At 44.5% G+C, this 71922-nt stretch overlaps 3 protein-coding genes across 3 annotated transcripts in view; all 3 read right to left on the bottom strand.

Annotated features, from left to right (window-relative positions):
* The window catches only part of LOC126525555 (glucose dehydrogenase [FAD, quinone]-like), a 17788-nt gene extending 236 nt beyond the window's left edge, over positions 1-17552 (bottom strand). The window contains exons 1-8 of the mRNA XM_055067946.2: positions 17421-17552; positions 15899-16023; positions 12603-12773; positions 11240-11387; positions 8255-8409; positions 4647-4824; positions 900-1116; positions 1-12 (exon numbers count right to left, since the gene is read on the bottom strand). The exon at positions 1-12 is cut by the window's left edge and continues 236 nt beyond it. Coding sequence (XP_054923921.2) covers positions 1-12; positions 900-1116; positions 4647-4824; positions 8255-8409; positions 11240-11387; positions 12603-12773; positions 15899-16023; positions 17421-17538 — 1124 coding nt within the window. The 5' untranslated portion in view covers positions 17539-17552. The remainder of the gene's footprint in view (positions 13-899; positions 1117-4646; positions 4825-8254; positions 8410-11239; positions 11388-12602; positions 12774-15898; positions 16024-17420) is intronic.
* A 2810-nt stretch (positions 17553-20362) lies between these two features.
* Positions 20363-31348, bottom strand: LOC140212990 (glucose dehydrogenase [FAD, quinone]-like). Its single transcript, XM_072284123.1, has 4 exons — positions 31082-31348; positions 26419-26621; positions 23048-23243; positions 20363-20370 (listed from the first exon to the last, which is right to left on the bottom strand). Exons 1-4 carry the CDS (start codon positions 31233-31235, stop codon positions 20363-20365), a joined length of 561 nt encoding a protein of 186 aa, XP_072140224.1. The 5' UTR covers positions 31236-31348.
* A 6688-nt stretch (positions 31349-38036) lies between these two features.
* On the bottom strand, positions 38037-68927 carry LOC129383395 (glucose dehydrogenase [FAD, quinone]-like). The gene is made up of 9 exons (XM_055067945.2): positions 67834-68927; positions 64709-64846; positions 63864-63988; positions 58914-59084; positions 56940-57087; positions 46651-46805; positions 43594-43771; positions 39166-39382; positions 38037-38285 (listed from the first exon to the last, which is right to left on the bottom strand). Exons 1-9 carry the CDS (start codon positions 68018-68020, stop codon positions 38135-38137), a joined length of 1470 nt encoding a protein of 489 aa, XP_054923920.2. The 5' UTR covers positions 68021-68927; the 3' UTR covers positions 38037-38134.
* Positions 68928-71922: the final 2995 nt, after the last annotated feature.

The raw sequence follows: 71922 nt of genomic DNA, 5'->3' as shown, positions 1-71922 counted from the left end.
ACATTTCTCACCCTGCATGACAATAGAAATAGTCGTCAATACATTCGTTTAATATGAGTTAGGAAGGGGACGCAGATTTTGTATAACGGAAACTCAGCATACAAACCAATATTTAAGTGGGCAAATGTCTATTTTTCTTAGCCTTGTGCTCAACCTGCTGTCAACTGGGGACCACTTCACCGTCCGTAAAAGTACGATTGGGGCCACTTGGTTATACATGTTTGGATGGACGAGCTGTTATGCATTGGAATAAACCGGATAAAGAACACAAAATGTCCTTAAACAATATCCTTACGAGACTGTATTTTTCTGACCTTCAGCGTCTCACGTTTGTGGCAATGGTCTGCGTACTACAGAGCCAGCCAAAATACCGCCAGAGAAAATCAAGAAAAACTAATTTTCCGCCATGGTGAGCCTTGACTGAATTTCTGCTGTCAGAGACCTCTGTGGGGCTTGTTTCTCCCGACATGACAGCTCGGTAAGACATGACATGACAGACGTGGGAAGACGCGGCAAAACGCGTTGAAGTGTTCATGGAACCACGTCTAAAGCCTTGGTGGCTACTGCTCCAGCGTGTCTTCAGTCATCCTCATTCCGCAGTTTTCAAAACACGCGTAAATTCACATGGGCGTGTGCTTCTTCCTTTGTGTTGTATATAAGGGCCATCCTGGATGTTCTTCAGTGAAAGCGCGGAGCCTGAACACATGCAATTGCTTCAACAAGCAAAAAAAAAAATAAAAGCAAGCAAATTTATTTTTATTATAGGCTAAGAGAGCCAGGACACTAACCTGAGCCGAGCCCTAGCTAACGCAGCGTGTAGGCCGTTCTCCTGATTGGATGGCAATTGGTTTCACTTTTAAACATTGTTAACAAAAAACGTAGAAGAACCGCTGACTCACTTTAGCCTCGAGTCGACGACTGAATCCTTGTGCTCACCCATAGAGCATGTGCAACAGACGTGTTGTCCAGGGAAAGCAGCCTGCCGGACGAAGCATTCTATGTACTCCCGTGACCAAATGGTGTGATTCTCGCAGTTTGGGTAAGACCCGTTCCAGATTTCAGCACCAATGTTTTTCATGGCAGTCGTGTTGAAGAGCTGCATCGCTTTAAGGGTACCTGGTGAGGTATTAGCGCGGAAGAATGAAAAAAAAAGCAATCGTTTCATTCAGGTCGGGTCGCTTGCGTTGCCAACGTTGGCTAAACTGTATCTGCGAATAAAAGATACTGAAGAATACTAGGTTTATGAACTACCACTCAACACCGAGTTCATGTTTGTCACCTTGACTGCGCCTAATATATTTTTTTTAACTCTCCAATGCAATCTAGCAACAATACATTCTATTGAAAAATTATATGTTATGTTTGTTTGGTTTTACCTCACCTACATCATTGACTATTAGTTCCTTTAACCACGAGAATTTTAATGCGTTTTAGATTGTTAAAAACATTTCGTCTCACTCCCTCTTTAGTGTAGACCGCTGTTAACAGTGAACACGAATTACGAAAATTTCGAATACAGACGTCAAGGTACACTGGTATCAAACTCCACAAGCAATCAACAAAACGATCTCTTTTCTTTACTCCACCAAGCAGAATTTTAAATTTGTTTTACTACAGGAGTCACCTTCTCTACGTCTTCTTTTTTTTTTTTTTTGGTGCGCGTCTGTGTTGCTTTCCTGGAGTATTCGTAACTGTTATTCTTGTACTTTATAGAATGTTTAAATTACTCCGCCCTCGATTCATTAGGAAAGTTCTATGAAAATACTTTCGTGTTGCAATGTGATGTTGTGGTGCCAATTTCATTCTGTGTCTATTCTGTGTTTATTCTCGCCTCTAAAGTAATGATTGTGAAATATACTTCTAGGAAACAGATGAGAAAATACTGATGTTTTATTGTATCTTATGTTTACTTCCCAAAGCTGTAAAAAGGGGCAACGAGTTCGCTATATTTCCAGTCGCATTGTGTGTCTCATTTTTAACCAATCATTATCATCTAGTGAACAACCTAAGGACTGGAAGATCGCTAAGGTCTTTCCGCTTTTCAAACCTTGTCACAGGCACTCTCCTGGTAAATATCGACCTATTTGAGCAACATGAATATGCCGCAAATTGCTTGAGCATGTTATAGCTTTTCACATATTTTTAAGCGTCAGTTGTTAAACTATATTGGACAAGTTTGAACGTAAGCAGTAAGGCTTTAAATAAGGTCCGTAAAGAGCTTATATGACCGGCTCAATCGACGAATAAAACGCGGGATTCCTCGGTTTGATACAGATCACAGTAAGCTGCTTAACACCCGGCTGGAGTGCAAGTGTTCAATTACTTCCTTGGGCGACGTACGTAAATACGAAATTGCGGCATATCCCTAATCATTGTGGGGGTTAGGTGTGGAAATTAGTTCGTTCTCAAGCTGGTCAGTTGTAAACGATCGCTATGTTGCCAATGTGGGAAAAAATTCCTAATTTTCGTGCACATCAAAGCAAGGTAGAAATACATCACATGAAGATAGATGGAAGCCCAAAGTGACAAACAAATTATTATTAGTGGTCCCTGGAGCCAACCTTTTGATATGCGAACTTTTTTTCATCAGGCAACCAACCGCTTTCCTTAGCAGCATTTTCATGAACACGTATCTCGCTCTCCTCCACACTGATCGGGGGAAAGGGGGCAACAAGCAAGTGCACAGAGCATGACAAGGCAAGTAGAAGTGTACATGGGACTGTTGCATGAACAATCAAAGATGATTCTCAAAATAAACGACAGCTTGTTCGGTCCGCAGAAATAAAATGGGCGCACTACTGACACCAACGAAGTATGCTGCTGACTTTCCTAGCGCTGTTTGAGGATGGCAGCACAAAATATCGTCGACGTGCTTTTAATACAGCCGGCATAACAGCCAGACGATGGTGGCCTGACGACGACAGCGGGTGACAATGGCACGGTGAGGATGGAAATAATGACGCCGCGACGACGACAGCAGCCTTACCAGGATGGTATGACGGCAACGGAATCATACCATTGTGACAACGAGGAAATAATAACGGCTGCGCACCTCTGCTCTCTTTTCCGTCTGTTTAATCCTCGGGGATCCAGCGACCATTCACTTCGAAATCGTGTTGTCCCCATGCACTGTGCTAGAGAAGATGTGGTGAGCCGGCAACATGAAATAGCGTATCTTGACAACAGAAATGCAGCGGGCTTTGACGGGGATCGCGGCATCGATACCCTGAGACACGGTGTCACAGGTGGTGGTGATGATGATGATTTATTGACATCCCCTTTGAAGCGGCGCGATGACAAATAGTCACCTTGCCTGCTTGAGTAACTAAGATATGCTATACATATGCTTCTCATTCTAGCGTTTTTTGTATACATCTCCTTAATATATTTTTCTTCCTCAAAACTTCCATGTCTACCTTGTACCACTACCTATGCCTGTAACACACCAGGTCGTATCAACCTCTTCTGTCTTTTCTTCCCCAACAATATTCTTAATCTCCCTTGATTACCTCGACTGCTGACCGGTTGAAACTTCCGTCTACTTTGAGCCAAACTTTTGTGGAAGGCGTACGTTACCTACGGGTGTCACTGGGTTAATCCCTTCGCATTCCACTAGGATGTGCTAAGTGACCTCCGGATTTTAGCTGCAGCGCGCACATACCTTATTTAGTCGAGAATATTTGCTCCGGTATGTTTTTGTCCTTAGGCACCCAGCTGGAGCCATATTTTTTCTTCTAATTTCGTTCTTCTCTTTCTTGTGGGGAAACGCCACACAGCGCTCATTTGTACTCAAAACTCATTTGTACAAACACATGTAGGGCTAAGAGTAAATTTATATATACAGATGTTGTAGAAGTTAGATAAAACGAGATTGGCAAAAATAAATGAAGCTTACACAATGGAATAAATTGAGTCTGATAATAAATTAGCAAGGTCCTGCTTTGAAATAAAAATATAATATAATCACGTAATAAATTAGGACAGATTATCTGGTACGTCTCTGGTTAACCAGATGTAAGACAGCAAAAAGTTGTGAGCTGATTGTTATATTTGTGCCGTCACTGCAGTGAATTGATTCGAGAGCTCCATGTGAAATATTTATACCTGTTATTTGGAGTGTAATTAATTCTGACTTTCTGCACCTGCTTTACGCGCCAGCTTAGCCTCTTTCTCCTCCCCTCTAGAGGATGTGCCTCAGTGAGCTACGCCTACTTAAACACTGTTAAGAAAGCAACTTGTCAGCACCAGTCAGTTAGACAAGGAATTTTGGCGCGCCGTTGATTCTGTAAACAAAAGCGCCTCTGATATACAAATTCAGCAGTGCATCTATAAAGCGCGCCATTACAAAAGAAAAAATATTTTGTAGTAATTTAATAAACCGTCGCGTAATAACTTAAAGGTAAGCATATATTTTTACTCGAAACCGAGTATGTTGTGTCAAAGGAAAGCGGCACGTTACCGTAATAGGCACTGGTGTAATGAAAATGTACAAAATGCAGTAAAGTAAATAGACAGTATGTTGTGTTTTACCGCTCGGTCTGTTATGTCACAACATTACGTCGTGACAACAATGCCACGTCATCGTATGGCGACATAGCAGTGGCGACGCCGTTATGGCGACGCGTGTATTCACTTGAGGCACCCACCGTTTACAATTCTGTCGACATCCTCTTGCTCAGACAAAAATTTTAGGTCGATGAGTGGCGATGCGTTCGGGTCCGTGTTGTTGAGCTTGACGCTGCCACGAGACTTTGGTCGCACCATGCCTACGGCGTTCATGAAGCCAGTTTTGTTGAACATCGGCATGTAGTATTTTTCGTACGTCTGGCAAAAGAACACGAATAGGTTATTGATAAACGGTATGCTTCTCTCCACTGAAACTATCATATTCCTAAAGTTTAGCAAGCATAGGTTATGGAGACATGAAACCGATAATCATACCCGTCGCTGCCCTGGAAAGAAAACGTTTGAAGCTTACCAGTTAGTGAGTTTTTTCACGGCGGAACTACTATATTGTTACACTAACAGCACTCCAACGATAGACCCTTGGGGCACACCACATTCTACGTTATTGATCTGAGACTTCGCAACATCTATAACTGCATAATGCGTTTTGATAAAATACGAAGTTAGCTTATGCTGGCGGTGGTGTCGGGCATGCCTGGTTAAAAGGTGCCTCACCTATGGTGAAGGGTTGAAGGCTAGCCTTTTGTTAATTAGTCGGTTAAGAAGTTTATGTCGCAAGTTCTTCCTCCTTGCTTCAAGTGGAAGAATTTAGTGAAGTTCATTAGTTCTGATGGTGAGTCAAATTAGAGAACTAGTTATACGCAAACCGAACAGCTTGTCTTTGAATTCTTTCGAGACTATAAATATTAGGATGAGTGTGCGGGACAACTGAATGAGGAATCTCAACATAAAGTACCAACGTATGCTGGTTTATTCGTTCAACAAATTACGACCGTAAAACGCATTACAGCAGAGTCTTGAAGCAGCAGAAGTAGCTACGGTGCGGCGATCCGTGAACCACTCAGCATGTATGTTCGATGGGTCCCTATGACGAGCGGTGGCTTTTCCGGGGCACGCTGGCTAGTTATACCGTTTGATGTTATTGAAATTGTTGGTAATGTGTAGACGTGTAAGGAGTGCCTCGCCAGACGAAGCGTTGATGCGACGAAGGCTACGGAAGAACTGTGCGTGCAGTTATGGACATAGTGTATCGCCATAAGTGCAAAGGTGCTAGTCCACGCAGGCATACTCTAATTTTGGCTGAACTATTGTGGAATAGTCGATTAGTCTGACATTAGAAAGCGCTTTGAGAGCGTAGCTCTTATGCACCCGTTCCTGCGGCGAGCGTCGGCGTCATTTGTAACCGAGTGAACGAGTACAGCGAAAGATGAGAGCGAACGCAGAGCGCAGGGGGGGGGGGGGGGGGATGAAAGACGCAAGGAGTAAAGTAGAGGGGAAGGGTGCAGTGGAACCATGAGACGGAGAGCGGAGGAGGAGGCTATGGCGAAAGGGTGACAAGAAAATCATTGGGCGGCGGCAATGGCTACGAGATAGCGCCATAGTAGCACGCATCGTCTGGGAGGTCTGTCTGCCGCGGTTGCTGCGAATCGTACCCACGCGTCACCCACGCGCTGGCTCTCGCGATTTCTCGATTAGCGAGGCAGTCGCGCCACACTTCGCTCCGTTGACAACGTGCCGCACGAGACGGATTGTCCGCGCCAGCGAATATATCGCGAAATGGAAGCACGTATAAAGCCATGCTCAATTTTCTCATTAAGGAGTATCTCAATCGTCGGTGAATTTTTAAGTTGTACTTAATGAAGACACACAGCTTTCGGACGGTGAAACTGCATATGTTGCTGATATGAACATTCCAGGATGGATTTCTAGTAGGGTAACGCCTAAGTACTTGTCATTAGTCAGCGAGCGGGGAACAGGCTACATTATACGTATGTGAAAGTGGTGCCCTTTTTTTCTTTTCTTTCGATAACGGGGAGGAATACACTTTCTTTTATTATCGATCATTCGTGATTGTTTGCGCTAGTGAAAATGTTAGTTACACCTGTGTTAAAGTCATCCTGATCGCCAGGACAAGTTACCTGATGGGACAAAACACAACCTTCTGCAAACAGCCTTATTTGAACAGTGAGTTAACTACACTCACAATATCGTTTTCATATAATAAAAACAAAACAAAGGGCCTGAAATGCTGCCCTGTGGCACTCCAGATGTGACCAAAAGACAGTCCGAGTGCGGTCCTCTCACATCTACAAATTGTTGGGGATTTACAGATACACTGCAATCCAAGGTATAAACATGTAAGGAATGCCAATTTTTCTAAGCTTTAATATTAATGTATCGTAATCAACTTCATCAAACGCATTGCTAAAGTATAAAAAAATAAATCGATCCAACCATTACTATCGGTAACCCAAGCAACTGAATTTATAACTAAAACAAGCTAAGTAACTGTAGAATATCTCTTTCTGCAAACATGCTGCCAGTTTGTTAAAATCGAGTTCTGTTAAAGGAATTTATTAGTGCATTTTGAAATAATGTAGCAGTTAGTTCACAACACGTAGATACTATTGGCCTGCAGTTTTCTAATAAGATTCTATTGCTTGGATACACTCCGCATTGTAGTCGTTCCCAGCCGAAACCTGGTATATTAAAATCGCCAACTAGAAGTATTTTGCTGTTTGCTGACTGATGCATGTGTGCTTCCAATTTACCTAAATAACTGGGTGGTGCATCTAGTAGTCTGTGTATCGCATACCGAATAAAAGTGTGGCTCTTACAAGACAGTTTTGTGCATAGGCTCTCCAATTCAGGTAAATTGTGGATAAAGCAGCACCAAACTGCATTTTTAATAGCAGTTGATCTATATTTGCGGGAAGAAAAAGTACATTATGGTGGGAAAATATGAAAGTACCCACGAAGTGGCCTGTATATAACGCAGGTATGCTGACCATGTATGTTCAGCTCTGTTGTGCGTAACAAGAGATGTCTTCCTCCGTAAAACCTGCGCATATAATGTCGGCTCACAGGAATCTTTTAAGCACACCCACCTGTTAATAGAATGGCGAATTACATTTGTCAAATTCTTTGATTTACAATATTTACTTTGATTTAGCCACTCAGTACGTACCACTGGGTTGCTTGGCCACTCCTCCAGAATGGGCATGTCCCACCACGTACGATTCTTACCTAAAACTCACTTATATCTTTAAATCACACACACCGGTCGGCTAATAGGATGGTTAATTATATTTCACGAGCCCTTTTTATTGACTCTGCTTTCCTTGATATAGCTTTTCGCTGTGTTCCACTAAGGGTATGTTTGTTCTTGACCAGTCCCTCAGAATGGTTACGTCCCACTCTGGCACAAAAGGTACAGAATCCTTAAATGTTGCTTGATACCGGTGTCGTACCTTTGTGTGCATGCACCTGTCATCACCAAATTGCATGCATCATCATTAGCTGTAAAGCATTTCATTGACCACTGTACTTAAGCTTCACTACGCATAGATTCGATCATGTGCGTTGGAGCTGCATATTTTCTGACGCCGCAGCTGTGCCTCTCACTGCGGCGTCTCTCATAGCCTCTTACTGCTTTCGGGCACCGAACCTCAATATTCTATCAAATAATCAACAGTTTGCATTCTCTATTATTAAGTGTAAAAGTTTTACATTTTTTGGACTCGAACGCGCTTGCGCGTAAGAGCTGCTGCATTCTAGCGCGGCTTACCTCATTCGAAACGTACGGCGACTTTGCGATTCGTGGGTCTGGAAAAATGTCCGCAAGTTCCAGCTCTATGTCGGGGTAGTCCTCAAGTCCACTCGAATCCTCGCCGCTATTGGTGAAGAGCAGTGCTTCAAAGGCACCCGGTATGGTGAGAAGTCCTGCGTTGGCAACGGAAAATTCTTCTAAGGTTCTGAACAGAAATAGTTCGCAGCAATGTTCTGATAAACGTACAGTGAAAAGCACTGCAGGTTTTTTTTTTTTATTTGAGAGAAAGAAGTTTCGACAAAATGGTTCACATAGAGTGCACGTGTGGTTCAAATGTTTTTCGATGGAAAGGGGCCTAACTGATAAAGACCGTCATTTAAAAAAGAGGTGCACGGTACCAAATGTCAGGCAGAGCTGTGAGAAAGGCGTATATTTTTTCCTTCTTTTTCTTTTCTTTAGGCATGGGCTCCCATGCGGCCTATTATTGTCTTCAAAGACATGTATGTAGGCCTGCTTCCTATATAAACTGCAGAAATGCCGTGTGGAACTTGTTATTAATAACTGTGTACAGTCTTCAGGCGGGTCTTTGCGTTGAGATGTTGTTCTACGCACTGTCTCTCACGTAGTTGTTGTCGCTGGACAGAATCACTGTCTTGCAGCAGATGGTGGCATAGACTGCAGATGCGCGATGGTGATTGCGTAGTCAGCGGGTACTTGCCTGATGTCAAAGAATCATTTGTGGCCAGCACTTGAAGCGGCAAGCGTATGTGCAAGTGCGGCAGTGTACTCGTACATGGACGGAAATATCAGTTTGAAAATTTAATGAAATGATATAATACTAAAAATAAGGGCGCCCCTTTTAGGTAGCACCTGCTTCTCCGCCGTTGCATGGCAAACAAACAAAATTACATCACAAAAAGCTAAGGGGCCAGTAGCGCACTTCAAAATATGTATATGCCCGTCTCTTCGCAGCTGTTAGCATGCACACTCTTCGAATATAAAGCCTAAGCACTTCATATAACCTACTGTATGAGGCACCAAAGTGTCCAAGCTGTAAAACTGTCATGGCGTACGTTACACCACCCACCGCTGTTGGCCTCGTGCGCAAATGATGGCGACAGTGTGACCGATGCTCTATATATTATACTGACTTCAGCTGAGTGCTCTCCTTTGTCGTCTGCTACGTTCCAGCAGAAATATCTGCACTTTCATTCGTTTGCTCCAGCCCAAGCTGTGTGTCTGGGCAGCATGAAGCTCTCCACTCACTGTCTGTACTTTTTTTAAAACAAGTACATTTCTTTAGTTCTTCCGGCCGTTTTTCGGACTTTCACCGCCTACACAGAGGCGCCAATGCGAAGGGCACGTACCGTTGCGCAAGACCATTGAGGCGTCTGTAAGTTTACATGTTTCCGCATGTTTTTCAGATAGCCCTTTAACTCCCTCGAATAAATTCGGCGCATTGATAATAAATATTCAGTTGGTAGCCAGCGCTTGTGCTTGTCAATTGTATCGTCCACGTTTAACCTTCGCACTGTACACGGACGATAATTTAGAGCCTGTGCTTCCCGAGCACGTCATTGCGGTAAATGCCGTGAAGATCTTGATGGGGCAGCGCAAACAACGGAGACACAAGGAAAGAAAAATACAGGACAGCGCTGTGTATTTATACAGCGCCGTCCTGCATTGGTATAATTATATGTGTGATTGTATGAGTCTGTATGTGTACGAGTAATCAAACAGCGCTACCTTGTATTTTTCCTTCCTTCTGTCAGTCGTTTGCGCTGTCCAATCAAGATGTTCAACATTACCAACCAACTTGCCCAAATTTCGATTCGTCTACTTAAGTGGCGTTGCGCACCGCGCCGAGTTGCACGTACTCGCCAACCGGCGAATGCATCTTCCGTAAGGGCTGCTCCAGCTATCGCTATGAACGAGAAATTAAGGAGTCTGACCCAACCTTCGGAGCGCTTCAAGTGAGTCTATGTGTATCATGACTCGCGTGTTAGGCGTCAATGAGTCTTGCATAGCTTGCTGTATGATATATTCCACAGTCCCGTCGATCGCGCGTATGTCAAGCCCACATGTCGTAAGGTGTTCCTGGTCCTCGCACTGCAATAGACGGCCATGGGCCCCACTCTGGTCTAGAATGCGCATGTCAGTGGCCCTGCGTTGGGTGGAAGAAACCTAGGCAGCGTCGGTAAAGACAGCGCCGAGAGTACTGTCACACCAATTGGCTAAAGCTGCCCGTTGAGGTACGTGGGCCTCTCTACTTGCTTTTGACGTCATAGGCTTATTTACCAGGATCCTTTCATCTTCCCAGGGTGCAATTTTCTGAGGTATACTCGGGAATTTATGAAACATGGGTGTGTATAACTGGAGCAGCTGCCGTCCGGATCCTGTCCATATATGTATATATATATATATATATATATATACATATATATATATATATATATATATATACGAGTTCTATCGCGATTATGGTTTGTTTCTTCAATGACGGCTTCGATTGAAGGAAGATCTCAGAACCGGTGGAGTTCTGTTCTCGTGTATCTATGCAGGTCTTTTAGGACGTGAACTTATTCGTCTTATAATGCGAAATTTATAATTGAAGAAAGTAACCTGATGCGAATACGAGACCCATAGGTACTACAGCGGTATGAAAACTGAAACCAGCGTCTATAAGTAGTAGTACTTGCGTGTGGCGGTCACTGCTTTTTTCCGTCTTCGCGCTTCATACAATTAGCCGAGAGCGATACGCGCCTGACCCTAGATTGGACCCCAGCGCTTGAAGACAGGCCCCATCAAAAACAATAAGTGGGCACGCTACTCGCCTTTGTTATCAAATGTGGCTTTCCTTCCGTCATTGAGCATCGCTAAAGAGGTATTTATAAATGTAAAGCGTCCAAAGTTTCTGCGATCTCATGAATAAGTTTTTTTTTTCTTCTTCTAAACGTTGGCGTCATGCAAGAACAGTCTGAGTATGATATGAATTGTCCTTACCTGTCTGAGTTTTATTGTACTCCTCGATGCTCTGATTTATGTTGAGTAGTCCTATTTCATCCTTTGTCGTAGTTACAACAAGGCCAAGGAAAATTATGTGATCCATCAGTCCCACACCCACTGGAAGGTCTGCCACCACAGGATTGATCTGGAAAAAGACCTCACTTATTTACACTGTTCTCATCCCAATGTAGTCGCGAACTATTTCAGAAACAATTTCAGGCTGTTTTGGCTAAGCAGATTGACAAACCTCTCCACTCAATTGCCGAGAGAAAATACTGACGGCAATGTGGAGAATGAGAGCCACTGTCCATTCAGTTAGATCAGGGAATAGCGCGGCACCTTGCTTTGTCACATATTTCTTATTACTATTTGCTTAAACTGATCATATTTTGTGATATTAATATACGTCATAAGTAGTTCAGAAAAGTTGTTGCAAAGTTAGAGAACCATCAGGTAAAACAATAAAATTTTTGCTAATAGAGTTCGTCGAAGACTAAGCCATGCTTACTAGCGCGAGGAGGAAACAAAGACTTGAGAAGAAGGGAGCAGGAAGAAACATCGCATAGCCCTTGCGCTGTTACTTCCTACTCCTTTCTTCGTAGGTATTTGTTTCCTCGTCGCGCTAGTATGCATCCCTTCTCAGGGAAGAGTCCGGTTCAATTTAACCAATAAAGCTTGTTGCGTATGGCGAGACAGGGGAAATAAAAATGTGTATTTCTTGAATAGATCATTGTCGTTTTATTAAGTGCTTTAGCATCAACATCGTACAACTATCAACTACGTGTTCAGCTCAGCTACTAGTCATCGTGTGTTACACTTAGCATTTAAATAGTATGCTACAACCTTTCTCTGTGATTTCTCGACTACGAAGCTCGTCATTCTCATGTTTTATTCTCATTCTCACGTCATTCAAATGTTCTCGCGATAAAAGGAACATCTTTTGAATTAGTCAGACATCATTTTTCTCCCGAAATAACTTTTTTATTACACTACCTGAGAGCAAGCTGGATTAGTGTTGTCATTTGCCTACGGCGGTCATTGTGGCAGCATCGTAATTTCGATGTTCAACCGAGTCATTCATTGTATCATCTCAACCACGAATCACATTATCGTTCCCAGTAATGAAAATGTTATCTAACATATAGTGGTTCTATAAAAATAAGAGTTCAGACCATAGAATTAACTTTTTTTCCTGCATTCTTCATAATTGTCATGTGGCCGTTCATGTTTTTATACTCTTCAGGTGGATTTCACGAGTTATATATCTTTTCTGCAAAAAGCACTTTTTGTTTCATTTTATGCGCTGAAACTTTGCAAAAGTCGGACAACATAGATTTGGGTCGTAAGGGCATACACTCACGCTGCTATTCTTCAGATCCTCTTCGGGCCCGATTCCCGACAGCATGAGCAGCTTTGGAGAGTTGATGGCTCCCGCAGAGAGGATCACCTCGACGCCGACACTTACATTCATTTCGACTCCGTCTTTGGTGAAGACAACGTGAGTGGCCCGTTTGTTCTCGTCAAAAATTAGCTGCACGCACCAAGACAAAAGGACAAGAAAAGACAGTTAAAATAACTTGTCCCACGCATGTGATTGTGACTTACTGAAGGTGTACGCGTTCCTTATTCTCTACTCTGACATGCCGGCATTCTCTGTATTCTGGTTCCTTACCTAACTGGCATTTAATATTCACATCATCACGAATCTGCTTATCTTGTTGTATCCATGAGTGTGTGTAAAGCTCGTAACAGCCCTTTGGTTTGCCCCTTACGCTGGCAGTTGCCAGTCTGCTCCTCGCTTTCCCTTTCCTCTCAAATGTATATATGTTTTTAAAACAAACAATAATAATAATAATCTGGCTTGTTTCTTTAGGTTGTTTTTTTCCAGCGCTGCCTCACGCGTATAAAGCATTAGTTTATGGAATCCATGATCAGGAAAATTGGGAGTAATTGGCCAGACAAAACGCAGGCGCGTCAGCCAGACTAAAACATATGATTTACCATCGAAAATTTTGCGGCTACTACCTCCTTGTCCTTGTCCTAAGTACTTGACGTCTATAGCACACGCAAGTGCATATCGTCGCACTGTTGAAGTACCGCATTTGCATCACGTAGATGTTTACACGCCACATCTTCCTTCATGCATACGAGCAAGACCTGACGGTTCTCAAACCACAGTAACTTCAGTTCCTGTTTCATCTTGCTCAACAAACGTACGAATTTTTCGACATTGACCTACACGTGCATCAAACGTATTTCCGATAACACTGGCATGTACCATACAAATAATTTGCCGGCAATAAAATCAAAGACGGAGGCAGTATCCTAACAACATTTAAGCTACACTGAAAATTCACCACAGCTGTGCCAGTCTTTTTCACAGGTTTTAGCTAAGGGCGGTATTTACGCGTCGTTACGGCCACCTAATGCAAGGCAGCGAGTTTCCAGACTGTGACCAGTGCCATGTGAATGAACCTATGAAAAATGTGCTATGTGATTGCCCTCAGTGCATGGAAGAGTCACCGGGTTTGTGTAATGATGGTCAGGCACATACCCAGGATTTTCTTTAGGGGGGGGGGGGGGGGGGGGACACCCACATAAGCACATCAGAGAAGTGGCTACGTCAGGTGACTCGACTGATAACTGTAGAAGTGTCATTCAAAGCACGCGGAATTATTCTCCACTTCCGGCGGCGTTTTTTCTCTACTTCTTTTTTAAATGAAATGAAGTTGATCCATAAATATTTTCGCAAACAACGGTTAAATTTGCTAATTTTCGCTTTTCATTCCTGTTTGGCTGCTGCCTCTGCTCTCTCCCTTAAATCGCTTAGTTTCTCAACTTCTTGCGACTCTTGCTTCCAGTTGCCAGTTTTGCAAGAAAGGTGCTGCATAATTAGGGAAAACCCAGACGAGGTGACAGGTGACATTCATATTCCTTATGGGCTTAACGGTTATTGCAGGTTTTGTTCATGGACGCTGTTTCGCATGATCTTATCTTCCACCTTATCTGAACCATATCACGAGTGTATGGTTCCGAGGATCTGCCAGCGTCGCTGTGAGTCGTCACTCGAGGAAATAATGAAGCAGAAGGAAAAGTTTAACGCAACTAGCGTTTTCTCCGGCCGCAGCTCGTTCCACAAGCATACAGACCAGCTGAGTATAGACCGAATCCCTTTTCTGGTCCCTGGATCAGTCTAAACAAAGAAGGTTGAACTAACGAATCAACAGCGATGCGCGTGACCGTTAAACAGATGATGACAACTGAGCGCATCTCGAGTTAATTGCGTGGGCACCGAATCGATCAGAAAACTGGTCTTCACACCCCAAGTGAGGACGATAACTACTGGCATCCAAAATGAGGGAAAAAAGCAACAAAATGTTGACCGCCGAGTAGCTGTCAAGTCTGAAGATTGATTTGGCGGCGCTTTAGGAATGTGTGAGATGTGTGGTGGCGTGGGGCGGATAGGTGGGAGGGGGGAGGTATGCCGATTAATTCCGCCTCCCCCCATTGGGTACGTGTCTGGTGACCGTATTGGCCGTCTCGGCAGTCAACCGCTGTCAGAGGCCTTTATGGGCCCTTGGAGTGACTGCGAAGGTTAGTTTTCAGGGCATCCAGGCCTTGACATTTATTTATATTACTAATCTCAACTCTAGGCGATGAGTTTACTTCCCCGTGAAGTATTTTGCACGTTTCTTTTGTCGTCATCTTTACCCATCTTGGACCTATTTCTCTCCCTTTTAACATTTGCCTGCTCAGAGTAGCTGGCTACACGATTGTACCGCAGGCCCTCCTTTCTGCATTTGATATTAATCTTTTCTCTCTCTAAAAGCAGAAGAATAAGGTAATGACAATGTATTCGAGTATTCGTTTTTGTTTATTAATATTTTTTGCGACAGCAATTATACAGACCCTCGAGCCACATTCGCGCCGTCAGCACCATCGATGCCGTGCGTTCCTGCTCAACTGCGCATGCGCGGCACGCGTGCGTAGGGTCTGAGCGAAACTCTCCAGAGCATAGAGTTGCATACAATTTTTGCGGGAAACTCCGTGCTCCAGACTGGCGTAATGCGTTTGGCTGCAAGAACGACGAATTTAAGTGGACGCACCGCCAACGCTGCGTTCAACCTCCTCGGGCGCCGAGCCAGGACCTTCCGCTTCTGGCACGAGGGTTGTGCGTACGCGCACAATAAACACGCCAGCGTTTCTGCTGAGTACGCGCAGTAAAACGTCCAGCTAACGTTATCTACTGTTTCAGATGGCGCAGTCTGTAACGCCAACAGTTTCCCGGCCATCTAGTCTCGTGCACCATCGAGGTGCGATGCCCGCAACGCCACTGACGGTGCTCGTCGCGCCCAGAGCAAGGTGCCTCGATATAGTGTACCGCTTGCGGGCGTGGCGGTCGAGGCATCCTACGCCAGCGTTAGTGCATACTCTGCCAGAGACGTGACACACTGTGTAGCAGGAGTTGTCTCCCCGCATGAGTTGACTTGCGTGCTTCGCCGCGCCAACATGTCACACCCGCGTATATTGAGAACCTCGTACAAGAAGTTCAAGCGCACCGCTAAGCCTTGCTATCTCAGTCAATGCTTCGCTCTTCACGCAAAACTGCCAACATTGTGTACTGTAATTATATTCTATAGGGAAGGCAGTGCTCACCTTAGTGACGGTGCTGTTCAGAGAAATGTGAAGGTTCGTTCGGTTTCGTTGTACTTTCCGTATGAAGCACGTGCTTGCACTCATTCTCACCCCGAAGGCAGTGTTGGATTGCACCCTCGAGTAACCTGCGTGAATACCGAGGTCCCTCATTTCACGCGAATACAGCAGGCAGTGTGCCACGGTAATGCTGCCGTATTATTGATCCTAGGTGAGCGTACATGGCGCAAAAAGAAATAAAAAAAAACCTTGCTTAGCTGCTGGGGCTGCGCAAACGCAGCTGTCTCCATTTCCTATGTTCGCAAATAAAAGGAAAGTAATTGGATGTAACTTTTGCGAAAAAAGTAGCGCTACGGAAAGAAACTCGGACTGCTACAATTACAATCCGCGTACTCCAGGCCTATTATGTACTGCAAAGTGAGACCGTAAGCCTTACTTTCCTCTTGGTATCAAATATAGAAAGAAACTGCCATTTTTTTCGAATAACAATGCACTATTTTGCATTCCTAAAAGATAATTTTGTACAATCCCGAATTATATTGCCAGAATGATATCGCCAAAATTTTTTCGCTGGGACTTTAAACAGATCTATTTCTCAGTGAAGCTGACCCGCCGTATATTTCACGTTCACAGATACGACGCCTGTGGATATTGCGTCATACGTCCTGATTTCGCTTGCAAGCCATGTACATGCCTGGAAGGTACGCATTGGAGGTATGTACATGCTCGTGCGCATATGTTGGTAAAGTTCTATCACCTGTCTCCCCACGCGTTTCCCGACACGATACATACGGTTATTTGAGTACTGAACTCTTCATATATGTCGAAATTTCGTAACATTGCGCGCTTGTCTATTGCAAAAGTATAGTATCGAATTTTCTTTTTCGTTTGTTTAATCCAACATTTATACAATACTGATGGAAGCAACAGGTCTGGCATCGGCGCCTTTGCAAGAGTTTAGAAACATATAAAAGAGAAAACGGGAGTTCGGAATTGAGGTTTTCTATTGAAAAACATAGGAACGACAGGTCACATACATCCCATTCGTCCCACCTAACGTTAGCCAAGCTGTTAAAATAAAAAAAATGAAGATAAACACACGGTGCAAGATACGATCATAAACCGTGCGGTTTTCTTTCATTACAGGTCTGACGACCGAACGCTGTGTATCGCACTGTGCCTTTTTCTTCCTTTTTCCTTTCTTTTAACAGCTTGACTAACGTTGGCTGGGACACCGCACGTGTAATGCACTGGTAAGCTAGAGCGAGGTAAAACAGATAACGTTTGGGTAATCAATAATATTAGATAATGGGATCATTAGGTAACCGCCTGAAGGTGGTGATGAAGAAGGCGTCTGAAAGGGTTAAAGTTTATACATTGTACTGTTCTCTTTCGTTCGGTTAATTTGGGTGATAAATCATACCAAAAGTATAAAAGAGTTTAGAGCTGAAATCGCCATCTTTATTTGTTTGGTTCTTTATTAGCAAATGCGGTCAAGCATACAGAGAAGAGCCATTATTCTTACCGGTATGTTTCGCGCCGTTGTAGTCGACGTATTCGTAGTGAGACTCGCTGCACGCATTGAGAAAAGCGTAGCTCAGTGACGTGTTGTAGCGGGGATAGTTGATCGGCGTCTCTCCCATCGTTCCGTGGTACTTGGCTTCTGCACTCAACGAAAAGCGTGTCGATGTCACATAAACGTGTTCTACGGCTGTTTGTCGGTATTTTTTACGTGCTGGTGTATATAGCGTAAAGTAATTTATTGCTCTGTACAGCTTTCTGTGTAGAATGGTACCTTGTTTTAATGGTACCGAACGCTCGTTTGGTTGACCTCCTGCATTCCCCTTCCTTACTCTCTCTCTCTCTCTCTCTCTCTGGTCCTTAGGTTGTTTTCTGAATTCAGGCATAACGTAGCCTGGTCTTCTTTTGGGGTATATCCAAAACGCGCCACAATATTTTTTTTATCTCAGTCGGCTGAGTTATATCAGTGGTTCTGGACGTAGCCGAATAAAAATTACAAGTACTGTGTCGTAGGTATTCAAATATAAGTCAACCTTCCTTTTTTTAATGTGACCCAAAATGAGCCATCGACCTATATTCGTGAACAAAAGTAGCAAAAGACCAGAGCTAATGGAGTTTCTCCGTCGCACTCGCTGAAACGTCCGTGCGTAGATTATCCTGACTGCGTTTAAGATATGCTTACACTACAGCGCTTTTTTGTGGTATTTCTTTCCTTGTGTCCTTGTTTTATTCGCCCTGTTTAACCTGAGTTCTAAATATGAACCAACTAGCCCTCATCAAAATCTTACTAATGCTATACTTTCTTTCGATGCGATTGACACTCTTAGGATACTTCGCCAACTTTCCGGTCGGCGGGTCGTTGTGTGTCTATCCGTATTCCCGGACCTCTCGAGGCCCGTGGAACGGGCCTCGAGTGCTCGGCAACCAAGTCCGAACTCTTACTCTACAAACCCACAAGGAGAGGTCGTAAAACCCTGCGCGAAGAGGAACGGGAATATTCCAAAATACGCATTACATTGGCAGATGGTACTCCCGTACCGCACGTAGAGAAAATTAGAATCCTAGGGTTACACCTGCAGGCAAACGGCCATAACGGAGAGATGGTGCGAATACTTCGTCGTTCGGTAGATGACACGATCCGACTCTTGCGTCGCATCACGAATAGACGCAATGGTATGCGTGAAGAGTGCGCGATCCGTCTCGTGCAGGCGTACGCGATAAGCCGCATAACGTATGTTGCCCCCTACCTGAGGTGGATCGGGTCCGAAAAAAACAAAGTCGAATGCATGATCCGAAAGGCTTTCAAGAGGGCGGTCGGCGTTCCACTCAACGCGAGCACCGACAAGTTTCTAGAGCTCGGAGTTCACAACACCCTCAACGAGTTAATCGAGGCGCACGACATTGCGCAATACGAACGATTATCAAGGTCCAAGGCAGGTCGATGCATCCTCGAGTCGCTCAGCATCGCGTACCACACTCAGCATGGAGAAAAGACGGCGGTTCCCGCCTCTGTTCGCGACCGCCTGATCATCCCGCCGCTTCCCAAAAACATGCACCCGACGCACCACGCCGGGAGGCGCAACAAACGAGCAAGAGACCTTCAGAAGAAGTTTGGTAACAGGAACGAGGCGGTGTACGTAGACGCGGCGCGATATGGAGGAGGGAGAAGCGCGCACGCGATAGCGGTTGTAGACCGCTCGGGTAGGTGCCTCGCGAGCGCCACGGTGACCACGGGACACACGGAGGCGGCCGAGGAAGCCGCGATAGCCCTAGCACTCGTTGCGGTGCCGAACGCTGCAATCGTGATCAGCGACTCGCAGGCGGCAATCCGCGGCTTCGCGCGTGGTCGTGTCTCGCGGGAAGCGGCCCGCATACTCCAAATTTCTGACGACGGCGACTCGCCCTCGCAACCCCAAAATTCTACGGTCTTCCTCCTCTGGACCCCGGCACACACCGATGTTCCGCTCGCGGGAAACGAGGCGGCCCACGCCACGGCTCGAGGTCTCACACGCCGAGCCGCCGCTGATTATGTGGCCGCCTCCGCCCCCGAGAGCGGGGCATCGGATCTGCCGGATCGGGACACTACAATAGAAACACAGCAACAAGAAACACACTGGGCGTGGGGCGATCGCCTAACCACGTTCAGAGACCTCACCCAACACTACAGACTTGAAAGACGCACATTCCCGCCACCGCACGATAAATTGAACAGGAACGAGGCCGTAACATTACGCTTGCTCCAGACACACACCTACCCTAGCCCCGCTATCTTACACCACTGCTATCCGAGTTTGTACCCAACAGACGCGTGTAAAACATGCGGACACAGAGCAACGCTGCGACACATGCTCTGGGAGTGTGCCGGCAATAACGGCAATCAAAGCAGCTCCGTTGGCGACGCGTCCAGAATCGCGGCTGTTGCCAGAGTAGGAGAAGGCTCGAGCTCCATTCTTCCCGACGCCGCCCCGGATGCGGGGGCCGCGGGGGACCTTCTCCGTAGGCGTCGCCGCCGCTGGGAGGCGGCTATCAGAAGTTCAGAGCTGGCAGACCAGCTCTGGGCCGTCCGGCAAGCCAAAGATGCCGCTCGAGTCCAAGAACTTCGAGCCGTCACCTGAGGCCACCACATCAAGAACTGCCGGACTATTTTTTACTAAAGTTTCTTCTTCTTCTTCTGTTTAAAATTTATCCGGCACCGGGCGAAATCTAACCCGCGTCACACAGTTGCTTGACGACTCTTTAGCGCCCTACGCCACAAATGCCTGATTCTTTCTTTATTGGCTGCGCCACGAATGAACGCGGTGAAGGAGGGATGAATGGTGCCTTTCACCTTAACCTCAATACACTTGCTGCGAGCCCACAACACAGGCGTGTGCCCGACTGATAAAAGTGAGAACTCCCGCTTTTCTAACTGAGAGTGAATAAAAGAGTAACGACTGAAGGGGACGCCTATGCAACTGCACCGGAGTTCATGCTGAAGTCTTATGAACTGAACTGAACCAGGCATGCTGAACCCTAATTCTACCGAATTCTACCGCACCAGTTGGACAAAAGTGGTTGCCGTTGGGAGGCCGCGTCTGGCGAAGATTTTTTCGACATATTTATTTATTTATTTATTTATTTACATATTTATTTATTTATTTATTTATTTATTTATTTATTTATTTTGAAGCATGCGAAGTTGCACACGCTGTGGTGTGTTGTAGTGATGTAGTGCATGTGTCTATTGATGCAATTAACACTCCCGTACTACTTTTTTCATTACACGATCTTAAATAAAGGTGCCTCTAGCGATACGTTTAGTCAATATATTGCTTGAACGCTTATCTCATTAACTTCGACAGTCATCTTGAGATGGGTTCTGCCGCAATTTTTCAGTCAGCGTTAAAACACCGCCATGATTCGAAGCACCAGTTATAGCACAGTTTGTTCACGAAGTCGCGCTGTTATCATAGCTTTATCGCGCTGTTATCATCATTTTAGTGTGTTTTCGAGGTGACGCTTGCTGCACCCGGGTTACCAATAACTTTCTGTTTCTTGTATAAATATTGGCTGGCCGAGAGCTACGCTTGCCGCTATCGCTGCAACTTCAGTGTTGCTTGCCTTCTGGCCACAAGCTCGCCTAAAAAAAGTTGAATTCTTTATGTGTTCGTCCAATTTTTCCAACCTCACCACTCCATGCTGATGCAGTCTCACTATTCTTGGAAGAGGGCACTACGAATGAATATGTTACATGCTGCACGTATCACGTATAATCTCACCTTTAGCAAACTAGCAGTTGGGTCGACTAAGGCACAATTTAAAGGGACTGACAAATGGCCGGAATGTGTTGCGAGACGTTGATGGAAATAATATGACCGTTATTAATAGTGATAGTATTCAGTACGCTGTTCGCGATTGAAGCAGAAATTCTACTTCTAAATCGACGAAGAGTCTCAAAACTTAGTAAGTGGCAAGGCCTGTCGGTGAAATCTTGGTACTTCGGATGTCATCTATGAGATTACTGTAAGTAAGTCGGCTGTTATTAAGTACAACATAATTATTGCTTAAAATTGCAGTTCCTGTATTATTAGATACTTGCGCTTTATTATACGCTACGGAAATGAAAAACGCACGCGTGGCTAACGGCAACACGCTGAACTGCATATTACGTGTAAAAGCGTCGTTTCGTTTTCCATTCGATTGGTTTCGTTGTGACTGGTTAAATACGAAAGCAGTTGGACAGGAAACTACGAAAACACGCAGCTATATCGCAGAAATACTTTTACACTTAGGAAAGGATGAATCGCAGGAACGTTGGTTTGATAAACAAAATAGTACTTTCTGACAGTTACATGCGCACTAGTCGTCTGCCTCTCACTAATTCCGGCATACAATCGCCATCGCCCTTATCACATTCACCCTTATCCCGTTTTCAGCATCCTTCCAGTGAACGACTACGTCCTCACTTCAGATAGGTAAAGTTCTCGTAAAAAAAAAACAGTGCCCTTCCACTCTGTGAAGACGGATGACCAGCGAAGCTGTGTATGTTGGCCCCTTAATGGCGAACTGCACCTGCGCCGCGCGTCGGCCCGGCATTGCACCATATTCGGTATTTTGTGTCTGTACACACGGGCACGATCCTGGAGGAACTAGCCCTTAACAGCTTCGCTATAAAATGTTCCATGGCGTTTTTCCGCGTTACGACTTCAAGATTACACACTCTGATCTGTAATCTTTCCATTGCATTAAAAAGAAATAGGCCCCATGAAAATTGGTCGTCAGTCGCTTTAAGGTGGGCAGTATGGTATACCGACCTCATGTACGTTAGCCGTCTAGGCTTTCTTTTTTGGTAAGGTCTATCATGACAAGACTAAACCAATTACTTCTCACAGCTGAAGAATGGCCCCTTCAATGCCCGCTTCATACGCTTTTTGAATATTTTCCTTCCCAACTAACAAGACTAACCATGTGTTCTGATTGATTCACTCAGAAGACTACCCAAGACCCAAACCGCCTTGCGACCACCACTGCTTCCGCTACGGATCGAGAAGCATTCGAGCATCCTGTCAGCAGTCGTAAAGTCATAGCTCTTGCGTATATATTGCCTGTAAACTTTTCTATATTCTTCTTACCCATACTCCTCTAAATGAGGCAGGACGTTCCTGAGCGGCCGTTTGAAGTCCTGCTGTGCGTCCTCCTGTGTGTGTAACGCGCTCCCTCCCTCCTTTCCTCTTTCCACCTGCTGTTGTCTCTCATGTAGGGTAGAAAACCAGACACTCGTCTGGTTGTTTTTATCGTCTCCTTGTCTTCGTGGCTATCATATCTCTCCAAAACTGCCATGAGAGAAACTATAAATTGTTATTGAAAGCTGACACCATTCGGAAATGTGTACACTGAAATAGAGAAAACTTTAAAGGTATTGCCTGGAAAGTGTCATCGTAGCTTGATTCAGCATTCGCAGCAACAACACTAAAAGGCAGATGGTTTTCTTTTTTTATCTGTTTCAGTCATACGCTTATAAAGGCAAGTCGCGACTTCAAGAAACCAAAAGGTCACGCATATTACCAAAGTCAAAAACACTAATTAGGGACAGAGGGCGATGTTTCCTAGTTTGGAATCGTCCAAGCCGCCTTAACAGACGGATCGACTTACTCTCTTCTTCGGACACGCTGCTCACATTGAAGTTCTCGATGGCCTTGAAGTTGGGCAACACACTGGTGTAATTCCAGCCGGTGGCATTGAACTCTTTTTCCCACGAGTCAAAGTCGTGCCTGCTGCCGCGCACGAAGTTCATCGAGTTGATCGAACTGGTGCCGCCCATAACTTTGCCTAGGGTCATCACAGCCACCTGTTCCAGTGGTCAAGAAGCAAATAAATAAATGAAATTCGGCACGTGGAACTTGACGACTTCATGTCCAGCCTGACAAACCTGGTTACGCCCACCTCAAGAAGGAAGTTTAAAATATACTGAATTCTATACTTCAGCAAGGCCGAAAGCACAGCCAAGGTAATGGACACTGTTCGCGCTAGTTGTAAACAGCACTAACATACGGATCAATGCAAGAAAAAAAGGAAGACACGATAGTTTTTAGACGCATTCACCTGAATATGTGCGTATGTTCTGCGACTAACGGCACTGAGTTTCGAGGCGCCGCGAATCTTTGCCTCAGGTGCTCCTGTTTAAGTGCATGCAGTCTTTCATAGCATTTACTGCACCAAATGTTATTAGGTTGGTCCCATTCTAAAATAATGTTCAACACTGGTGACTGTGGGGAATAGATTTTTAGTTGGCCTTGAAGTGTATTGCAAGAAAAAGAAAGCTTAGTGTTTCAAAATTTAAACAAACTGAAGCGTCAAGCATACAACTCCCGCTCAGAAATAAGAACGATATCGCAATTCTGTAAGCTGTCTCTGTTGAGACAAGTAAAAGAAAAACACTTAGGAATATAAAAAAGCGCCGAGAAATGCGCTGGAAAATCATGAGGAAGATTTTCGCAAATCCTTCGCAAGCATTTATTTATTTTATTTTTTCATAGGACTTACAGCAAACACTACAGAGGAGAGGATCTAACATAGTACAAGAAATAACATGCGTAGTAAGGAGATATGATAAAATAAAGTGATGGTAACAATATAAAGAATGGCGCTTCAGTACAGTATAGCGCAGCAGGAAACACAGTAATAAGTAACAAAGAAGCATTAACCACTTTTACACCTGTTTGCGTCACCCCCCCTCCCCCCCCCCTTGTGTAATGCCTTCGGGCCTTCAAGGTGATAATAAATTAAACGAAATAACACACGGAAAAGACTACAAAAGTAAACGGTTGTAAGGATTTGGTGTGAGATATGTGTTAAACTGCATTATTAAGCGCAGTGAGAAAACGATGAGGATTAGTAATCTTGGCCAAAGAAGCAGGCAGATAATTCCAATCTCGGCATCTTTTTGGAAGGAACGAGTTAAGGTACATCGGCATTCTATGTTGAAGAGCGCCTATTTTATGCTGATGATCAATCCGAGAAGAAACATTATACCAATTTCACGTAGGCTATAAGCTCAGATATCATTCTTGTCCCCTTTAGAGGCTCTAAATAGTGCAGTTCACAGAACTGGGACATATGTAAATTTTTATGGGATTTCTCAACTCAGTGCTTCATTGGTTAAACTTGATTTTCGACAAGTTTGGTCAGGAAGATCACGGGTCCTAAGTGAATATTCTGCCTGCTCTAGTGCGCATAATGCATGATTTTTTTTCTTGGCTACAGCAAATTTCAATCGAATTGTTTCAGCAGTTGTCTGATCACAGTACTTCTCTTTCACACTTAATTCAAAGGGAAATTGGAGCTGGTCCGAGGTAAAGCTTCCGAGAAGTTTGGTCAGCAAGATTAAGCCGAAGTTCCGTTTAATCTTCCTGACCAAACTTGTCGAAAATCAAGCTTTCGTGAGCAGGTTAACGTTATGGCGCTAGTTCATTTTATTATTTATGCTTTTCTGAAACAGTTCGTCACTGCTTCTGTGCTTCACCCTGCAAGCCAGTCTGATTTTTTTTCTTTTTTATCATGCCCGTCTAATGGTATGCTGGGGTCCGATCGAACCACAATTTAATTTTCGTTACTTTTTAGCATAACATGGTACTTTTATCTCTTTAGAGGTAAATTAATTACATGTCAAAGAGCAGACACAGGGCAGAAAGATGCGCATTCGAACTTGTAACGTGCACTTTGTGCCCTTTGGTCAAAGGAAAGCTGTACGCGAGCTTGTACAGACATGATTATTTCACTTAGGTACAAACGAAGTCAATCTAGGGACGATGCATACATTGAACAAGAAAATTGCATGTGTTACAATGCCATCTTTTTTGATAGAACCACAAACGGGAACACACATATTTTACGTATATGTTCTCGTCGAAGGAAACTGAAGAAAAGAGACTGCATATTAATTCTTACGTCGCGGCCGACTTCTTGCAACAGCAGCAAAGTAAAATTCGGTCGGTCGCTGCAATACTAGGTATGTGTCATATATGGTTAGACACTGTGCCACAAGATGACGCAGCCAACGCGGCCGCTCAGGCAAACGGTTTTTCTCACCCAGTATTACGTAAACTCCCGTGCGTTTGCGCACAAGCTAAAGCTCTGTACTATGAGCACTGTGTCACAAGACCGACACAGTCCTCTTGCATTCTACATTTCGCGCTCCGGTTACTTCTTTGCTCGTTCCAACTATTCACCGAATTCCGCCACGCTCGCCACACCCTCTTCCCTTGCATCAAAACTACGGGAGAAAAAAGAGCACACGTATGTTCGTGCTTGAAAATATTCGTAGTTTTATTGAAAACTCGATCACAGAAGATCGATTACAAGTTCCAGTGAAAGATCAATTACACAAGTTGCGTTCACACACGGCACCTAGCATCCACCAACAAATCCCCATTACAATGGAAAGTATCATGCTTTACAGAGAAGAGCGGTGACAAGTGGCACTGCTTGCTCTCTACGCCGCTGCGCAATGCATTGACGTTGATCTCGCCGGCGAGACCAGTGGGTCTTCTTTAGACGTGCAGTCAATGCGATTACGTGTTTCCTTCAACGGTGAATCCTTTCGTACGCAAGCACATACTTTAAACACGGTAACTTTTATAAAGGCGAATGCTGGCAGCGCGATGCTACGAAAGCTTCGCTTTAAGTGAATAAGAGGAAGAAACAACTGCGTGGCGACTGTGGAAGCCAAACCCCGAACCCCCGCATGACGCTAGAGACTCTCCACCAATTGAGCCTCAGCGATGGTTGTTGCACGGGTTGCTCAAATGGTGGTGTATCACAGGCGTCGTGCGGGGGTTCTCACTTCGACTCCTGCGGACGCCAAGTTGTCGTTTCTTTTACGTTTAATTCAATTTTCATTATTCACTATGCATGTCAATAGAGAACACAGGTTATTAGCTCCGTGCTTCTCTTTGCTTGATTTTAGCAGGTAAGCTGGCATTAATGCTGGCATAATGCACCGCGGTGAAAATTCTCGAACTTACTTTTCCTGGGAAAGAGAGGCACGAATTGTTTTGCGGTATCGTGGTGTACATCCAGGTGTTGCTAGGCTTCGCTGCAAAGGGAGCGAAGAAAGGAACAAGCAGATCAGGCGTCTCGTTGTCGCCGGCCTCGAGGAGAAGAACCTTGATTGAGCTGTTGGCACTCAGTCGGTTGGCCACAACGCTGCCCGCGGAACCAGCGCCCACTGTAATGTGCATGGAGGAGGAACACTATTTGGCATCGAAATATCTGCATGCATGTACAAGTGCCATATGTTTGCGTAAAGGAAGTTTGTGCTCTTTAGCATTTTATTGCGATAGAAAATATACGATCCGCCAAGGGTACGTGCCAATCGCTGATTGGATGCTTTGCTGCGGAAGTGTGAAGCGATGCGTACGCGTGGCTTAGAGTTGATGTTCTTTATGTGATTGATGTAAAAACACTTCTCGGGGCTGCTTATGATTAACAAAACCATCCAAAAGGGGTGATTACAAATTCATTACTCGTTCGTCTCCCAGTTTCCGTATAAAGCGAGGTCGACAGTCAAATATATCATCTAGTTCTATTTGCTCACTCTTTCGGTAAAAAGTGCACAAACATGCTCAACTTTGCGTTTTCGTTAACACAGATGGCTTGAAGGTCAGAAAGCTCGAATGTTGTGTTCGTTACTAAAGCTTTGGAAAATGGCTACCCTATTCCCGATGTTATGAATGGGGGGCCATTTATTGTATGGTAATGTGTAACGAAAAATTTTCACCGTTAATAGCGAGTCTGTGTTCGATGAATAAAAATATTTAATTATTTGTTTCATACAATAAGCGCGGTAAATCTTGAATTTCTTTAGAGGCGTAGAAACAGAGTTAACCAGTTATTTCACTCCTCCCGAAATAAACGAAGCAAGGTTTTCATGCAGCACTGCTAAGCATTGCTGCATTCAGTGCCGGAAACTGCAGCAAATGCTAAATTCAGCAGCAATGTGACAAAGAGAGCAGCGAATTGAATTGTTTGCAGTGCATAGAAGATAAAAATAAGTGTCGAATTTCAAGCAAAAATAGGAGCGTTGCCTTCTTAAATTATTTCACACTGACTGTACACGTTGTACGTTAACAAATAGGAGGGAGTGGCCAGACAAAAAGAAGAGGGGAGAGGGCGGGGGGTGACACGCCGAGCAGCCACTCCGGGTGCCGGGAAACCGAGTGACGCCAATGAGTGAACGTCAAGCTCAATATATCTATAATTCCTTCTTCTGGCACTGCCGCCGCCGATGCTTTCCCTTCGGTCTCGCCTCACGCACCATCGCAGTACGACGCCTGCAATTTCGCTAGCGGCGCTAGCCACGCCAGCGCTCTGAGACGTCTCCAGCCTAATGCTGACTATTTATATCTGCTTCAATGCTCCGCCCTCTTGTGAAAGTGCCGATTTTGTTGTGAAGATTAAATCAGCAGTGTCAAGCTCTAAGGGCTTCTGTAGAGCAACCGAATGAATGAGATGTTCAAACTGGTCGTTCTTATTTAACATGAGAAATACACATTGATGTTATGTGAAAGGTCCAAAAACGATATGAGAAATCAGTAACGTTTAAATTTTACTAAATCTGATTATTATCCACTTGAGCTTCGTTAAACGTTTTGTGCTTGTATTTCTGGAGCTCAATAACGCAAAATAATTCCGATATGTTTTCAATCCAAGGGCGCTATAACGTAAAACCATTCCAAACTTTTCTATTCCTATTCTGTAATCATCCCTCCGCGATTGGCCAAAAACTTTTTGGACTACCCCCACTTCACCTGCCTGTCACGCGACGTCACGAAAACCGCGATACCTCCACATCTGATATGACGTATACACACTGATTTGCATTAGTTGAATGAAAAAAGAAAGGTAGTTGTTTCGGATTCGACGCCTTTTCGCCATTCGCCCCCAGCTATTGGTCAAAAGTTTTCGGGCTGCACCCACTTCACCTGCCTGTCACTCGACGTCACAACATCGCAAAAGCTCACCGCGTCAAAGTGACGTGTACGCATTAAAGATGCATTAATATGCCGAACAAAACTGAATTTTCTTCTGAATAGCCGAAGGCTGCTCCGTTCCGAAAGGTCTAAAAGATGGCTGCCGCCGATCGCTCAGGCGCTGGCTACTCGCACCTGCCGGAGAGCATGGGTTGATTTGCGTATAATAAAGCTTCTTGCGTGGCCGTGTAACGTTTTCGAGCACTTTCGGCACATTTGCTACTTCATTCTGCCAACTCTTCTTTGCTGAGGATCCGTTTTAGCGGCATTCCTAAGCTTCCGGTGCATTGCATGCCGCCGTGATTTTCGTCCAGCCACCGCAAGCTAAGTAAGGGAAAGCTGACCAATCGCAGACGCTGGCACCACCTTTTTCATCCGGTTATCGACTTTAGGGCAGCGGCTCGGCCCCATTGAATCCCTCTTCACCACAGCGTGCTCCTCGCCTCTAGTCAGCCAATTAGATAAGACAAGCCGCTCATTATTGGCAATGTTATTCGTTTTTCAAGCAAACAAAGGCGACCTCCTATGAACGAGGAGAGCGTTTGATTGGCCTCTTCAGACAAACCTGCGGGTGACCTCCCGGTGCTTGCGTCGGCAGTTACGCAAGCTTGACGTCTGGAGATTGGAATAAAAACATATTGGAATAGTTTTACGTTATAGGGCCCCAACCTCCTGTCGTCAAGTTTACATAACCGCCGACGCAAGCATCGGGCGGTGACCCGCAGCCTTGCCTGAACAGCCAAATCAAACGCTCTCCTCGTTTATAGGATATCACTTTTGTTTGCGTTCAAAACGAATAAAATCGCCTACGTTGAGCGGTTTTTCTTATCTAATTAGCGTCAGAGTTGGGCCCGAGCTAAAGCTTCCTCAAGAGGATGCTTTAGCTCGGGCTCAACTCCGACGGGGCCTATTCAAATACATGTAAAACGCAAAAACGTTTTCCTGAGATAACCCCTGGACCAATTTTAATGAAATTTACTGCATTTGAGAGGGAAATTTAAATTCTAGTGACTCTTGAAAGCAGAATTTCAATTTAGCAGCTTCATGTTATCGAAAGAATTTTCAAAAATTTGAAAGTTCGAAAAAAATAGAGGGACGAAGTTTACAAATTAATAGCCCGCAGTCAAGAATAGATATAGTGGTTCTGTAAGCGGCATCCATTCGATAATTTAAAGAGAACAAATTCTCTATGTCAGTTTATATATTACATGAATTTGTTACGTTGTGCAAAATGGTTTCACAAAAGCTGTATTTACACATTACTAAATTTTTTGAGATTCATGTGTAAGTAATCAATTTTGTCCGCTTTAGATGCACTATTAGATACAATTCACAGAATTGATATAATTTTTCATTGCTGAGTTACGGAGTTGTAAACTTGACAGTTTCGTTTCCTGAAAATTCGCGATTTTTGCCAAATTTTAATGAATTGACAACCTAAAATAGAAAATTCGAAAGCAACAGTCATTAGATTTTAGGTTTTTCTTGTAAATGCAAGAAATATCGCCATGTTTTGTACAGTGATTGCACAGAAAAACTAATTCTCCTTTTACGGGCATTTAGATAGGAGCACCTGAGCTAAAGCTTCCTCTTAAGAGCTGCGCTCTAAACGCACCGGCTGCCATGCGCTCCGAGTATCGCGTTTCAATCGCTCAGCGCACTATATCTGGCGAGAGGTGGCGAAAAAAAGTAACGGTGGTATATTCTACTCTCTTCGACTGAGGTATTTGCATCCCCCTACAACATAACAATCAAGATCATATTGCGCTATGTCAACGATATAGCTGGTGTAGAGCTCTTGATGCGGAATTTCTCCGCACCGATCATCAGGTAAAGAACACAAATATGAGGTGAACAGTGCCCGAAACAATTTATGTCAACGCACTACCGTACGGCTAAAAAATAGAGAGAGAACATCTGCACACTTCATTAATCGTTAACAATCTCCTCCGAAGAATTAAAACATACATATTAGGACAACTTCCCACAACCACAGTTTGCCATAAAATGTGCCCGTGAATGTGCCTCTCACGTGGTACAAAATTGATGGGGCCTTGCAGTGTCGCGGACAACGTTTCTCAACAACCAACCTCAAAGGCATTATATATATATATAAATATATATATATATATATATATATATATATATATATATATATATATATATATATAATATGTGTGTGTGTGTGTTTGTGTAAATTGATCATTCTATTTCCAGAGTAGCTTTATTCAGCTTACTAACATGCACCTAGTACTATATGTGAATGCCAAAATTTCCTAGAAATCAGTGCTGTCTGTTTTACGGGTGCAGCGTTTTTTTCCTACCAACAGATGTTTTTATTCTGTACTATATAGATCAACTAACTGGCCCATTATTCTGTTTTGTGCAATGAAATACTTCAGTTGTAATAAACACAACCTCTAATTTCTCGTGCATTGGGCTCATTTTAGCTCTATAATAACGAAGAAAATCATCCAGAGTCCAAGAACCCAGAGCAATAATGAGGTCTATGATCACGTCTGACCAAATTTTCGGACAAGAAGTTCTTCTAAATTATGACCAAGAAGGTAGACATTCAAAGTAAGGCTCATAGTTAGGAACCCTTGCTCTAGGTAAACATTCTTTTTTTCTCTCGGCGCAAAGCACATTGACTTACCTACTACGAAATCGTAGCAGTCCAAAAGACCCTCGGCGCCTCCCGCTGAGCCTTGATTTCCATCTTCGCCATTCTGTTCTTGTCCATCGCAAGAAGCGGTGCGAACAATGGCCAATATAATGAGCACTGCTAATTTTACTGTTAATGTCGCCATTGTGACTCAGTGCCTGTAGCAAAAACAAGTGTACAGAGTCCTCCACACGTGAGGGCTGAATACGAGTTTCGTTCTTCTCCAACCCTGCTAGTGCATGTAATGTACGTCTTGATACCGAGATATCCACAAAGGCTGGGAGCAAGCCACGGGACTATATAGGAGCATATTGGTGCTACGTATGTGGCGTTTAGATTCCACCAGCCAATGACTATCGCGCGTGCCGCATAACTCGTTTCTAATACAACTGACATTTACTTACTGCAGCAATGGCTGTCGTTTCAGCTTCTAAGGAGGCATTCTTTAACCTTATCAAAACGTAGTTCGTCATTAGTGACATTTCTGAGAGCAGCGCTCATTCGTGAAGTCCGGATATTTCCTATTTGTTGTCATCTACGTGTTTCTCCGTTCTGTTCGTATTCAGTGATGCACTTATGCTTAGGATGGGCTTAGGCTCACTCGCGACTGGTAAAGAATACCTAGAATTTTGCTTGAAGTCACCTGCAGTGCAATACCTGACTGCGACAGAGCGAATTCATTGAGGTAAAAACATTCCTGGTGTCCTGCGTGTGAGGGCAAAACAACATGAGAGGGAAAACAAAACGTGCCATAGTGATGGCAGTGGAAATGAAACGCAAGCATGACGTTGTTTAGTGCCAGCTCAAAACCTTTTGGTAATACAGCGTATGCGCATTGCGATTTTCCTACTTTATCACTTCTTTGCTCTTCGAAATGTCTTCTGGTCCTCGCTGAAATGTCTCTTCTAGTCTCGCATTTGCCCGTGTGTATTCTTAGAACCTGCGCACAACAACAGCTTCTATTGTTGTATTTAATTGTTTCTTGCTATTTTATGCCGGTAAACATTCCCCCCCTTTCTTTAAAGAAGACCAACTGTTAGGGTATAGCTGCTATGGCATCTTATTCAGTGTGTGTTCAACCAGAACCCACGAGACGACAGAAAGACGGGGTGTTCTGAACAGCTGAAGGTTGTTGGCACGCGATCGATACACACTAATCCGTGAACAGTTACAGAGAAATAACACAACAATGTACGAAACTAATAAAGCTAGCGTCTCGCGCCGCTAACTATAAACAAACGGGTTTTGTGTTTGAATGGCTCTCTTCCTCCTCCTCATCATCATCAGCCTGGTTACGCCCACTGCAGGGCAAAGGCCTCTCCCATACTTCTCCAACTACCCCGGTCATGTACTAATTGTGGCCATGTTGTCCCTGCAAACTTCTTAATCTCATCCGCCCACCTAACTTTCTGCCGCCCTCTGCTGCGCTTCCCTTCTTTTGGAATCCATTCCGTAACTCTTAATGACCATTGGTTATCTTCCCTCCTCATTACATGTCCTGCCCATGCCCACTTCTTTTTCTTGATTTCAACTAAGATATCCTTAACTCGCGTTTGTTCCCTCACCCAATCTGCTTTTTTCTGATCCCTTAACGTTACACCTATCATTCGTCTTTCCACACCTCGTTGCGTCGTCCTCAATTTAACTGGAACCCTTTTCGTAAGCCTCCAGGTATCTGCCCCGTACGTGAGTACTGGTAAGACACAGCTGTTACATACTTTTCTCTTCAGGGATAATGGCAACCTGATGTTCATGATCTGAGAATGCCTGCCAAACGCACCCCAGCCCATTCTTATTCTTCTGATTATTTCAGTCTCATGATCCGGATCCGCAGTCACTACCTGTCCTAAGTAGGTGTATCCCTTACCACTTCTAGTGCCTCACTACCTATCGCAAACGGCTGTTCTCTTCCGAGGCTGTTAAACATTATTTCAGTTTCCTGCAGATTAAATTTTAGACCCACCCTTCGGCTTTGCCTCTCCAGGTCAGTGAGCATGCATTGCAGTTGGTCCCCTGAGTTACTAAGCAAGGTAGTATCATCAGCGAATCGCAAGTTACTAAGGTATTCTCCATTAACTCTTATCTCCAATTCTTCCCAATCTAGATCTCTGAATACCTCCTGTAAACACGCTGTGAATAGCATTGGAGAGATCGTATCTCTCTGCCTGACGGCTTTCTTTATTGGGATTTTGTTGCTTTCTTTATGGAGGACTACGGTGGCAGTGGAGCCGCTATAGATAACTTTCAGTATTTTTACATACGGCTCGTCTACACCCTGATTCCGCAATGCCTCCATGACTGCTGAGGTTCCAACTGAATCAAACGCTTTCTCGTAATCAATGAAAGCTATATAAAAGGGTTGGTTATATTCCGCACATTTCTCTATCACCTGAATAATAGTGTGAATATGGTCTATTGTTGAGTAACCTTTACGGAATCCTGCCTGGTCCTTTGGTTGACAGAAGTCTAAGGTATTCCTGATTCTATTTGCGATTACCTTAGTAAATACTTTGTAGGCAACGGACAGTAAGCTGATCGGTCTATAATTTTTCAAGTCTTTGGCGTCCCCTTTCTTATGGATTAGGATTATGCTAGCGTTCTTCCAAGATTCCGGTACGTTCGAGGTCATGAGGCATTGTGTATATAGGGCGGCTAACCTTTCTAGGACAGTGTTCCCACCATCCTTCAGCAAATCTGCTGTTACCTGATCCTCCCCAGCTGCCTTCCCCCTTTGCATAGCTCCCAAGGCTTTCGTTACTTCTTCCGGCGTTACTTGTGGGATTTCAAATTCCTCTAGACTATTCTCTCTTCCATTATCGTCCTGAGTGCCACTGATACTGTATAAATCTCTATGGAACTCCTCAACCACTTGAACGATCTCATCCATATTATTAAAAATATTGCCGGCTTTGTCTCTTAACGCATACATCTGATTCTTGCCTATTCCTAGTTTCTTCTTCACTGCTAGGCTTCCTCCGTTCCTGTGAGCATGTTCAATTCTATCCATATTATACTTCCTTATGTCAGTTGTCTTATGCTTGTTGATGAACTTGGAAAGTTCTGCCAGTTCTATTCTAGCTATAGGGTTAGAGGCTTTCATACATTGGCGTTTCTTGATCAGATCATTCGTCTCCTGCGATAGCTTACCGGCATCCTGTCTAACGGAGTTGCCACCGACTTCTATTGCAGACTCCTTAATGATGCCCATAAGATTGTCGTTCATTGCTTCAACAATAAGGTCCTCTTCCTGAGTTAAAGCCGAATACCTCTTCTGTAGCTTGATCCGGAAATCCTCTAGTTTCTCTCTTACCGCTAACTCATTGATTGGCTTCTGATGTACCAGTTTCTTCCGTTCCCTTCTCAAGTATAGGCTAATTCGAGTTCTTACCATCCTATGGTCACTGCAGCGCACCTTGCCGGGCACGTTCACACTTTGTATGATGTCAGGGTGAGCGCAGAGTATGAAGTCTATTTCATTTCTAGTCTCGTCATTCGGGCTCCTCCACGTCCACTTTCGGCTATCCCGCTTGCGGAAGGAGGTATTCATTATCCGCATCTTATCCTGTTCTGCAAAGTCTACTAATAACTCTCCCCTGCTATTCCTAGTGCCTATACCATATTCGCCCACTGCCTTGTCTCCAGCCTGCTTCTTGCCTACCTTGGCATTGAAGTCGCCCATAAGTACAGTGTATTTTGTTTTGACGTTACCTATCGCCGATTCCACGTCTTCATAGAAGCTTTCGACTTCCTGGTCATCATGACTGGATGTAGGGGCGTACACCTGTACGACTTTCAATTTGTACCTCTTATTAAGGTTCACCACAAGACCTGCCACCCTCTCGTTAATGCTATAGAATTCCTGTACATTACCAGCTATATTCTTATTAATCAGGAATACGACTCCTAGTTCTCGCCTCTCTGCTAAGCCCCAGTAGCACAGGACGTGCCCGCTTTTTAGCGCTGTATATGCTTCATTTGTCCTCCTAACTTCACTGAGCCCTATTATATCCCATTTACTGCCCTCTAATTCCTCCAATAGCACTTCTAGACTCGCCTCACTAGACAACGTTTTAGCGTTAAACGTTGCCAGGTTCAGTTTGCAATGGCGGCCTGTCCGTGGGAATACATGGGACTAAAGGGGACGCTAAATAAACAAGCTATTCAGCTATATTTACTGTAGCTGCATCAGTAATTTATGCTTCTAGACTACCGAAACAGCAACTCCTACTGTGAGAGGGGGCTTGGTAAGCCATAAAAAACGCGAAAACGAAAGAACGGGGCCGAGTGACGCTACCTTGAAGTTATCCCACCAGTTCGTCGTGAGTTCACCTGTTTTGACAGCATCTACATGGGCCTTCTTAGTTTTTTATTGGTAAAAATACCTTATATTACATTCTAAAGAAGCCAAAGCTTGTACTTAGCGATTAGTTAAGTGATACTCCACCATTCTGGCCAAATGGCCCTTCCATGTTTTTTGTGGCGCATTGCAGGTCAGCGCGTTTATCGCCTGAGTAAATGCCATGTCAAAGGAACGGATGCATTGTCAGATTCCGTGGTCAACATTTCAAGCAACACAGGCAAGAAGCGAGCTTCGGTATAGCGAGCTAAGCGTTATGTATAAGTGTGTGCACCATTGATGTGGCGTCGGTGGCAGCCAGATAAAAAAAAATCCATTATTCGTCAAGCTCGACCACGTTGTTTCTAGTTTTCGCTGACGTTCTGAAGAAGCGAAATGTCATCACATCACAGCATTGTAAGCTAAGCGTATAGAAGAACCTTCACCTTCGCGAAGCTAAGCAAATTCTGTCTTAGATGGCACGCAATGTGTCTTGGCGACAAAGTGTGTCTTGCGTACTGCAAGCGGGCACCGTGGACCCACTTCATCCTGCAGTGCGCCCGCGACTAAAAGCAGGTGACGCTGCCCGCACACTCTAGCTAGAATTACTGTATACGCCCCCACAGGAAGCGTAATTGCGCATTTGATTTCCGTTCACCGCTCTCACTTTCATAGGCCAAGCGCGACCAAGTGGTTCAAAAAGCAATCATGCAGCGCGTTGAACACTAAAGCACAGATAAACACAGTCGGTGATGGCAGGACGACCGCGTCAGAATAGTTCGACGCTTTCCTTGATGGCCAATTCCAGACAACTGCTGCCAAAGTTCGCACGTCACTTTCTTTTCCGTTTGATGCGAAAGTTGCACTATATATTTTTTTCTATCTTGGTCTCGCTACCATTTGCTGATAGGAATGTCTTTCGACAAATGTCGCCACCCTATTGTTCGTAGCGAAAGATCCACCCTTAGAATATGCCTCAGCGCATGGAACTAGATATTTCTGTTCGTTCAGAAGTAATCGAACGACTGTCGTAACTCACACGTGTTTAACTTCGCCGTAAAGTGGTCTTCGAGTGCCCCAAATAAGGCGTGTTGACTGCGCTGGTCGACCACGATCCCTGATGTCGAGATGACTTTGGCTCCCGCGAATCTGCCGAGTGGATTTTCTTACAAGCTTGGCTCACTTTGCGAGGAAGGTGTCAGACTTGCGCGCAACATATATGCTCCCCGTGCGATATGCTCCCGGTATATGCTCCCCGTGGGAGCATATACCGGGTGCGTTCTTTAGTCCATACAAAAAAAAAAAAAATCGCCTGTGACAGATAGTGTAATTGTAGCCGTTGAGCAGGATTTCTCGATGCGACCAACATCCGTCGCACGAGAAATCAAATGCATATTCAACAAACTTTTTTTTAAAAAATCACAAATTAAATTCCCAAGTACTCAGTTTAGGAACTGGTTTAGTTTAGTTTAGTTTAAATATTGCAATTTACGAATCGTAGTTGTTCAGTTTGCAAGACATGTCGCATCGCTTGACACAACTTCTAAGGATCCCTACTGAAAGAAAAACCGTACTCACCACAACTCCCATATAGTCGTACAAAAACATCATATGAGATATGGGAAAAAACGGGTTTTTAATTACAATCCTATATGCTTCGTATCGAATTACGGGACACAGGAGTTGAGACATATTTTTTTTGTAGTCGTAAGGGTTTCTCGAAATGGGGAAGGGGGGGGGGGGGGGGGGGGGGCGTGAAACTTGCGGTCGGAACGCGCTATTGTTCCACTTACTTTTTCCAAAGCGCTGTTTTATACATTGAAGCACAAAAGCAACTGGAACGCCCATGTATTGTGCCGCATATATTGGGAACGAATATGTAGAAACTCGTGTCATCCTGAAAATTCCTTCCAAGTGGAACAAATTTTCAGGGTAACAACCTCCGGCTTCAATTTGTAAATTACAATATGTGCCATAAAGTGACTAATTCAAATGTTAATTAGCGAAATTTTATGAATTAGTCGATTGTGCATGTCAATTTCTCATGCAAGTAATATCCGCTTCTTCGACTAATTAATCCAGCTCAATGACAAGAATTATGCTATCGTCCCAGCTGATATTTAAAGATTATGTTTGATCTAAAAAAAAGCATCCGGTAAAGTAATTCCTGCTGACCAGTCGTTGTGGTAATAGCCGTGCAAGAATCGTGTTAAAGGTTGTTGCACTTAGAGTGCTTTTTACGTCTACGAGCCTCGGCATCGCTTATAGCATTTTTTTCTGTTTCTCTGATCATCATCAGAGTTTTATTTTTTATTGATAATCGCACCGGCCTTGCTTCAAGGTTGGCCGGCATTCTGTATAGCAAATGCAATAATCGGAGGTTCGCAATTCAAGGTTTTACGTTTTCAGCAGTAATTAGGATAGTACGTACGCTTTACAATGTCGCTTATTGTAAGAGCAAGTTTAAAAAGATTCAGAAACAAATAAAGATTGTTTGGTTACCTTTCAAAAAGTGCTCGCGAGTAGTGTACTTGATGAGCTCACAGAAAACTGAAGCCAGGAGTTTCGTGTAGACTTCATATGTAACACAAGGTATCGAAGAAACACGAAGAAGGTCGATGAACATTTATTTGAGTTGATTCAATAAAATTGTGCGCTGCGCTGCTGTAGCAGCGGTGAGTAATGATGAAAAAAGTATTCTTCTCTGCTCATGCTTTATTTATAAGAGCGTAGTAGTCTTCCAGTACCATCTTAGCTCCTTTGTCGGCGATCATCATGACGGCCGCATTAATATTTCCGGCTGGGATTCTGGGCATCACTGAAGCGTCCATGACTCTCACGTTGCTAACATTTCTCACCCTGCATGACAATAAAAATAGTCGTCAATACATTCGTTTAATATGAGTTAGGAAGGGGACGCAGATGTTGTATAACGGAAACTCAGCATACAAACCAATATTTAAGTGGGCAAATGTCTATTTTTCTGAGCCTTGTGTTCAACCTGCTGTCAACTGGGGACCACTTCACCGTCCGTAAAAGTACGATTGGGGCCACTTGGTTATGCATGTTTGGATGTACGAGTTGTTATGCATTGGAATAAACCGGACAAAATACACAAAATGTCTTTAAACGATATCCTTACGAGACTGTATTTTTCTGACCTTCAGCGCCTCACGTTTGTGGCAATGGTCTGCGTACTACAGAGCCAAAATACCGCCAGAGAAAATCAAGAAAAACTAATTTTCCGCCATGGTGAGCCTTAACTGAATTTCAGCTGTCAGAGACCTCTGTGGGGCTTGTGTCTCCCGACATGACAGCTCGGTAAGACATGACATGACAGACGTGGTACGACGCGGCAAAACGCGTTGAAGTGTTCATGGAGCCACGTCTAAAGCCTTGGTGACTACTGCTCCAGCGTGTCTTCAGTCATCCTCATTCCGCAGTTTTCAAAACACGCGTAAATTCACATGGGCGTGCTCTTCTTCCTTTGTGTTGTATATAAGGGCCATCCTGGATGTTCTTCAGTGAAAGCGCGGAGCCTGAACACATGCAATTGCTACAAAATGCAAAAAAAAATAAAGCAAGCAAATTTATTTTTAATATAGGTTAAGAGAGCCAGGACACTAACCTGAGCCGAGCCCTAGCTAACGCAGCGTGTAGGCCGTTCTCCTGATTGGATGGCAATTGGTTTCACTTTTAAACATTGGTAACAAAAAACGTAGAAGAACCGCTGACTCACTTTAGTCTCGAGTCGACGACTGAATCCTTGTGCTCACCCATAGAGCATGTGCAACAGACGTGTTGTCCAGGGAAAGCAGCCTGCCGGACGAAGCATTCTATGTACTCCCGTGACCAAATGGTGTGATTCTCGCAGTTTGGGTAAGACCCGTTCCAGATTTGAGCACCAATGTTTTTCATGGCAGTCGTGTTGAAGAGCTGCATCACTTTAAGGGTACCTGGAGAGGTATTAGTGCGGAAGAATGCAAAAAGAGCAATCAATTCATTAAAGTCGGTTCGCTTGCGTTTCCAACGTTGGCTAAGCTGTATCTACGAATAAAACATACTGAAGAATATACTAGGTTTATGAACTACCACTCAGCACCGAGTTCATGTTTGTCACCTTGACTGCCCCTAATATAATTTTTTTATCTCTCCAATGCATTCTAGCAAGAATACATTCTATTGAAAAAGTATATGTTATGTTTGTTTGCTTTTACCTCACCTACATCACTGACTAATAGTTGCCTTAACCACGAGAATTTTAATGCGTTTTAGATTGTTAAAAACATTTCGTCTCACTCCCTCTTTAGTGTAGACCGCTGTTAACAGTGAACACGAATTACGAAAATTTCGAATACAGACGTCAAGGTACACTGGTATCAAACTCCACAAGCAATCACCAAAACGATCTCTTTTCTTTACTCCACCAAGCAGAATTTTAAATTTGTTTTACTACAGGAGTCACCTTCTCTACGTCTACGTGCTTGTGTGTGTGTATGTGTGTGTGTGTGCGTGTCGGCCCGCGGCGCTGCCCTTTCAAGAGGCGGCACCAATTGGGCCACAGGTGAGACACAAAGGGCGCCATTGTGGGGCCAAGCGCCTCGCCTGGCTCGAGGAGTCTGCCAGAGATGCGGACAGCTTTTGCGCGCACGCACGCATACAGAGCGGCCCTGTAGTCTTTATACAGCGCAAAGCCTCGCAAAAAAGGCGGCGCCGCTCGTTTCTGAAGTGTGCAACACTCGCCCCCACTTCGCTTCAGCCATCGCGCTATAAAGCCGTGGCTGTCTGCCGCCACGAGAGGTCTTATCGCACGGCGGCCCGCTCCGCAAAGCGTTAACGGAGTTGCGCGGGCGCAAACTATAGAAGGCCGTATTTCCGCTGCTCGGCTCTCTCTCTCTCTCTCTCTATATATATATATATATATATATATATATATATATATATATATATATATATATATATATATATATTATATATATATATCTGCTCGAGCACACGACGGTACGCGCCGCGATGTACGAACTGCTCGAGCGCACGATCGTGCGCGCCGCGACGGCAGTGGTCTTTCGACATACCGCCAAACGGCGGGCCTCCTGCAATCTTTGTTGACTGCATACCGCTAAACTGATGCAATGGATATGAGCTCGCACGTACGTGCGAATCGCGCTGTAGCGCGAGCTTGTGCCCTTCGTGCGCGTCTGTGTTGCTTTCCTGGAGTATTCGTAACTGTTATTCTTGTACTTTATAGAATTTTTAAATTACTCCCCCCTCGATTCATTAGGAAAGTTCTATGAAAATACTTTCGTGTTGCAATGTGATGTTGTGGTGCCAATTTCATTCTGTGTCTATTCTGTGTTTATTCTCGCCTCTAAAGTAATGATTGTGAAATGTCCTTCTAGGAAACAGATGAGAAAATACTCATGTTTTATAGTATTTTATGTTTACTTCCCAAAGCTGTAAAAAGGGGCAACGAGTTCGCTATATTTTCAGTCGCATTGTGTGTCTCATTTTTCACCAATCATTATCATTTGGTGAACAACCTAAGGACTGGAAGATCGCTAAGGTCTTTCCGCTTTTCAAACCTTGTCACAGGCACTCTCCTGGTGAATATCGACCTATTTCAGCAACATGAATATGCCGCAAATTGTTTGAGCATGTTATAGCTTTTCACATATTTTTAAGCGTCAGTTGTTAAACTATATTGGACAAGTTTGAACGTAAGCAGTAAGGCTTTAAATAAGGTCCGTAAAGAGCTTATATGACCGGCTCAATCGACGAGTAAAACGCGGGATTCCTCGGTTTGATACAGATCACAGTAAGCTGCTTAACACCCGGCTGGAGTGCAAGTGTTCAATTACTTCCTTGGGCGACGTACGTAAATACAAAATTGCGGCATATCCCTAATCATTGTGGAGGTTAGGTGTGGAAATTAGTTCGTTCTCAAGCTGGTCAGTTGTAAACGATCGCTATGTTGCCAATGTGGGAAAAAATTCCTAATTTTCGCGCACATCAAAGCAAGGTAGAAATACATCACATGAAGATAGATGGAAGCCCAAAGTGACAAACAAATTATTATTAGTGGTCACTGGATCTAACCTTTCGATAAGCGAACTTGTTTTCATCAGGCAACCAACCGCTTTCCTTAGCATCATTTTCATGAACACGTATCTCGCTCTCCTGCACACTGAACGAGGGAAAGGGGGGAACAAGCTAGTGCACAGAGCGTGACAAGGCAAGTAGAAGTGTACATGGGACTGTTGCATGAACAATCAAAGATGCTTCTCAAAATAAACGACAGCTTGTTCGGTCCGCAGAAATAAAATGGGCGCACTACTGACACCAACGAAGTATGCTGCTGACTTTCATAGCGCTGTTTGAGGATGGCAGCGCAAAATATCGTCGACGTGCTTTTAATACAGCCGACATAACAGCCAGACGATGGTGGCCTGACGACGACGGCGGGTGACAATTGCACGGTGTCGACGGAAATAATGACGCCGCGACGACGACAGCACCCTTACCAAGACGGTATGACGGCAACGGAATCACCACGTGGTGACCACGATGAGATAGCAACGGCTGCGCACCACCGCTCTCTTTTCCGTTTGTTTAATCCTCGGGGATCCAGCGACCATTCACTTCGAAATTGTGTTGTCCCCATGCACTGTGCTAGAGAAGATGTGCTGAACCGGCAACATGATATAGTGCATCTTGACAACAGAAAGGCAGCGGGCTTTGACGGGGATCGCGGCCTCGAAACCCCGAGACACGGTGTCACAGGCGGTGGCGATGATGATGATTTATTGGCATCCTCTTTGAAAGGGTGCGATGACAAATAGTCACCTTGCCTTCTTGAGTAACTAAGATATGCTATACATATACTTCTCATTCTAGCGTTTTTTGTATACATCTCCTTAGTATATTTTTCTTCCTCAAAACTTCCATGTCTGCCTTGTACCACTACCTATGCCTGTAACACACCAGGTCGTATCAACCTCTTCTGTCTTTTCTTCCCCAACAATATTCTTAATGTCTCTTGATTACCTCGACTGCTGACCGGTTGAAACTTCCGTCTACTTTGAGCCAAACTTTTGTGGAAGGCGTACGTTACCTACGGGTGTCACTGGGTGAATCCCTTCGCATTCCACTAGGATGTGCTAAGTGGTCTCCGGATTTTTGCTGCAGCACGCACATACCTTATTTAGTTGAGAATATTTGCTCAGGTATGTTTTTGTCCCTAGGCACCCAGCTCGAGCCGTATTTTTTCTTCTAATTTCGTTCTTCTCTTTCTTGTGGAGAAAGGCGACACAGCGCTCACTTGTACTCAAAACTCATTTGTACAAACACATGTAGGGCTAAGAGTAAAATTAAATATACAGATGTTGTAGAAGTTAGATATATATATGAAGCTTACACAATGGAATAAATTGAGTGTGATAATAAATTAGCAAGGCCCAGCTTTGAAATAAAAATATAATATAATCACGTAATAAATTAGGACAGATTATCTGGTACGTCTCTGGTTAACCAGATGTAAGACAGCAAAAAGTTGTAAGCTGATAGTTACATTTGTGCCGTCACTGCAGTGAATTGATACAAGAGTTCCCTGTGAAATATTTATACCTGTTAGTTAGAGTGTAATTAACTCTGACTTTCTGCACCTGCTCTACGCGCCAGCTTAGTCTCTTCCTCCTGCCCCCTAGAGGTTGTGCGGCAGCCAGCTACGCCTATTTAAACACTGTTACGAAAGCAACTTGTCGGCACCAGCCAGTTAGACAAGGAGCTTCAGCTCAACGTTGATTCTGTAAACAAAAGCGCCTCTGATATACGAATTCAGCAGAGCATCTATAAAGGGGGCTATTACAAAAAAATAAAATTGCTGGTAATTTGATAAGCCCTCACGCAATAACTCACAGGTAAGCATCTATTTTTACTCAAAACCGAGTATGCTGTTGTGTCAAAGCAAATGCGGCACACTACCGTAATAGGCAGTCGTGTAATGAAAATGTACAAAATGCGGTAAAGTAAATAAACACTATGCTGTGTTTTACCGCTCGGTCTCTTATGTGACAACATTACGTCGTGACAACAATGTTACGTCATCGTATGGCGACATAGCAGTGGCGACGCCGTTATGGAGACGCGTGTATTCACTTGAGGCACCCACCGTTTACAATTCTGTCGACATCCTCTTGCTCAGACAAAAATTTTAGGTCGATGAGTGGCGATGCGTTCGGGTCCGTGTTGTTGAGCTTGACGCTGCCACGAGACTTTGGTCGCACCATGCCTACGGCGTTCATGAAGCCAGTTTTGTTGAACATCGGCCTGTAGTATTTATCATACGTCTGACGAAAAAACACGAACAAGTTATTGATAAAGCGTATGCTTCTCTCCACTGAAACTATCATATTCCTAAAGTTTAGCAAGCATAGGTTATGGAGACATGAAACCGATAATCATACCCGTCGCTGCCCTGGAAAGAAAATGTTTGAAGCTTACCAGTTTGTGAGTTTTTTCACGGCGGAACTACTATATTTTTACACTAACAGCACTCTAATGATAGACCCTTGGGGCACACCACATTCTACGTTATTGATCTGAGACTTCGCAACATCTATAACTGCATAATGCGTTTTGATAATATACGAAGTTAGTATATGCTGGCGGTGGTGTCGGGCATGCCTGGTTAAAAGGTGCCTCACCTATGGTGAAGGGTTGAAGGCTAGCCTTTTGTTAATTAGTCGGTTAAGAAGTTTATGTCCTTCCTCCTCTTTTACAGTGAGGGAATTTAGTGAAGTTCATTAGTACCGATGGTGAGTCAAATTAGAGGACTAGTTATACGCAAACCGAACAGCTTGTCTGAATTCTTCCAAGACTATAAATATTAGGATGAGTGTGTGGGACCAGGGAATGAGGAATCTCAACATAAAGTACCGACGTATGCTGGTTTCCTCTTTCAACATATTACGACCGTAAAACGCATTACAGCAGAGTCTTGAAGCAGCAGAAGTAGCTACGGTGCGGCGATCCGTGAACCACTCAGCATGTATGTTCGATGAGTCCCTATGACGAGCGGTGGCTTTTCCGGGGCACGCTGCCCAGTTATCCCGTTTGATGTTAATTGAGGTTCTTGATAATGTGTAGACGTGGAAGGTGTGCCTCGCGAGACGAAGCTTTGATGCGACGAAGGCCACAGAAATGTGCGTGCAGTTATGGCGATAGTGTATCGCCATAAGTGCAAAGGTGCTAGTCCACGCAGGCATACTCTAATTTTGGCTGGACAGTTGTGGAATAGGCGACTAGTCTGACACCAGAAAGCGCTTTGAGAGCGCAGCTCTTATGCGCCGGTTCCTGTGGCGAGCGTCGGCGTCATTTCTAACCGAGCGAACGAGCACAGCGAGTGATGAAAGAGCGAACGCGGAGCTCCGCAGCGGGGGATGAAAGACGCGAGGAGTCAAGCGGAGGCGAAGGGTGTCGTGGAACCATGAGGCGGAGAGCGGAGGAGGAGGCTATGTCAAAAGGGTGACAAGAAAAGTATAACGTGGCGGCAATGGCTACGATATAGTAGCACGCATCGTCTGGGAGGTCTGTCTGCCGCGGCTGCTGCGAATCGTGCCCACGCGTCACCCACGCGCTGGCTCTCGCGATTTCTCGATTAGGGAGGCAGTCGCGCCACACTTCGCTCCGCTGAGAACGTGCCGCACGAGACGGATTGTCCGCGCCAGCGAATATATCGCGAAATGAAAGCACGTATAAAGCTATGCTCAATTTTCTCATTAAGGAGTATCTCAATCGTCGGTGAATTTTTAAGTTGTACTTAAAGAAGACACACAGCTTTCGAAAGGCGAAACTGCGTATGTTGCTGATATGAAGATTCCAGGATAGGTTTCTAGTAGGGTAACGCCTAAGTACTTGTCATTAGTCAGTGAGCGGGGAACAGGCTACATTATAAGTATGTAAAAGTGGTGCCCCTTTTTTTTCTTTTCTTTTGATAACGGGGAGGAATACACTTTTTTTTATTATCGATTCTTCGTGATTGTGTGCGCTAGTGAGAATGTTAGTTACACCTGTGTTAAAGTCATCCTGATGACTATTCTTGGTTCTATTGCTTGGATACACTCCGCATTGTAGTCGTTCCCAGACGACACTTGGCATATTAAGATCACCAACTAAAAGCATTTTACTGTTTGCATACTGATGCTTATGTGCTCCCAATTTACCTAAATAACTGGGTGATGCATCTAGTAGTCTGTATCGCACACCGAATATAAGTGTGGCTCCAACAAGACAGTTTTGTGCATAGGCACTCCAATTCAGGTAAATTGTGGATCAAAGCAGCACCAAACTGCTCTTTAATAACTCCATTTCCTCCATTTGATCAATCTTTGCGTAAAAAAAGTATATTATGGCGGGAAAATATGAAAGTACCCACGAAGTGGCCTGTATATAACGCATGTATACTGACCATGTATGTTCAGCTCTGTTCTGCGTAACAAAAGATATCTTCATACGTAAAACCTGCCCATATAATGTCGGCTCACAGGCATCTCTAAAGCACACCCATCTGTTAATGGAATCGCGAATTACATTAATCAAATTCTTTGATTTACCTTATTTTCTTTGATTTAGCCACTAAGTACATGCAACTGGGTTACTTGGCCACTCCCCCAGAATGGGCATGCCCCACTACATACGATTCTTACCTAAAACTCACTTATATCTTTAAAACGCACACACCGACTGGCTTATAGGATTATATTTCACAAATTTTTTATTGACTCTGGTTTTCTTGATTTAGCTTTTCGGCGTGCGCCACTAAGGGTATGTCTGTTCTTAGCCAGTCCTTCAAAATGGCTACGTCCCACTATGGGACAAGAGGCACAGAATCCTTAAATGTTGCTTGATACCGGTGTTGTACTTTTGTGTGCATACACCTGTCACCACCAAATTGTACTCATCATAATTAGCTGTAAAGCACTTCATTAACCTTTACTTAAACTTCACTACGCATAGATTCGATCATGTGCGTTGGATCTGCATATCTTTTGACGCCGCAGTTGTGCCTCTCACTGTGGCGTCTCTCATAGCCTCTCACTGGTTTCGGGCACCGAACCTCACTATTCAATAAAATAATTGATAATTTTTATTGTCTTTTATTGCGTGTAAATTTTTTGCGCTCGAACGCGGTTGCGCGTAAGAGCTGCTGCATTATAGCGCGGCTTACCTCATTCGAAACGTACGGTGACTTTGCGATTTGTGGGTCTGGAAAAATATCCGCAAGTTCCAGCTCTATGTCGGGGTAGTCCTCAAGTTCACTCGAACCCACGTCGCTATTTGTGAACAGCAGTACTTCGAAGGTACCCGGTATGGTGAGAAGTCCTGCGTTGGCAATGGAAAATTCTTCTGAGCTTCTGAACAGAAATAGTTCGTAGCAATGGTCTGATAAAAGTACAGCGAAAAGCACTGCTGATATTTTATTTGAGAGAAAGAAGTTTTGAGCAAAATGGTGCACATTGAGAGCACGTGTGGTTTAAACGTTTTTCGATGGCAAGGAGCCTAAAAGAGGTGCACAGTACTAAATACTAAGCAGAGTAGAGAGAAAGGCTCACTTTTATTCCTTCGTTTTTTTTCTTTAGTTCAAGGGCTCCCTTGCGGCCTATTATTATCTTCAAACACATGTATGTAGGCCTGCTTCCTACATAAACTGCAGAAACGCTGTGTGGAACTTGTTATTTAATAACTATGTATACTCTCCAGGCGGGTCTTTTCGTCGAGGTGTTGTTTTATGCACTTTCTCTTACCTAGTTGTTGTCCCTGGACAGAGTCACTGACTTACCGCGGATGGTAGCATAGACTGCAGATGCGGGATTGGATCATTTATGGTGATTGCGTAGTCAGCGGATACTTGCCTGGTATCAAAGAATGATTTGTGGCCAGCACTTGAAGCGGCAAGCGTATGTGCGAGTGCGGCAGTGTACTCGTACACGCGCGGAAATTTAAGTTTCAAAACTTAATTGACTGATATAATCCTAAAAATAATGGCTCCGCCTTTAGGTGGCGCCGGCTTCTCCGCCGCTGCATGGCAAACAAGAAAATTACATCACAAAAAGCTAAGGGGCCAGTAGCGCACTTCAAAATATGTATATGCCCGTCTCTTCGCAGCTATTAGCATGCACACTCTTTCGATATCAAGCATAAGCACTTCATATAGCCAGGCACCAAAGCGTCAAAGCTGTAAAACTGTCATGGCGTACGTTACACCACCAAACGCTGTTGGGCTCGTGCGCAACTGATGGCAACAGTGTGACCGATGCTCTATATATTATACTGACTTCAGCTGAGTGCTCTCCTTTGCCGTCTGCTACGCTCCAGCTGAAATATTCACACTTTCATTCGTTTGCTCCAGCTCAAGCTTCGTGTCTGGGCAGCATGAAGCTCTGCACTCACTGTCTGTACTTTTTTTTTAAAACAAGTACATTTCTTTAGTTCTTACGGCCGTTTTCCGGACTTTCACCGCCGATAGAAAGGCGCCGATGCTAAGGGCGCTTACCGTTGCGCAAGACCATTGAGGCGTCTGAAAGTTTACATGCTTCCGCATGTTTTTCACATAGCCCGTTAACTCCCTCGAATAAATTCGTAGCATTGATAATAAATATTCAGTTGGTAGCCACCGCTTGTGCTTGTCAATTGTCTCGTCCACATTTAACCTTCGCACTGTACACGGACGATAATTTGCATGGTGTGCTTCCCGCGTACGTCATTGCGGTACATGCTATGAACATCCTGATGGGGCACCGCAGACAACGGAGACACAAGGAAAGAAAAACACAGGACAGCGCTGTGCATTCATACAGCGTTGTCCTGTATTTGTATAATTTTATGTATATTTATGATTGTATGTATTTGTATGTGTACGAGTAATCATAACAGCGCTGCCCTGTTCTTTTCCCTCCTTCTATCTTCGTCGTTTGCTCTGCCCCATCAAGATGTTCAACCATTACCAACCAACTTGCCCAAATTTCGATTCGTCTACTTGAGTGGCATTGCGCACCGCGCCCAGTTGCACGTGCTCGCCAACTGGCGATAGCATCTTCTGTAAGGTCTGCTCCCGCTCTCGCCTTGTGAACGAGAAAGTTGAGGAATCTAACGCAACTTGCGGCGCGCTTCGCATTAGTTCGTGTATATCATGGCTCGCGTGCTAGGCGTCAAGGAGCCTTGCATAGCTTGCTGTGTGATATATTCCACAGCCACGTTGAACATGTGGGCGTTGAAGCCCACATGCCGTAAGGTGTTCCTGGTCCTCACACTGCAGTAGCCGGCCATGGGCCCCACTCTGGTATGGACTGCGGTTGTCAATGGTCCTGTGGTGGGTGGAAGGAACCTAGGCAACGTCGGTAAAGACAGCGCCGAGAGCACTGTCACATCAATTGACTAAAGCTGCTCGTTGAAGGACGTGGGTCTCCTTACTTGCCTTTGACGTGATAGGCTTATTTACCAGGATCCTTTCATCTTCACGGGTTAGAATTTTCTGATGTATACTCGGGAATTTATGAAACATAGATGTGTATAACTGGAGCAGCTGACATCCGGATTCGGTCCATATATATATATATGTATATATATATATATATATATATATATATATATATATATATATATATATATATATGGAAGAAACATACGGAACATACGAAAGAAACTTTGGGATAGTCAAAACCAGACCGTGACATTTTCTTTTGACAAGCTTGACAATAACAAATGCGCATATGACGAAGACAATGATAAAGTACCGATGCAAAAAAAAAAACGACACAGAAACAAACCGCCGAATAACCCGCCGAGCCGCACAAGCCGCACAATCAAAAGATTAACATTGATAAATGTAAACGCCCGCAGTGTCCTATGCAAAACAGAAGCCTAGGAAAGCGTCGACCCTCGGAAGAATATTGTCGCGGTAGACGTCGCCTAAGCGTCGGCGTTAGATTCTCTGCGAGCTGTCACTGTTCTCGGTGGCATGAACGTCCGTACCATCATCCCGATGGGAAAAGAGACTACTACAGGCGTCATATATGACATTGATGCGGCCATCTCAGGCGAGTATTTACCACTTTTGATAAAGCCTGCCAATCATGGGACCCACATACTACAGGTGGCTCGTCTCGGAACTTCCAGATGCGTGAAAATTGCCTTTAGAGGTGACTGCCTTCCATCGCATGTGAAGGTAGGTCATTTTCGACATGCTGTCCGGCCCTTTGTTCCCAAGCCGCTTCAGTGCAGAAACTGTCAGAAATTCGGCCACGTGAGCGCCGTCTGTGGAAAGTCTGCTATATGTTCCCGCTGTGCAGCACAACACTCTGCAGGCAACTGCCAGGCAAAAACTTATAAGTGTCCGAACTGTCAAGGGCCCCACGATGCCTCATCAAAGGATTGTCCTAGAGTTAAGCGAGAACTCTCCATCTTGAAGAAAATGGTGAGGGACCGGTCGACTCATCGTGGAGCAGCTGCTGACGTCAGGCGACGTCGTTCTCGTCGCAGACGCTCATCAAGGAATTCTGCTCTCCGCACAAAGAATACGCGTGCCGCACAGCCTCTTGCTGTTGAATCTGCTCCAACCTCAGTGCAGAATGTTTCCAAACCGTGTATAGATAACGGAGCATCTGAAAAGACTGCCGTGGATGAGGAATGGCCACCACTGCCAAGGATAAGCCCTGTGGAAAAACCCCAACAAGGAAAGGCACCACAATGCTCCACCCCTCACCCAGATGAGCTGACAGAGCATGACCGCCGAATTGTAACAATGCTCAAGTCTTTGATAATTGCGATTCGCACGCTTGTGGGCAACTCGAATACGGCAACAGCTCGAAGCGCAGTGCAAGTGTTGGATGCCCTGAGCCCAGTGCTTGCAAATCTTGCATAATCACAATGGCTCTTCCACTGCCTTCACTCCGTGATGAAGTGCGTAGCGCGACGATTTTCCAGTGGAATGCCAGAGGACTTAAATCACGGATTTCATGTTTCCGCCAATACGTTTTCACGAACCGATTTCCTGTAGTGGTAATATGTGAACCGAACGTGTCAAAAGCGCTAAGACTCTCTGGATACGAAGCCTTTATGGCGTCGACGTGCGGGCAATCCAGCAAAGTAATTGTTTACATCCGTACAGAACTGACTTACATCCCCCACTCAGTGCAGCCTCATGATGGAAACCAATACGTGTGTCTCCGCATTACAAAGAATAAAGTGGCCTTCACCCTTATCGGCGCCTACATATCCCCATATAGTCGGTTCGACGGTGACCGATTGCGAGACATCCTGACGGCGACTACTGGACCCTGGATTATCACGGGAGACGTTAATGCTCATCACTTGGCTTGGGGAAGCTCCAGAATAGATTCCAGGGGCCGGAAAATTGTGGAATTTGCTTCCGACCACGAATTTAGCATTACGAACGATGGCAGTCCGACGTACTTGCGTGGTTCGAACTATAGCAGTTGCTTAGACTTGACCTTGGTGTCACGGCAACTTGGTCAAAATGTTCGATGGTTCTCTGACATCGAGACTCATGGTAGTGACCATATTCCCACCTACTTAAGTATCACTGGATTTGGAAGCTTCTCCTCTTGTACTTCCCGACAAGCATATATAAGGTGGTCAACGTATAAGACAAAGGTGGAAGAGGCATGCAAAGAACGATTTACCGGCACCATTGAAAACCTTATTACAAGTGTACTGGAATCGTCTAAGTACACATTTACATCCACTAAAAAACGTACGGATTTTGACATGGAACTTGAGCGACTTCGAACGATTCGCAGAAGAGCCGAGAGGCGATACAGGCGCACGAAATCAATTCATGACCTTAGAGTCGCTCGACGTATACAGAAGAAAATCCAACGTCGTATGGACAGGTTGGAGGAACAACGCTGGAAGACGTTCTGCGAATCACTTGACCCCCGCAAGCCACTGTCTATCATATGGAGGACGGTGCGCGGCCTTGGCTCGTCTTCACAGCAACGACACCCATTTTCAGCCCTAGCCCTCCATCAAGGCCGCTCACAGGTCGATATAGCCGAAGATTTCTGTGTGAAGACTGCGGGCAGTGTGGTCACCATCAATAGTGAAATTCTGGGTGAGGTTCATGCGACACGCTTCCCAGAATTGAATGTGTCCTTCTCACTTGAGGAATTGGACGCTGCTCTGGCCTCATGCAGGCGCTCATCGTCGCCAGGACCAGACGGCATCACCTACGCTGCTTTATGCCACCTAGGTGAAGATGGCCGAAGCAGACTGCTGGAATGTTATAACCAGTCATGGAATGATGGCGTCGTTCCTGAGCGGTGGAAGTCCAGCCGCTTGATACCACTCCTGAAGCCTGGAAAGTCGCCACTTGACCTAGCGTTCTACCGAACCATTGCGCTGTCCAGCTGTGTTGGGAAGGTCATGGAAAGAATGATTCTCACCCGCCTAGAATGGTATCTTAAGCGCCACAACGTATACCCCGATGCCATGGCTGGTTTTAGAAGAGGCCGTTCCTCTATTGACAACGTCATCGACCTAGTATCGTCTGTACAACAGGAAAAACACCACAAGCGTATATCGGTTGCGCTATTCCTCGACGTGAAAAGCGCCTATGATAATGTAACGCATGAAGCCATCCTTGATGCCCTGGAAAATAATGGAATAGGTGGACGCATGTTTCGGTGGATTCGGAGCTATCTATTCAAACGATCCTTCTTTGTGCACACTGCAGATGGCCGAACTGCTGACCATTACACTTACCGCGGCGTCCCTCAGGGTGGGGTTCTTAGCCCCACTTTGTTCAACCTTGCAATCCTTGGCCTTGTCGACGTTCTACCACATACAGTAAACCTTTCCATATATGCCGACGACATATGCATATGGGCCTCGGCAGTTACACGTCTCCAGGTGCGTGCAAGGCTCCAAAAAGCAGTGACCCTAACATCATCGTACCTGCGTGCGCAAGGCCTCAGCATTTCGACCGAGAAGTGCGCCTTAGTCACCTTTACCCACAAGCCCATGACCTGGTACCCCATTTCTATTGACCACCAACCAATTTTCTACGCAAAAACTCACCGATTCTTAGGCGTTATTATAGACAGAGACCTTTCATGGAGCCCCCACATCACATATTTGAAGAAGAGGCTTACTTCTATCTCCCATATACTAAGGTTTCTTGCCGGTAAAACGTGGGGCACATCCGTGGCATCTATGCTTCAACTATACAAAACGCTCTTCCTGGGATACTTGCGATACAGCACACCAGTGCTGTCCAATGCTAACAAAACTAACATCCATGTCCTACAGAGCATTCAAGGCCAAGCCCTTCGAACATGTCTGGGGCTACCTCGAAATGCTTCAACTGTGGCAACAATTGCCACCGCGAGAGACCACCCAATAAGGACCTACATAGATATCGACGCACTCCGGGTGCATGTTCGCCATATATCCAGAGTCCCTGACCACCATCTCGCTCGCTTGCCTGAGAAAAGACCCAGGGCAGCGTTCTCCAGATCAATTGCGGCTAACCGGCACTCTTTGTCTTTGAGGCACTCACCCGCAACAAGAACGCCGTCCCCTATGTGGTGCTTGAAGAAGCCTCCAGTGTACCTTGCTGTTCCAGGAATAGTGAAGAAAGCTAGCCTGACCACCTCGGCTCTCAAGCAGATCACACTGGAACTTCTGCATTGTTCATACGCTAACCGAATTCATGTTTACACGGATGGTTCCGTTTCGGAAAATTCTACGGGCGCCGTTGTTCTACCATCTCAATCGGTCGTCATCAAGTTTAAGACATCACACGTAACGACATCTACAGGCTCTGAACTGGCCGCTCTTCGCGCTGCTGTCGAATACATTGAAAAAGAACCGCCCAACAAATGGGCAATATTTTGTGACTCGAAAGCAGCCCTCCAGAGCTTGCGAAGTTTACGACGTGGCAAATATGAACAGCTGGTGTCACAAATCAACGAAACCTGCCATTGCGCTTCTGAAAGAGGACATGATATCATATTTCAGTGGCTGCGGGGTGGAGGAGTGGCCTTACTGATAAAAAACTGTCTTCGCTTTGTCCTTCTTCCCGAGGTGGACAGCGCTGAAGCCGTTTTCTGCAAACGTTTGTGCGACGGGACGTCAATTGTAACCGGTTGCGTTTATCGGAGCCCTTACTCTGACAGTGCCTTTTGACAGTGACATGCCTTTCAGCAATTCAAGAATATATGCAGCGTCATGTCCATCACTCCAGGATTATAACTGCGGGCGACTTTAACCTTGCTGACATAGACTGGCCCACAATGCACCACACATTGTGCCTCACAATGCCTCACAGGTGCTAATAGACTTAATGCTAAATTTTAACCTACATCAAATTGTCACTCGTCCTACCCGCGTTGAAAGCTCAACAAAAGATATCCTCTACCTCATATTTCTTAGCAACCATTTTTCTACAAGTACAAATGGACATCATTGAAGGGATATCAGATCACAGTATACCTATGTGCACATTCCAGCTTGATCATTGTATTACTACCCTGTCTAGAGTAAAAAGTTTTTTTAACGTGCATAAAGCAGATGCCGCCAGCATACTAACTTATCTGTCGCATGAATTCGATTCCTTTTTTGGAAAAAGCATCTCGGGAATCTACTGATGTAGATGCATTGTGGCTACATTTTAACAGCATTGTCCTGCACTGTATAACTAATTATATTCCAATGCAAAAGAAAAAAACAGCACCTTAAGAATCCATAGATCACACGCAAAGTCATCCATGCTAAACGGCGCGCAAAACGGCTTCGTAAGGCGGACAAGAATAACCCAAAACCATCTACAACCTTGGAGTTAAAATCTGCAGTTATGCATTTCAAGCAGAAACTAAAAGATTCGAAACAATACTACTACAGTGTCACTCTTGCTAGCTTCCTAAAAGATAACCCACGAAGATTCTGGAAACATCTGCGCAGTACCGAGCAGACAACCAAACTAACTGAAGAAGAAAGAACTGCTACGGCAAATAACTATAACGATTTCTTCAAGTCAGTCTTCACGGAAGACAATGGTACACGTCCCCCTCTTCCACCATCATGTACCTCAGTGCTTGATCCCTTAATAATAACGGACGCCAGAATCCACAATCTTCTTCTCAACATTGACCCTAAGAAAGCAAACGGCCCTGACGAAATTCCAAACGAATTCCTAAAAAAATATGCTGAGTGGTGCAGTATATATCTGGGACAGATTTTTCGTAAGTCACTAGCAACTACTAATCTATCACACGACTGGAAAAAGGCTAAAATAATACCGATCCACAAGAAAGGAGACAAAAATAATGTTGCCAATTTCAGACCCATATCTCTCACCAGCACTTCATGAAAAATACTAGAACACATCATTCTCAAACACATGATAGTGTTTCTAGAACGCGAAAACATCCTATCGCCTCACCAGCACGGTTTTTGATCTGGCTTATCAACCATCACTCAACTAACAGAGGTAGTTCATGACCTTGCTCTTAGTATTAATAATTGTTCTCAAATTGACATGATTTTACTTGACTTATCTAAAGCTTTTGATTGCGTGAGTTACACTAAGCTAATTGCAAAAATGGAGCAAGCCATCGGGAAGGGAGAAGTTTCTGCTTGGATAACAGCTTTTCTAACATGCCGCTTATAATTTGTTATGTTTGACTAAATGCCATCTGATGTCGTTCCTGTCACATCTGGAGTACCGCAAGGCTCGGTACACGGGCCGCTGTTATTTGTGATCTTCATTAACGATATAACCAATAATATATCGTGCAACATCAAACTCTTCGTGGATGATTGCGTGATATATAATGAAATTAACAGCCATAACGACCATCTCGATCTTTCTAGTTCCCTTAACACGCTAGCCGAGTGGTGCTCCCAGTGGCAAATGTCTATTAACGTCAATTAATCAGTGGCAATGACAGTAACAAGAAAAAAGCAACCCACTCATTTCACCTACATCGTTAATGGCACACCTCTTTCGATGGTTGAGCAACATAAATATTTAGGGATAACGCTGACATCAAACCTCAATTGGGAAAGACACATAAATAATATTACAACTACTGCACTGTGAAAGCTATTTTATCTAAAAAGACACCTAAAGATAGCCCCAACGAACATTAAACTCGTGGCCTACAAAATATTTGTGAGACCTATTTTTGAATATGCTAACACAATTTGGTTTCCTTACACAGCAACTAACATAGCTAAACTTGCCGTACAAAGAAAAGCCGCAAGGTTCATTCACAGCAAATATCGTTCTACTGACTCACCTTCACGTCTCTTAGCTTCCTCAGGCATCAACACATTATCGACAAGAGCAAAACAAGGTCGACTAAAATTCCTGTTTCAAATTCTGCACCGTCAGTATAAAATTTATATCACCCAGTACATTTCATATTCGCAATCTAGAATAACACGGCATCAACACCAGCATACGCTAACCGAGTATTCCTTTTATAATGACGCATTCATGTGCTCATTCTTTCCTCGGGTAATCAGAGAATGGAATGAACTTAACTCGTCATTACCAGCGACAAAACTCTTTATCCCTGTTCATTTCACAGCTGGATCTCATCACAAGAGATTATTAACGACTTCTAATGTTTGTTCCTTATTCTCTTTATGTTAAACTGACAGTACTTAGAAAAAAAATTGTATACACTTGTTTGTTCCCAAATATTTTACGTTTTTGCTTTGTCTATGATGTGCCCCGGTTGTTGTTCATTTTATTCTGCATTGCTTAGTGTTCTATTGCATACCTTATCTACCTTATCTTTTGTATTGTGTGGAATATCGTTGCTTTTTCATTCTTTATGTAGCTCGCACGTGTATTTATGTACGGAAAAGAAAGTGTTCATACCCGGCTGCTAGGGTCGCGGCTGAGAGGGGCAGTATTGTAAAATAAAATAAATAATATATATATATATATACTCGAGGTCTATCGCGATTATGGTTTGTTTCTTGAATGATGGCGTCGATTGAAGGACGATCTCAGAAACGGTGGAGTTCTGTTCACGTATGTCTATGACGATCTTTTAGGGCATAAACTGATTCGTCTTAAAATGCGGAATTTACGATTGAAGAAGGTGACCTGATGCGCACATAATACCCATAGGTACAACAGCGGTATGAAAACTGAAATCAGCATCTATAAGAAGCCCTTACGCGTGCCAGTCACTATTTTTTCTCTCTTCGCGCTACACACAATTAGCCGAGAACGATACGCGCCTGACCCTAGATTGGACCCCAGCCCTTGAAGACAAGCCCCAGCAAAAACAATAGGTGGGCGCGCTACTCGCCTTTGTTATCAAATTCTGCTCTCCTTCCGTCATTGAGCATCGCTAAAGAGGTATTTATAAATGTAAAGCGTCCAAAGTTTCTGCGATCTCACGAACAAGTGCTTTTTTTCCCCTAAACGTTGGCGTCGTGCTTGAACAATCTCAGTATGATCTAAATTGTCCTTACCTGTATGATTTTGCATGTACTCTGCAATGCTCTGATTTATGTTGCGTAGTCCTATTTCATCATTTGTGGTAGTTACAACGAGGCCAAGAAAAATTATGTGATCCATGAGTCCCACACCCACTGGAAGGCCTGGTACCACAGGAGTGATCTGCAAAGGAACCTCACTTATTTGCACTGTTCTCATCCCAATGTAGTCGCGAACCATTTTAGAAACAATTTCAGAGTGTTTTAGCTAAGCAGATTGACAAACCTCTCCACTCAATCGCCGAGTGAAAATACTGACAGGCATGTGGAGAATGAGAGCCACTGTCCATTAAGTTAGATCAGGGAATAGTGCGGCGCCTTGCTTTGTCCCATATTTCTTATTATTATTTGCTCTAACTGATCATATTCTGTGATATTAATATACGGCATAAGTAGTACAGAAAGCCGTTGCAAAGTTAGAGAACCATCAGGTAAAACAGTAAACTTATTGCTAATAGAGTTCGTCGAAGACTGAGGCATGCTTACTAGTGCGAGGAGGAAACAAAAACTTAAGAAAAAGGGAGCAGGAAGGAAGAGCGCTCAGCCCTTGCTCTGTTACTTCCTACTCCTTTCTTCGTAGGCATTTGTTTCCTCGTTGCGCTAGTACGCAGAGTCCTGTTCAATTTAACTAATAAAACTTGTTACGCATGGCGAGACATGGGAAATAAAAATATATATTTTTTGAATAGATCATTATCGTTTTATTAAAGGCTTTAGCATCAACATCCCACAATTACCAACTACATGTTCAGCTTACCCACTAGTCATCGTGTGTTACACTTAGCATTTAAATAGTATGCTACAACCGTTCTCTGTGATTTCTCGACCACGAAGCTCGTGTGACAGGATGTCCACTTCCTCAAAATTTTACTGGCATTGCGAGTGGCTAAGCCTCGCTGCACGAGTCATCCAGGATGCGTTGCCATGGATAAGCGACGGTAAAACGAGCGCGAAATTTAAACACATAAATTTACTTTGGGCAAACCGACCGAGACAAACACCTTTTAATGGCTTTGTTATTATTATGTATTATTACCAAAGCGTAAAACACGAAAGTGCGTAAAGAGATCACGAGCATAATATGTATTTTATAAGCACTATTTGCTCTAGCCACAACAACAATATGCCGCTGAAAACACGCGTTATTCACGTCAGAAAAGAGCGAAACTAAAGAATGATGCCAGAAGCGCGCCCGAGTTCAGTATGCAAGAAAAATGCTGTTGGCTCCTGCAGTGCCCTGACCCTAATTCTTCTATATGAAGAAAGTAAAATTCGCTTCTGATGCGGTAACCATCTGAGCCTTGTTATTTATTTATTTTTTCTGACTCTCCACGTTCTGGAGTTCTACGCTTGGCACGTGCGTATATAGGCAGGTAGGATTATGTGCCAACTTGTCTGTAAACATTTAACAAGCTCTATGAAAATGTTCTCGAAATAAAAGGAAGCGTCTTTTGAATTAGCCAAAGGTATCCTTTTTCTCTCGAAATAATTATTTCATTACACTACTGGGGGGGCAAGCTGGATTACTGTTGTCGCTTGCCTATAGCGGTCATCGCGGCAGCATCGTATTTCAATGTTCAACCGAGTCATTCATTATATTATCTCAACCTCTAATCACATTATCGTTCTCAGAAATGGAAATGTTAGCCAATCTATAGTAATTCTATAAAAAACCAATTGTTCAGACGATACAATTAACTATTTTCCTGCATTCTTCAGCATTGTCATGTATTTCGCTAGAATAGCAGCTTGGGCTTGTTCGTTTTGCATCCTTTGCGCTGTTACTAGCAGGATTGTCATGTGGACGTTCATGATGTTTTTTATATTCTTCAGGTGGATTTCACGCATTATATATTTTTTTCTGCAAAAGCACTTTTTGTTTTATTTTATGCGCTGAAACTTTACAGACGTCGCACAACATAGATTTGGGTCGTAAGGGCATACACTCACGTTGCTTTTATTCAGCTCCTCTTCGGGTCCGATTCCCGACAGCATGAGCAGCTTTGGAGAGTTGATGGCTCCCGCAGAGAGGATCACCTCGAAGCCGACACTTACATTCATTTCTACGCCGTTTTTGGTGAAGACAACGTGAGTGGCTCGTTTATTCTCGTCAAAAATTAGCTGTGCGCACCAAGAGAAAAAGATAAGAAAAGACGGTTAAAATAACTAGTCATATGCATATGATGGTTACTCACTGAAGGCGTACGCTTTCCTTATTCTCTAATCTGACATGCCTGCCTTCCCTGTATTCTGGTTCCTAACCTAACTGACATGTATTATTCACATCACCACGAATGTGTATTTCTGGTTGTGCCCATGAGTGCGTATAAAGCGCGTGACGGCCCTTTGGCTTTCCCCTTCCGGTGTCAGTTGCCAGCCTGCTCCTCGCTTTCCCTTTGCTCACAAAGGTATACTCGTATATGTTTTCAAAACAAAAAAATACAATAATAATAATCTTGCTTGTTTCCTTACGTTCATTTTTTCAGCGCGGCCTCACGCGTATAAAGCTTTAGTTTATCGAATTCGATTAGAAATATTGGTAGTAATTGGCCAAACGGAACGCAGGAGCATCAGCCATACGATGTATCGTCGAAAATCTTGCGGCTACTACCTCTTTTTCCTTCTCTTAAAGACTTGACGTTTATAGCAGACGTAAGTGCATATCGTCGCACCGTTAAAGTACCCCATTTGCATCACGTACCTCTTTAAGCCTCACATCTTCCTTTCGATATACGATCGAGATATCATCATCATCATCAGCCTGGCTGCGCCCACTGCAGGGCAAAGGCCTCTCCCATAGTTCTCCAACTACACCGGTCATGTGCCAATTGTAGCCATGTTATCCCTGCAAACTTCCTAATATCATCCACCCACCTAACTTTCTGCCGGCGTCTGCTACGCTTCCCTTCTCTTGGAATCCATTCCGTAACCCTTAATGATTATCGGTTATCTTCCCTCCTCATTACATGTCCTACCCATGCCCAATTCTTTTTCTTGATTTCAACTAAGATGCCATTAACTCGCGTTTGTTCCCTCACCCGATCTGCTCTTTTCTTATCTCTTAACGTTACACCCATCATTCTTCTTTCCATAGCTCGTTTCGTTGTCCTCAATTTAAGTAGAACCGTTTTCGTAAGCCTCCAGGTTTCTGCCCCGTACGTGAGTACTGGTAAGACACAGCTGTCATACACTTTTCTCTTGAGGGATAATGGCAACCTGCTGTTCATGATCTGAGAATGCCTGCCAAACGCACCCCAGCCCATTCTTATTCTTCTGATTATTTCAGTCTCATGATCCGGATCCGCGGTCACTACCTGCCCTAAGTAGATGTATTACCCCTTACCACTTCCAGTGCCTCGCTACCTATCGTAAACGGCTGTTCTCTTCCGAGACTGTTAAACATTACTTTAGTTTTCTGCAGATTAATTTTGAGACCCATCCTTCTGCTTTGCCTCTCCTGGTCAGTGAGCATGCATTGCAATTGGTCCCCTGAGTTACTAAGCAAGGCAATATCATCAGCGAATCGCAGGTTACTAAGGTGTTCTCCATTAACTGTTATCCCCAATTCTTCCCAATCAAGGTCTTTGAATACCTCCTGTAAACACGCTGTGAATAACATTGGAGAGATCGCATCTCCCTGCCTGACGCCCTTCTTTATTAGGATTTTGTTGCTTTCTTTATGGAGGACTACGGTGGCTGTGGAGCCACTATAGATATCTTTCAGTATTTTTACATACGGCTTGTCTACACCCTGATTCCGTATTGCCTGCATGACTGCTGAGGTTTCGACTGAATCAAACGCTTTCTCGTAATCAATAAAAGCTACATATAAGGGTTGGTTATATTCCGCTGCGGTTTGAGACCTGACGGTTCTCAAACCACAGTAACTTCAGCGCCTGTTTCATCTTGCTCAAGAAGTGCATGAATTTTTTAACATTGACCGACACATGCATCAAACGTACTTGTGTTAGCAATATTCCCAATATCCCCGGTAGCACTGGCATGTGCTATAGATATGATTTGCCGGCACTAGAAGCAATGACAGAGACTGGACCTTAAGAACATTTAAGCTACACTGAAAATTCAAAACAGCTGTGCAAGTATTTTTCACAGGTTTTAGCTAACAGCGGTATTTACGCGTCGTTACGACCACGTATTGCAAGGCACCAAGTTTCCAGATTGTGACCAGCGCCGTGTGAATGAACCTATGAAAAATGTGCTATGTGATTGCCCTCAGTAAATGGAAAAGTGACCGTGTTTGTGTGATAGTCAGGCACGTACCCAGGATTTTTTTTCAGGGGGGGGGGGGGGAATGACAACCCAAGGTAAATTTTAATTTTCTGTGCAGAAGATCATTGGGGGGTTACGGTTACTAGTGTAAATGTGAATTATGCCCACCATTCACCATAAAGACACGTAAGCCTTGAAAACAGAAATGACATAAGGTGTATATCACAGGTAAGCTTGTGAGATGCACCTATCCTTTACTTGACAAACAAGGAACCACATCAAATGGACTCGCGCAGAAAAGGAGCCCAGGAAGAACACTGCCAAGAACATGTAAACAAGCGAAAGTGTAAAATAAAGATTTCTAATAGCGTTTTTTTGAATTTGCTATGAAAGAATTATAGAGAAATATATATTTGCGGAAGAATCACAGTCCTTTTGTATCCCTCGTTTACTGCTCTACCAAGTGCCAAACTGACTCGTATTGTTATTTGGGAAGTTGCGTAACAATGCGTGGGCGCCTGTCCCATACAACCGGGTCGAGCGCAGGACGCTGCGGTTCTAGACGCGTTGCGTCCACCGCTGAAAGTTAGAAAAACACCCTCATAAGTACAGCAGAGAAGTGGCTACGTCAGGTGGCTCGACAGAAAACTGCAGAAGTGTCGTTCAAAGCACACGGAATTATTCTCCACTTCCGGCGACGTTCTTTCTCTACTTCCCTTTTAAATACAAAGAAGTTGATTCATAAATATTTTCGCAAACAACAGTTAAATTTGTTAATTCTCGCTTTTCATTCCTGTTTGACTGCTGCCTCTGCTCTCTCCCTTAGATCGCTTAATTTCTCAAGTCCTTGTGACTCTTGTTTCCAGTTGCCAATTTTGCACGAAAGGTGCTGTATAATTAGGGAAAAACCAGACGAGGTAACAGGTGACATTCATAATCCTTATGGGTTTAACGGTTATTGCAGGGTTTGATCATGGACGCTGTTTCGCACTACCTTATTTTCTAGCTTATCTGAACCATATCACGGGTGTATGGTTCCGAGGATCTACCAGCGTCGCTGTGACCCGTCACTCAAAGAAATACTGAAGCAAAAGGAAAAGTTAAACGCAACTGGCGTTGTATCCGGCCGCAGCTCGTTCCACGAGCATACATACCAGCTGAGTCCCTTTCCTGGATCAGTCTAAACAAAAAAGGTTGAACTAACGAATCAGCAGCGATGCGTGTTACCGTTAAACAGATGATGCCAACTGAACGCATCTCGAGTTAATTACGCGGGCACCGAATCTATTAGAAAACTGGTCTTCACACCCCAGGTGAGGCCGGTAACTAGCGCCATCGAAAAGGAGTGAAAAAAGCAACAAAATATTGACCGCCGAGTAGCTGTCTAGTCTGAAGATATGATTTGGCGGCGCTTTAGGAATGTGTGTGAGGAGTGGTGGCATGTTGCGGGTAGGTGGCAGGGGGAAGGTATGCCGAATATTCCACCCTCCTCCATTGGGTACGTTCCTGATGATGGTACTGGCCGCCTCGACAGTCAACCGTTGTCAGAGGCCTTTATGGGCCCTTGGCGTGACTGCGAAGGTTAGTTTTCAGAACATCCAGGCATTACTTGACTTTTTTTTTTAAGTACGGGTCTCAACTCTAGGCGATGAGCTGACTTCCCCGTGAAGCATACTGCACCTTCCTTTTGTCGTCATCGTTACCAATCTTGGTCCTATTTCTGTCCCTTTTAACCTTTCCCCCGCTCAGACTAGCTGGCTACACGATTGTAGCTCAGGCCGTCCTCTCTGCATTTGATATTATTAAACTTTTCTCTCTCTAAAGGCAGAAGTATAAGGCAGTGACACTGTATTCGAGCATTTGCTTGTATATATTTTTGCGATAGCAATTATACAGACCCTCGAGCCACATTCGCGCCGTCAGCGCCATCGTTGCCATGCGTTCCTGCTCAATTGCACATGCGCGGCACGCGCGCGTAGGGTTTGAGCGAGTCTGCAGAGCATCGAGTTTCGTACAATTTTTGCGGGAAACTCTATGCTCCAGATTTGCGTAATGCGTTTGGCTGCAAGAACGACAAATTTAAGTGGACGCACCGTCAACGCTGCTGCGCTCAACCGCCTCGGTGGCCGAGCCAGGACTTTCCGCTTCTGGCACGAGCGTTGTGAGCACGCCCACAATAAACACACCAACGTTTCTGCTGAGTTGCTCTGACGCTGACTTGAGCGGTACGCGCAGCAAAACATCACGCTAACGTTATCTAATATTTCACAGGGCGCAGTCAGTAACGCCGGCGGTTTCCCACAGGTCTCGTCTCGTGCACCATGGAAGTGCGATGCCTGCGACGCCACTGACGACTCTCATCGCGCCAGATCAAGGTGCCTCGATATAGTATACCGCTTCGAAGCGTTGCTATCGAGGCACCCAACGTCAGCGTTAGTGCACTCCGCCCGAGTCGTGAAACACTTTGTAGCAGAAGTTGTCTCCCCGCATGAGTTGACTTGCGTGCTGCATCGCGCCAGCATGTCGCACCCGCGTGTATTGAGAACAACACCGTACGAGGACGTCAAGCGCACCGCTAAGCCGTGCTGTCGCAGTCAATGATTCGCTCTTAACGCGAAACTGGCAACTTTGTGTACTGTGATTATATTTTATTGGGAAGGCAGTGCTCACCTTAGTAACGGTGCTGTTCAGAGAAATGTGAAGATTTGTTCGGCTTCTTTCTACACTTCGTATGAAGCACGTGCTTGCACTCATTCTCACTCCGTAGGCAGTGTTGGACTGCACCCTTGAGTAACCTGCGTGAATTGCCGAAGTCACTAATTGCATGCGCATAAAACAGGCAGAGTGTACGGTAATGACGTAATAGTTCTGCGGAAACCAGCAAGGTGGAGAGTAGTAATTAAGGAAGGGAAAATCAGACAACCCGTCCGTTCGTAGCAATTGCTACAGAGGAAACCCATGCGGGTTCCTTGAAAGAAAAGCCTCGCAGCTGAAGAAAAATTCGTCCTCGTCCGGGACTCGAGCCCGGGACCACAGCCTTTCCGGGGCAGCCGCTCTACCATCTGAGCTAACAGCTAAATAACACGGTGCAAGATATCATCATAAACCCTACCGTTTTCTTTCATTACAGGTCTGACGACCGAACGCCGTGCCTCACATTGAGTTTTTTCTTCATTATTTTTTCCTTTTAAGAGCTTGACTAACGTTAGCTAAGACACTGTATATGCAATGCGCGGGTAAGGTAGAGCTAGGTAAAATGAGCAGCGTATGGGTAATCAATAATTTTAAATAATGGGATCATTACGTATGCAGTATGCCTAAACGTAGCGATGAAGAAGGCGTCTGAAAAGGTTAAAGGTTATACATTAAACTTTTCTCTTTAATTCAGTCAATTTGGGCGCTAAATCATGCCAAGAATATAAAAGAGTTTCTATCTGAAATAGCCATATTTATTCATTTGGTTCCTTATTAGAAAATGCAAAGTGAAGGATGCAGAGAAGAGCCATTATTCTTACCGGTGTGGTTCGCGCCGTTGTAATCGACATAGCTGTAGTGGGATTCACTACACGCATTGAGAAAAGCGTAGCTCAGTGACGTGTTGTAGGGGGGATAGTTGATCGGCGTCTCTCCCGACATTCCGTGGTACTGCGTTCCTGCACCCAATGAAAAATGTGTCGGTGTCACATAAACGTGTTCTACGGCTGTCTGTCGGTATTTTTTACGTGCTCATGCATATAACATCAAGCAATTTATTGCTCCGTACAGCTCTCTGTGTTGAATGGTACCTTGTTTTATTGGTACCGAACGTTCGTTTGGTTGACCACCTGCCTTCCCTCTCCTTACTCTCTCTCTCTCTCTCTCTCTGTTGCTTACGTTGTTTTCTCAGTTCAGGCATAGCGTAGCCTGGTATTCTTTTTGGGTATATCCAAAACGCGCCACAATATTTCTTTTTATCATATCAGACGGAACTCCCACTTTTCTAGTTGACAATGAATAAAAGAGTAACGCCTGAAATAGACGCATATGCAATTGCACTGTAGTCCATCCAAAGCCACACATGCTGAACTCTAATTCTACCGTACCAGTGGGACAAAACTGGCTGCAGTTGGGAGGCCGCGTTTAGTGAAGATTGTTTTCTTGATTTTTTTATTTATTTATTTATTTATTTATTTATTTATTTATTTATTTATTTATTTATTTATTTATTTATTTTGAGGCCTGCGAAGTTGCACACGCTGTGCTGTGGTGTGGTGATGTGGCGCATGCGACTACTGATGCAATTGACACTCTTAGCCTACTTCTCACATTAAAGATTGTAAATAAAGGTGTCTTTAGCGATACGTTTAGTCAATGTGTTGGTTGGACGCTAATCCCATTAACATCGAAACTCATCGTGAGATGGGTTCTGCAGGATTTTTTCTGTCAGCGTTAACACGCCGCCGTTATTGCAAGCACCAGTTATAGCACAGTTTGTTCACGAAGTCGCGCTGTTATCCTCGCCTCATTTTAGTGTGTCTTCAATGCGAAGCTTGCTACACCCGGGTTACCAACAACTTTGTTTCTTGCATAAATATTGGCTGGCCGAGAGCTACGCTTGCCGCTATTGGTGCAACTTTAGTGTTGCTTGCCTTCTGGTCACAAGTTGGCCTAAAATGAAGTTGAATTCTTTATGTGTTCGTCCAACTTTTCCATGCTCTCCATGCTGATGTAGTCTCACTAGTCTTGCGAGAGGGCGCAACCAATGAATATGTTGCGTGCTGCACGTATCACACAGAATCGCCAGTTTAGCAACCTAGCAGTGGCGTTGACTAAGGCACAAATTAAAGGGACTGAGAACTGTCCGGAATGTGTTGTGAGATGATGGTGGAAATGAAATGACCATGATTTATAGTGATAAGCATCCAGTATGCTGTCTGCGATTTAAGTAGGAATTCTAAGTTTAAATTCGCGACGAAGTTCTCAAAAGTTAGTAAGTGGCGAGGCATTGCGGTGATATCTCGATACTTCGTATGTAATCTACGAGATTACTGTATGTAAGTCGGCCGTTATTAAGTACAACATAATTATTCCTTAAAATTGTAGTTGCTGTATTATTAGACGCTTGCGGTTTATTCTACGCTTCGCAAATCAAAAGCGCACGCATGGCTACTACAACATGCTCAACTGCGTATCACGTGTAAAAACATCGTTTCGTTTTGACAGGTTAAATACCAAAGCAGTTGGACAGGAAACAACGAAAACACGTAGCTGTTATAGCAGGAAAACTTTAACACTTTGGAAAACATGAATCGCAGAAAAGTCGACTTGATAAACAAAATAGTACTTTCTCACAGTTACATGCGCACTTGTCGTCTGCCTCGCACTAATGCCGGCGTAGAATCGCCATCGCGCTCTCCTATCACCGTTTTCAGCATACTTCCAGTGAACGACTACATCCTCACTGCAGATAGAAAAGTTATCGTAAAAGAATCAGTGCCCATCCATTCTGTGAAGAAGGATGACCAGCGAAGCTGTGTATGTGGGCCCCTTAATGGCGAACTGCACCTCCGCCGTGGGTCGGCCCGGCATTGCACTATCTTCAATATTTTGTGTCTACACACAAACACGATCCTGGGGGAACTAGCCCTTAACAGCTTCGCTATAAAATGTTCCGTGGCGTTTTTCCGCGTTACCACTTCAAGATTAGGCACTCTGACCTCTAAGCTTTCCATTGCATCAAAAAGAAATAGGTACCATGAAAACTGCTCTTCAGTCCCTTTAAGGTGGACAGTATTGTATACTGGCCTCCTGTAAGTTAGCCGTCGGTGCTTTTTTTTTTTTTTTTGGTAAGGTCTACAATGGACAAGACTAAACCAATTACTTCTGACTGCTGCAAAATGGACCCTTCAATGCGCGCTTCATTCGCTGTTTGAATATTTTCCTTCCCAACTGCAGGACTAGCGATGTGTTCTGATTGATTCAACCAGAAGAATAGCCAAGACTCAAACCGCCTTGCCCGCACCATTGCTTCCGCTACGGATCGAGAAGCATTCGAGTACCCTGTCAGCAGTCATTTACAGTCATAGCGCTTGCGTGTATACTACCTGTAAGCTTTTCTATACTCTTCTTACCCATACTCCTCTAAATGGAACCGAACGCCCCTGAGCGGCCGTTTGAAGTCCTGCTGTGCGTCCTCCTGTGTGTGAGTTCAGTGCTCCCTCCCTCCTTTCCTCTTTCCACCTGCTGATGCCTTCCGTGTGTGGTAGAAAACCAGACACTCGTCTGGTTGTTTTTTGCTGCCTGTCGTCTCTTTGTCTTCGTGCCTATCATCTCTTTCCAATACTGCCATGAGCGAAACTATAAATTTTTAATGAAAAATGACACCAGTCGGAAATGTGTGCGCTGAAATAGAGAACACTTTAACGTTATTGCCTTGAAAATGTTATCGCAACTTGATTCACCATTCGCAGCACCAACACGAAAAGGCAGATGGTTTTCTTTTTTTATCTGCTTCAGTCATACGCTTATAGATGCAATTCGCTACTTCAAAAAACAAAAATGTCATGCATATTACCAAAGTCAAAAGCACTAATTAGGCACAGAGGGCAATGTTTCCTACTTCGGAATCGCCCAAGCCACCACAACAGACGGATCGACTCACTCTCTTCTTCGGAGACGCCGCTCACATTGAAGTTCTCGATGGCTTTGAAGTTGGGCAACACACTGGTGTAATTCCAGCCGGTGGCATTGAACTCTTTTTCCCACAAGTCAAAGTCGTGCCTGCTCCCGCGCACGAAGTTCATCGAGTTGATGGAACTGGTACCGCCCATAACTTTGCCTAGGGTCATCACAGCCACCTGTTCCAGTGGTCAAGAAGCAAATAAATAAATGAAATTCGGCACGTGGAACTTGACGACTTCATGTCCAGCCTGACAAACCTGGTTACGCCCACCTCAAGAAGGAAGTTTAAAATATACTGAATTCTATACTTCAGCAAGGCTGAAAGCACAGCGAGGTAATGAACACTTCTGGCACTAGTTGAAAACAGCGCTAAGATAAGGCGCAATACAAGAAAAAGAGAAGACACGATAGTTTTTAGACGCACCCGCCGGAATATGTGCGTATGTTCTGCGACTAAGTGCACAGAGTTTCGAGGCGCCGCGAGGCTTTGCCTCAGGTTCTCCTATTTAAATACGCGTAAAATTGGCAACAGTCTTTCTCGGCATTCACTGCATCAAATTTTATTAAGTTTCTTGCGTTGAAAAATAATGTTTAACTCTAGTGACTGTGGGGAATAGATTTTTAGCTGGGCATGAAATGTATTGCAAAAAAAAATTCTGTATGTCTCAAAATTTAAGCAAACTGAAGCGTCGTGTACAACTCTCGCTCAGAAATAAAAACGAAATCACACTTCTGTAAGCTGCTTCAATTGAGACAAGTAAAACAAAAGATATAATGCATATTAACCAGCGCCGGGAAATACGCCGCTAATTTGTGAGGAGGATTTTCACAAATTCTTCACATTTATTTATTTATTTATTTTGTTTTATTTGATATTTTTCCCAGGGCTTACAGGAAACACTACAGAGGAGAGGATCTAACATAGTACCAGAAATAATATGCGTAGTAAGGAGGCATCATAAAATAAAAGCGATGGTAACAATATAAAAAATGTCACTTCACTACAGTATAGCGCAGCATGAAACACGGTAGTAAGTAACAAAGAAGCATTAACCACTTTTACACGTGTTTGCATTGCCCCCCCCCCCCCCCCCTTGGGCCTCCAAGGTGATAACAAATGAAATGATGTCATATGTAAGAGACATGAGGCACAAGAAAGAAAAGAAGAGGGCGATGTGCGCCGACCCGTGCGAACGGCACGAGCCCTCGAGGCGCGTGACCCGAGGTGTGATCGGTGGAGAAGCGGCGTCGAGGTGGCATTATCGACGTGGCTCGGGGCCAGGAGGGTTGGAGCACCAACTTCGTTCTGGCGACGGGACCCATGGAGGTTCGGGCGGGCCCGCGGCGCTGGCGACCCAGGGTGTAGCCGTCGACCTCGGCGACAGTCGAGCGAGGCTCCCTGGACCTGCTGCAGCCTCCCACGGCGCTGCCGGACACTCCAGGAATTGGATCCCCCTTCTTCGGCAGACCAGCATGGACGATAGTCCCCTGAGCTTCTCGTCGGCACACTGAGAGGTAGCGGCGGAGCCCGATGTTAGGCCTAGCCAGGCAGGCCTACGTGACCCGTTACCAACATAGTTCGGGGCGCGGGCATCTGAGACGGAGGAGCTGGCCGGCCGATGCCAAGGAAGTGAAACTTGCCGAGTCGGCGGGAGCATCGACGGTGACCAAGAACCGACGCACATCGGACTTGGAGAGGCGTACCACGACTGAGCCTCGTAAGAGCGTTCTGTTTTGTTAGCGTGCTGCCAGGGTGGCCGGACTTTCACGCGAAACGCGCTAAGGACGCACGTAGGCGGAGATAAGGACCTTATTTAGGTTAAGCAATTGAGTGTGGAGTTTATATTTGTCGGTTGAGTTGTGAATTCCATTTTGAGTGTGTTTTATTTTGCGGTTGTTGTTAGTAAAGTCTGTTTGCTGTGCTCGCCTGCGTCTCCCGACTCCATCTCTCACCGCGACATCCGCACGGCCCCGGGATCAGTGACAAATAACCCGCGGAAAAGACGATAAAAGTAAGCGTGTGTAAGGATTTGGTGAGAGATATGTGTTAAACAACATTATTAAACGCAGTGAAAAAAAGATGAGGATCAGTAATCTGGACCAAAGAGGCAGGCAGATAATTCCAACCTCGGCATCTTTCTCAAAGGAACGAGTTAAGGTACGCCGGCATTCTATGTTGAAGAGCGCCTGTTTTATGCTGATGACCAATCCGAGAAGAAACATTATACCAATTTCACGTAAGCTATAAGGTCAGATATCATTCTTGTCCACTTTAGATACCGTAAATAGTAAAGTTTACAGAACTGAGATATCTGTAAATGGCTGTGGGATTTCTCAACTAAGTGCTTCATTTTTTAAGCTTTATTTTCGACATGTTTGGTCAGAAAGATCAGAAGTCCTAAATTATTACTCTGCCTGCTTTAGTGTGCATCACACATCTTTTTTTTTTCTTGACTACAACAAATTTCATTCAAATTGTTTCAGCAGTTGTCTGATCACAGCATTTCTTTTTCACACTTACTTCAAGAGGAAATGGAGCTGGTCCGAGGTAAATCGTCCGCTTAAGTTCTGTAAACTTTTCGGGGTGCTATTGTACACAGGTTAATGTTATTGCATTAGTTCTATTTATTATTTATGGTTTTCTGAAACTGCTCGTCACTTATTCTGCGCTTCACCCTGCAAGCCAGCCTGCTTTTTTTATTATCATAGCCGTCGAATGGTGGGGTGCGATTGAGCCACAATATAATTTTCGTAATTTTTTTACAACATGGTACTTTTATCTCCTGAGTGGTACATGATTTACATGACAAATAGCAGATACAGGGCAGAAAGGCGCGCATTTGACCTTGTAACTGGCACTTTGTGCCCGTTGGTCAAACGAAAGCTGTACACGCGCTTCACCCGCCGTGGTTGCTCAGTGGCTGTGGTGTTGGGCTGCTGAGCACGAGGTCGCGGGATCGAATCCCGGCCACGGCGGCCGCCTTTCGATGGAAGCGAAATGCGAAAACACCCGTGTACTTAGATTTAGGTGCACGTTAAAGAACCCCAGGGGGTCAAAATTTCCGGAGTCCTCCACTACGGCGTGCCTCATAATCAGAAAGTGGTTTTGGCACGTAAAATCCCATAATTTTTTTTTTGTACACGCGCTTGTACAGACATGAATATTTCACTTGGGTACAAGCGAAGTCAATCTAGGGACGATGCACACATTGAACAACGAAATTTCATGTGTGACAATTTCATCTTTTCTGACAGCACCACAATCCACATCCGCCAACCAGGTTTGCGAGTGGTGGCGCTGGCTGACACTCCCAAGGTTACTTCTAGTAGTAACACATAAATACCCCAGAAAGTGGAGGGGAAGACGGCGCCGCGGTAGCTCAATTGGTAGAGCATCGCACGCGTAATGCGAAGACATAGGATCGTTCCCCACCTGCGGCAAGTTGTTCATTCACTTTCATTGCCCTTAATTTATAATTTCTTTACTTCAATTAGTGAGTACAAGTAATTTCAGCTGTGTTGTCCTTGCTGTTTTGTTTGTTAGACATGTGTTATATATGGTTAAACTCTATGCCACAATATGGCGCCGCTAACGCAGCCACTTTTTTTTTCATTTCTTTTTTACCTAGGTAGGACATTAGCAGTATAATAGCAATAGCTTGGTGGCACAACCCACCGCCCCGTTCCAAAGGGGACGCTCATAACATCCGTCCATCCGTCCTCACGCAAACGTTTCGTCTCACCCGGTATTCCGTAAACTCCCGTACGTTTACGGACAAGTTAAAACTCTGTATTATGAGCACTGTGTTACAAGACCGACACAGTCCTCTTGACTGCTACATTTCGCTATCCGGTTACTTCATTGTTCTTTCCGACAAGCCACCTATTGCCGCTACACTCGCCACACCCTCTTCCCCAGCATCAAAACTACGGGAAAAAAAAGAACACACGTATGTTTGTGCTCGAAAATATTCGTAGTTTTGTTGAAAACTCGATTACAGAAGATTGATTACAAGTTCGATTGAAAGATCGATTACATAAGTTGCGTTCACACAGGGTATCTAGCATC

This window comes from Dermacentor andersoni, chromosome 8, assembly GCF_023375885.2.
Source record: "Dermacentor andersoni chromosome 8, qqDerAnde1_hic_scaffold, whole genome shotgun sequence".
Lineage (NCBI taxonomy): Eukaryota > Metazoa > Arthropoda > Arachnida > Ixodida > Ixodidae > Dermacentor > Dermacentor andersoni.
This window is presented reverse-complemented; position numbering and strand designations above follow the sequence as displayed.

What these genes read in the sequence shown, in the direction of transcription:
- LOC140212990 (XM_072284123.1), bottom strand. Translation starts at nt 31,235, where the DNA reads ATGGCGACATTAACAGTAAAATTAGCAGTGCTCATTATATTGGCCATT. An exon ending in CTGCTACGATTTCGTAGTAG is followed by an intron (nt 26,622 to 31,081) that starts GTAAGTCAATGT and finishes TGCACATTACAG; the next exon opens with TGGGCGCTGGTTCCGCGGGC. An exon ending in GCCTCTCTTTCCCAGGAAAA is followed by an intron (nt 23,244 to 26,418) that starts GTAAGTTCGAGA and finishes CCACTGGAACAG; the next exon opens with GTGGCTGTGATGACCCTAGG.
- LOC129383395 (XM_055067945.2), bottom strand. Translation starts at nt 68,020, where the DNA reads ATGACCCTAGGCAAAGTTATGGGCGGTACCAGTTCCATCAACTCGATG. An exon ending in CAACGGCGCGAACCACACCG is followed by an intron (nt 63,989 to 64,708) that starts GTAAGAATAATG and finishes CAATTCACGCAG; the next exon opens with GTTACTCAAGGGTGCAGTCC. An exon ending in GTACATGCAAAATCATACAG is followed by an intron (nt 46,806 to 56,939) that starts GTAAGGACAATT and finishes TTGCCAACGCAG; the next exon opens with GACTTCTCACCATACCGGGT.